At 37.5% G+C, this 63560-nt stretch overlaps 1 long non-coding RNA gene across 1 annotated transcript; it reads right to left on the reverse strand.

The window, feature by feature from the left end:
* Positions 1 to 30979: 30979 nt before the first annotated feature.
* Positions 30980 to 56574, reverse strand: LOC128314777 (uncharacterized). Its single transcript, XR_008296814.1, has 2 exons — positions 49489 to 56574; positions 30980 to 37278 (listed from the first exon to the last, which is right to left on the reverse strand). It is a non-coding gene; the product is annotated as an uncharacterized LOC128314777 (long non-coding RNA).
* Between the last annotated feature and the right edge of the window lie 6986 nt (positions 56575 to 63560).

A 63560-nucleotide genomic window follows, 5' to 3' on the forward strand; every position in this document is an offset into this window, starting at 1 on the left:
CCCAAGATTAATTCCTTGTTCTAACCAATCTTCTTGGGACAGTGATCTTATTAAAAGAAATGGAGGCAGAAAACAAAGTATATGTTTGTAGGAAAAAATCAGTTTGGTTTCAGATAGCTGAAGGAAATGAAACATCTAAGTATAAATACCTAAGGATATGAATCTGGATTTTCAGACACAGATAGTGAAGGTAATTATTTGAGCTTTTCTGTATAATGGTATCTAGATAAATAAACTACCTTTTCAACATACAATGGGATGGTTTGTAAAAATCACTATAATTACATGCATATTAAGTTTTTAATTTTGCCAAAATATTTATGTGTAAAAGCACTTTCCTAAGATCTTGAAATGAATCCTACCAATTCTCAGCTTAAAAGTTTCTATGACTCCTATTGTCTTCAAAATAATATTCAAACTTGTTAACATGGCATTTAACCTACTAAAACCTAGTCATCCTACCTTGCCCTTACTCATACCTCAGCTGGTCACACTGCCTTCCTCTCAGGCTGAATGTGCCATGGAGTAAATGAAGGAGAAATCTGAGATTCTTTCTTTTTCCAGTAATAATAAAACACAAATTTTGTAATACTACTACTTACTTGTGTATTTTATCTTTTTTTTCATGTTTAGTCATTTATTTTAAAGAGAGAGAGTGAACAAGAGCTGAGGAAGGACAGAGAGAGGGAGAGAGAGAATCCCAAGCAGGTTTGCACTGGGCTCCACCCCACCACCATGGGATCATGACCTGAGCTGAAATCAAGAGTCAGATGCTTAACCAACTGAGCCATCCAGATGCCCCTTATGTCTTCTATCTTAATGGTTATAAACTATAAGCTGTAAATTCTAAATAGCACATAAACATTTACTATCAGAAAGATCCTAATTTATTTTATGTGACTATATACATTTAGGTAACAGTGACTCATTCAACCTGAACATTTGGGTTGTATATGTGAACTGGCATCACCCTCCCATCCCCTAGGTCAAGAGCAAAGAGAGTCAATTACTTTATTATTATTATCTTCTGTTAATCAGAAGTTTGTAGTCAATTGGAAGGTCTTCCGTGATGTGGGAAACCTATGGACTATCTTACTGCAAGACCATCTTCCATCTGTGCTTATTCTAAAAAGCAATTTTTCTGTTTCTTATAGGCATATCTATAAACCTTTTGGAACTGCCATGCACAGTGATAGTTCTGTTCGCTTACTTCTTTGTTGTTGAGTAATAGAAAGAGCTCCCTCTTTGCCCAAGAATGCAATCGGTACTCTAATTGATAGCCAATTTGAAAAGTAAGCGAAGTATTCTATATTTTTTGTTAAATTTTCTGGAATGTTAATCACTCAGTACTAATGAGTGATCTGTTGAAATTGGTCTTCTTCAGGTGGTAATATTTCAGGGCCACCTGGGTGGCTCAGCTGGTGAAGCGTCCAACTTTGGCTCAGGTGGTGATCCTGCAGTTTGTGAGTTCAAGCCCCACATCAGGCTCTGTGCTGACAGCTCAGAGCCTGGAGCTTGCTTCGGATTCTGTGTCTCCTTCTCTCTCCGTCCCACCCCTGTGCATGCTTTGTGTATCTCTCTCAAAAATAAATAAACGTAAAAAAACCAAAAAAAAAAACAAAAAAAAACACAAAAACTTGAGGTGGTAATATTTGTTCCTGGGGTTGTATTTATTTGCTTTCTAAGACAAGTAATAAACTTGCTAGGCTTCCATTCTTCCATCTTGAATATTCACATAGCCACACTCTTGGATGTCTGATAGAACTTTTAAACTCCACTTTACAGATATTCCGAATTTCTGATGTTTCCTCTGAAACTCATCCCAACTTGCCTAAAGAATAACACCACTATTCTGCAGTTGCTCAGACCAAAAAGCTACTGCTGTCCTGACTTGCTTTTTGTCATAGTTCCACATCCAGTCTATCAGGAAATCCTGTGGCCTTTATCTTCAAAACAGAACCACAATTTGACCATTTTAGATCTGGGCCATTTTTTGGTTTTTAACTGGTCTTGCTTCCATCCTGTCTCCCTTACAGTCTGCTCTAAAACTAGCAGTGAGAGTAACCCTTGCTCATCTATAAAATATAAGAGAGATCTCTTATGCTTCAGTGCCTGTGGTGGCTCTCCATTTTACACCAAGCAAAGCCCAAGGACCTAACCATGACCTATACAATCTAGTCTCTGGTTTACTCTCTCACCACTGTCTCCTATTTTCTTCCCTTCAGTCACTCTACTCTGGCCACGCGTGCCTCCTAGCTGTCTACTGAACCTGACAGGCATGGTTTCCCTTAGGACCGCTGTACTAACTGTTCCCTTCACCTGGAATGTTCTTTATCAAAAAATCCATACTGCTTATATGAGTTACATAAGTATATGCAAGTACAAGTGTTTAATTAACTACAAGGTACTAAGTAAATATAAGATTCTTTACTATTATTATTTTCATAATAAACATCTGTCGGTATTATTCCTAATTTCTTTAGAATGAATTTGATTTAACTGTGCACTGGAATCTAACTAACAGAGCGCTTGTAATAGTAGCTTTGGTTACAGCACTGGTGAAAGTGCAGTCTTCGAGACACTCATCTTTTAGGTATGTGCTATTTCTCTCAGTAAGATGATAACTGCCATTTGTTTAGCCTTCAGTATAAGCCAGACCCTGGATTTAAGATGACTTATCTGATCGAATCCTCACCTCAACTCTGAGATGGGAAAAATCATTTCCTAACTTAACATCTGAGGAAACTGAGTCCAGAAAGATTAAATAACCTACTTAAACCCATAGTCAGTACATGTGCTGGTACTCACATCTAGGACTGTCTGAATCCAAAGACTTACAAAGTCCTCCTTATAGTTCACATAGGAACTGAAAAAGCATTACTGTGGATTTATACACATTTATCTGATTTATAATGCTCTTGAAAGTACTTGAACTATTTTGGATGCCAAAGCAGTTTAAAGATGGGACAAACTGATTCCACACTACAAATGCAATGGCTACCCTGTATCCTTTTAGCAGTCAAGCAAACATGGAAAATTCCTGATCCATAGTACAACAACTAAAAACAAAGTGTCAAAGTAAATTAAAAGTGCAATAATGTAGAAGAACGAAACATCAAACAGGTTTGAGAGGATCAGAAAGAGTTCATTTAAGGGGAAGCAATTCTAGAATGTTACAAAAAATCAAAACACAAAAGGACCAGGTAACTCTTTTTTATTTTAAGAAATGAGCTCTGATGAACGTGGGCCATGATGGCTAATTCAAGCATATGGATCATCTAAAGGCAGATGCACGTTGATATGTTTCTAGTTACCAAGCAAACAAATGGCCACATCGCAGTTCAGCAGAAGAGCTGTCCCCCTTTCTTTCCCTTTGCCTGGCATGTGAAAAGACAACAAGTGACTTTAGAGCCAAATGGGAGATACAAATGTGTAGTAATGCCATCTGTGCTTTTCTATTTCTGGTCAAGAGAAGGCATATGCTGATTGAGAAGATACCAACAGATACAGCTGTAAATAGTTACCCTAATTAGTGTGTGTTAGGACCAAAGAATAGAAATTGTCATCTGGCTCAAGTGCTGAGATGCTTTCAGATGAGGAAATGAGTTTTAAGTCGATTACACCTCTTGCTGGGAAACGCTGTTGACCACTACCCAATAACAAACCTATCTATTCCGCTTGTTTCAAGGCTTTTAGGAACTATTAACTCAAAACATTTTTGTAATTGATACACATCTGCAAACCATAAGGTAACTGACACATAAAGGTTATAAAGAAAGAATGAGCAAGTGACAAACTGAAAGAGTATACCTTGAGAATCCGGACACTATAAATATAATGCACATCTTGTCCTTTGGATGGCCAGGGAAAATACACTTCTCGCTTCACCGAATATATGTAAGTCTCGCTAAAGCGTTTTTCATTTATAAAAAATCTCTAATGAGAGTCAAGCATTAAAAAATAATTATACTCACCGTTGTTTTCCTCCACAGAGATGAAAAGAGATGTTCATACTGCTAGAGGAGGAAAAAAAAAAAAGACTAAATGATTAAAGCATTTAAAAGTTCTTACATTTTAATGAGAAAATATTTAACCTCTCTTGGCCATCAGAACTCTATGTTCTCTCTTTTTTTTTATATATATACCAACAATCTAGAAACAATCATTTGGCAAAAGAAAAAAAAAAGTTATCTTTGTCTAGATTCCACACATACAGTTGAAATCTTCCACTCATTTCTTTCTTCAACAAATAGCTAAGAAGGACCTACTACGCACTCAGCACTATCCTAGTCACTGGGGATACACCAATGAAAAAGACAGACAAAGCCTCTGCTCTCAAGGTACTTATATTTTCGTAGAGGGAGGAAAACTCATAAATGAAAAAGATTTTATGCAATGATTTCATACAGTAAACCAAGAAAATATGGAGATGGCCTAAAGGGAGGAAGAATCTATGTATGGTTCTGGGTGAGCTGGGTTTTTTGTACTAACAAACAACCCCAAAGTCCAAATGGTAGGATGAGGGTAGCCTTATTGTTGATTCTCACCAAGTACAGTGATATGGGTAATGACACGTGGCAAATTATATTCCAGCATCTGGAGGCTTTCACCTCCAGGCCGTATGTTCTCACATTCCATTGGCCAAAGCAAGTCACATGCTGATGACTAGCTTTAAGGAAGAAGGAACGTGCAATCCTACTGCATGCCTGGCAGCAGGAGAATTAGGAATATTGGTCCAAGACAATAATGATTATCACAGTCTATTTTAATTGGCCTTATGGCAGAATGCTTCTCTGAAGTAACGGCATTTAAATGAAAACCTGAATGATGAGAAGTGAGTCATAAATAGATCAGCAAACAGTTAAGTGCAAAGTTTCAGGAGGAAACAAGTTTGGAGGAAAAGAGAAGTAGGATGCTGAGGCTGGAGCACAAGTCATTAGTACAATGAAGAAGACTAGAAGGTATTAAGGTTGGGATCAGAGAGACAAGTAGAGACCACATCATAGAGGTTTATAGGTAATAACAATACATGTCTATTTATTTTATGTGTAATGAAAGTCCATTTATAATTTGATAAAACTAAAGAGATCACACATAAGTTTTTAATCCACAAAAGGACACACCAGGTTATATATTCTTTTGAACTCTTCCTATTATGGTATGACTATTTCTTTCCTACAAATTAACCAAAGTCATTGTGCTATATGTTAATAATGCACATTCTTTGCACACACGTCACTGCTTAGATTTTTTCCTAAAAAAATATTCATGAGTGAATGCAGAGATTTACCAACATGCTGCTTTCACTACGCTGCTCCTTAAGAGAAGGCACACACAACTCTGTTAAACTATGTCACAGAAATGTTTGATCCCATGGGAACATTTTACGCTACATCATGAGCGAAAATAATTAACCTATATATTTATCTCGTTTAAAAGAGTATTTCAGGGACACGTGGGTCACTCAGTCAGTTAAGCATCCGACTTCTGCTCATGTGAGGTCATGATCTCACAATCAGTGAGTTAGTTTAAGCCATGCGTCAGTCAGGCTCTGTGCCCACAGCTGGGAGCCTGCTTCAGTTTCTGTGCCTGCTCCTCTCTCTGCCCCCACTCGCACTCTGTCTCTCTCTCAAAAATAAAATTAAAAAAAGAAAAAGAAAAAGAGTATTTCATTTTGTGACAATACATACCCATATCCTGTGTTGTAATTTCAAATCAGTACAATATCCTAGAAAGCAATTTGTTATCCAAAGACATAAAAATATACACAATCTTGGGGTGCCTGTGTGGCTCATCTGTTTGAATGTCTGACTAATGATTTCAGCTCAGGTCATGATCCCAGGATTGTAGAATCAAGCCCCAGCTTTTTCCACCCTGGGTGTGGAGCCAGCTTGTGATTCTCTCTCTTTCCTTCTCTCTGCCTCTCCTCCGCCTATGTGCATGGAGACATGAGCACTCGCTCTCAAATTTACACATACACACACACACACACATACGTGCACACACACACAATCTTTGCATGAATTAACTATGCCTTTGAGAATGTGTCCTAAGGAAGTAATTAAGGACATGTTTAAGAATAAAACTAGTAGGATGTTCACTGAAAGATTGCTTGTAAAAACAAAAAGGCAAAAAAAAAAAAAATTAAATGTCCAACATTGTGGTATTTTTGAAAATCAATTGTGCATATCCACAAGGTAATTTCACAAAGCGAGTAATTGTGATGGTGCAGAACTATACCCAATGAAATGGAAGGGTAATTATACTGTTATTCTTTAAAAGCAGGTCACAAAATATCCTATAAAATATATAACCTGTGTTTCAAAAAATCTGTGTATACAAAAAATTATTTTATTTTTTACTTAAAAATTTTTTAATGTTTATTATTTACTTTTGAGACAGAGAGAGAGACAAAGTGCAAGCAGGGGAGGGTCAGAGAGAGAGACAGACAGACAGACATAAAATCTGAAGCAGACTCCAGGCTCTGAGCTGTCAGCACAGAGCCTGATGTGGGTCTCAAACTCACAAATCACGATATCATGACCTGAACCCTGAACCAAAAGACGATTAAACGACTGAGCCAACCAGGTGGCCACAAAAATTATTTTAATGACCATATAGCAAGATATTAATGATGGTTACTTCTGGGTTGCTGAGATTTGCATGTTTTATATTCTTTTGTATTGTATTTCCTATTTTTTATAAATAAACATTTATTTTATAACAATAATCGTTATTTTTGAGAAAATAAATATCCAACACATTTCTAAACTCTGTGTATAAGACCACAATTTTGTAACAGTATTTACCAGTTTGTTATAAATTTTTGGTACTAACCTCATATATACCACCCTCCAACACACACATGAATATATAAATCTCTGCCAAATAACTGTTAACATTAGGAAAAAATTTTGTGTTTGTGTTTTTCTGTACTTTAAAAGTTTGCTATAATAGTCATATATTACTTTTATGATAAGAATTTTTTTAGACAGGGGCACATGGGTGGCTCCGTTGGTTAAGCATCTGACTTTTGATTTTGGCTCAGGTCATGATCTTTTGGTTGTGAGATCACGTCCCACATAAAGCTCTGTGCTGGCAACATGCAGAGCCTTCTTGGAATTCTCTCTCTCCCTCCCTCTTTGCCCCTCCCCTACTTGTGCTCTAAATAAATACATACATACATACCAAAAAAATGTTTTTTAAAACAATAGGTCTTGGTTCTTTGCTATTCCCATTTTCCACCATAATTTTCACTGAAAAATCTTTTATACAGTGCAGGATTTAATTCTCCTACAAGCTACAACCCTCTTATTTTGACTCTCTACCCTTATAGGGATTAATTTCAATAGAGTGATCTATTTATATTAAAAATACACTGTAGTTTTCCCCCATCCTTATGAAATCACCTTTTGGCAACTGTACCTAAGTCTGATACCACAATGAAATTCTCACAATCCATTGATTTGGTCAACTCTAACTAGGGCATAAAAAGTAATAAATCTTAAAAACAAATTTATCAAACTTGAAACAGTGTGTTGACATGTATTTGTTAAGGAAGTATTACGTGAGATGTGTGAGATAAACTAAGTTTCAGTTTTCCTAGAATTTATATACTCTAATATGAAAAGCATCTATAAAAAATAAAGGATATCATTGTATCTTATAATACTAGAGTACTATGTAACATCTGTCCTATTGGGGGAGAGACTCCCCTTTTTTTCTGAGTCTTGGCAGGAGGCAAAGAGATCAGATCTCTCTCCTTAGCCTCTGGAAGGCAGGTATGGCTTGGGAGCATGGCAGAAATTCACTGGATACCTCTATGCAGAACTTTGACACTGAACATGAGGTGTGTGTGTGTGAGAGAGAGAGAGAGACAGAGACAGAGACAGAGGGAAGGAGGGAGGGAGGGAGGGAGAGGGAAGAAAAGAGAGGGAAAGAGGGACTGACACAGAGACTGAGAATTCACTAATGGTGATAGCATAGTGTCCAGGCCATGATATTCTAACCCAAATGTCCTATAAGACCCTGCCTGTACTTCCTGCTGTCTAGCTTCTTTTGCTTTTGACCTATATATTTTATTTAGCCTTATTATCAAGATATGCTGCTGATTCTGTGAGCTACCCAATATAGTTCTGAATAAATTAGCTAGCATCTGTTTCTGTTGCTTGTAATCAATAACCTTAACTGATAGAACAGTATAAACTTACAGGCTCTGCGTGGCTAAAATTAACAACTAAGGAACCAACAGATGCTGGCAAGGATGTGGAGAAAAGGGAACCCTCTTGCAATGTTGGTGGGAATGTAAACTGGTGCAGCCACTCTGGAAAACAGTGTGGAGGTTCTTCAAAAAATTAAAATTGGAACTACTCTATCACCCAGAAATAGCACTACTAGGAATTTATCCAAAGAATACAGGAGTGCTGATGTATAGGGGCACATATACCCCAATATTTATAGCAGCACTTTCAACAATAGCCAAATTATGGAAAGAGCCTAAATGTCCATCAACTGATGAATGGATAAAGAAGATGGGGTTTATATATACAATGGAATACTACTTGGCAACGAGAAGGAACGAAATCATGCCATTTGCAGCAACGTGGATGGAACTGGAAGGTATCATGCTGACTGAAATAAGTCAGTCGGAGAAAAAAAGATACCATATGTTTTCACTCATATGTGGATGTTGAGAAACTTAACAGAAGACCATGGGGGAAGGGTAGAGGGAAAAATAGCTACACACACAGAGAGAGAAAGCAAATCATAAAAGACTCTTAAATACAGAGAACAAACTGAGGGTTGATGGGAGGGTGAGGAAGAGGGGAAAAATGGGTGATGGGCATTGAGGAGGGCACTTGTCGGGATGGGCACTTGGTGTTGTATGGAAGCGATGAACCACTGGAATCTACCCCAAAAACCAAGAGCACACTGTACACACTGTATGTTAGCCAACTTAACAATAAACTATATTTTTAAATAAATAAAATTGTAGGCTCTGCAATGATACTAATTAACATTTATTGAAGGCATGATATAATGTTTGATTCTTTACATTCCCTATCACATTTAATCTTCATCAGAAACCTAACCTATGAAATAGATATTATTTTTATTTTGCCAAGAAAAATCCAAGGTTGATATTGATTGGTTAACTTGCCAAACAGCTGACCACAGATGGAAATGGGATTCTAAACTAGGAAGTTCAACTTCAGAGACCAGGCACTTGACCACTAGTCAAGAGCCACCTCTCTTTTTATGTAGCTGGGGTCATCCACATCAATCTGAGAAGTAGGGCAAGGAGATCTTGGATCAAGTATCAAGGAAGAATTTCCATTCACAGGAGAGAAAAATTTTTGAGACGAGGACTATGATACGTTTGTGGGTCATGGAGTCAGAGGTATCTATTAAAAAGAAGAACAACTAGGGGCACTTGGGTGGCTCAGTCGGTTAAGCGATGAACTTCAGCTCAGGTCATGATCTCACAGTTTGTGAGTTCGAGCCCCACATAGGGCTCTGTGCTGACCTCTCAGAGCCTGGAGGCTGCTTTGAATTCTGTGTCTCCCTCTCTCTCTCTCTGGTCTTCCCCTGCTCATGCTCTGTTTCTCTCTCCTTCAAAAATAAATAAAAATATTTTAAAACTTTTTTAAAAAAGAACAACTTGATGCATAAAATCAAAGCACAGACACTTGTGAGCATCAGGGTTTGAAAGTGGTCATCTTAACAGAATGATAGAAAGTGTCTAAACTGTGAAAGTGGTGTGGAAAAAGGCCATTTAATGGAATAAAATATGACTGAGCTCGAAATGTGCAAAAGGTGTCATTTTTAGGTGTTGCATTACCATGTCTTTGGCGATTGTGAAAGAAATCCAAAGTGCATGGGACTGTTGGCCTTGATCATTATAATGACAGACTTGGAAGTTCATACCTTTATGTGTTCATCAGATGAAGGCCAACAAACTAATATTTATCGCAGTCCTAGAGCACAGAGGAATCCTTAACCTTATCTACCCAGAAAATTCTTCCCACAACAGTGATTTAAAAGGCTAGCTGGATGCCTTTAACAGGCCTTTGAGCTTTGTTCTAATTATATTACAGTTAACTGACTATTCCAGAGAATGTGTAATTCATGATGATTATTATCAATATTTACTGAAGTTTTCCCTCTAGACTTTCAAGGGAATGATGATGTACTCTCCGAGAAGAGAGAAAAAAGACTAATTTTATTTTTTCTTCACATCTCATATACAGCTATATCTAGATTTCCTGTGCTACTGCCTGTTTTATATCTCTTTTATAAAAGACATAAGGGAAATTATATACAACAAAAAAATTATCATTTTTTAAGGGATGCAGATGGCAATCTGTTCTATGTTTAATCACGTTCAAGGAAAAGCATCCACACAAAGGACATAAACAAATGCCTAACAGGCAAAGGTCAGTAATGTGAATGAGTGGAGTAGGCTAAGTAGGAAGTGTGGCAAACCGGAGATGGGGAGCCCATCAATACAAGGCAGCCTAATACAGCTTTGGCTAGTTGTTGTCACGGGGGAAGGCCAGCTAGTGTTACTGGATTTTTCATTTTTTAAAAAATAAGCCAGAACTCCAGATTTTTATTTAAAATATTTGGACTTTTAAAGTTAGCAACTGATTAACAATATTTTTTTTAATATTGTGACCCAAACAAAATATTTATAGAGTCTGAAATCAGCCTGGTACCACTAGTTTAAGATCACTAATCTACAGACATACATAAAATCAGATGGTGTATTTCCTTTCAAATCTTTCTCAAGTAGAAATCCCATGTGATCTTTTCTCTTTAAATTAAAAATAAGTCTTCACTGGCTCTTAAGTACTAAGGGAAGTTTCACCTATTCCAGAGTCTTGTCTCAAAGCATGCAGGCGGAATGGATCCCAGCCTGTCTTTCAGCCAAAGACACGTGACTGAGGAAGGACCCTAAACCAGATGATCAGGGAGACAATATAAAATATCAGAAAAAGTTTAAGTTTGGAGTCAAAGAAGATCTGTTTAAATTCTAGACTTGACATTTAGTTTGTATAACTTCTCTGAGATTGAGTATTCTCATCCATAGTTTGAGCCCTGTACCATCTGTGAAAATTAGTATGAGAAAACAAGTATAAAATACCTACAACATGAAAGTTATAGAACATGATGGAAAGTAGTTAGTTTCCTTTCTCCTATGAAAGCTGAGGAACAGATGAAAAATCTGAGTTATAAATAGATGTAATTTGTCTTTAGCCTTCCTATAAAGTGTCAATATTGTTGGGATTCTGCATACTATAACTGATTTATTTAAACTACTCTTACTGGAGGACATGAAACATCTAAAGGGAGGCAATCTAGGATGCTATGGAAGTTCAGTTTCATGATCTCTTGGGGCATAGAGACTCTTTAGAGCCACCATTCTGCCATAGCTGGAGTATGACACTTGTCCACAAAGTTGAAGACAGCAGCATCTGCAAAAGGGGTGCATTAGTGGCTTCTTAAGGAAGGTTCCACAAAACTGCCATAGGATAATCAGCTTACATGTAATTGGCCAAAACCTAGGCACATGACATTTTGCTGCAAGGAAGTCTGGGATATGTAGTCTTCATTCTGAGTGGCCATATGCTAGGCTGAAATTTGTCACCATGGCCAAAGGAAAGATGAATTGTTGGTGGGGGTTGGGAGACACAATTGTAGTTTGTGCTTCAGAGGCCTCTTTACCTAAGGAAGGTGAAGTGATAACATCATGTATTTTCATCTTATTGACTGTCCCCACTACAAACAAACGAACAATTGTCTATTACTTTCATTATTTTGTAATATGGGAATGGAAGGGACGACTGGACATGGGTACCCATGTTTAAATGCTTTTCCCCAGCTTTATTGTCCATATTTTCTTCTTTGTGTGTGTGCCTTGTTACTTCCAGTAACATATGCAGATGTATAATTAAAGGAAAAAGAAGACTCTATTTTCCTTAAAAAAAAATAGTTGTAGGAGAAGCATTTCTAGTTTCATCAGCTTTAATGTGTTCTAAAATTCTCAAGTGGGTGAAAGAAATAGGTGAAGCCCAGAGCACCAACCACTGCTTTCCTCTCATAATTGACTGTAGTTTATCAATTACAGACTTTTAGGTTAAGAAGCAAAGTACCCGACACAACATAGGAATTGGATACATGTGTGATGAATAAGTGTAAAGAGGAGAGGAGAGGAAGAGAAAAAGCAGAAATAATAGATGACAGAGAAAAGAGAAGAAAGAAGGAGTGAAGCAGGAATTCAATGGCTAGTTACTGCCAAGCTCTTCCTCAGACTGAGCTAAAATCTACATGCATGTAATTCCTTCGTGCACGTGTCCCACCCTACCCTTTCCAGAATCAGAAGTTTAATTTCCATATCAGGGTATATTCATCTTAGGCAAGTACTTTCTGACCAGAACAAGGATCATTTCATTGGTATGTATCTGGTTGTTAAGTGGTAATAATGTTTAGCCATCTTATAAATAGAGACTAATGTGCACAAGTTGCTGAGCAAGGCTCAAAGGACAAAAAAGGGTCATAGGAGAGCTCCCCACCTCCTCAGAACCCACATAGTAGGTGAAGAGATAGGTTACAAAAACATGACACTGTGTGCTCTGAAAAAGAAAGCAAATAAAAATAACTTAATGTTAGTTAAGGGGCTCAGAAAGTTGAAATTCTTCATGGAAACATCAGGGTCAATGTTTGGATCTTGATCGCTGTTCTCTAAACCTCTCATGACTGCAAAATCAGGTCGGAGATTTTCATCATCCACTCTTCAGCATGTACTCATATTGTCAGTGCAGGATGTAGGGAAGCTGGTTTGGAGGAACTATTCCAGGAAGAGGCCTGAACATAATTTACACTCAGGCACTTGTTCTAACAAAAGAAGCAGACATCGCAAAACTAGACTTTATTTACATGCAGTATAGCTAAGAGTAAATTACATTGAAAGTGAACACATTCAATGGTAGCCAGAGTTATTTACTGCTTTGTCATGATGAGATATGAAAACAGAGTTGCTATGACTCTCCACAGAATAACCAAGGCCACAGTTATTTGGAAAGTAATCATATACTTTCCTAATTTGGAGAGTCACAATGGACCAAACAATAAACAAGGCTTTGAAATCTCTTTCCCAAAACGCTTCAAATCTATAAAATTATTTTTCTTTCTATATTCAGTAAATATTCCTTTTTGTCAGCACTCCCCACGTATGTGCAATTTTTTTAAGTTTATTTATTCTGACCCTGAGAGACAGAGAGAGAGAGAGAGAGAGAGAGAGAGAGAGAGGGAGAAACCCAAGCAGAGTCCGCACTGTCAACACGGAGCCCCGTGCAGGGCTCCAACTCATGAACCACGAGATCATGACCTGAGCCGAAATCAAGAGTTGGATGCTTGGGGCGCCTGGGTGGCTCAGTCGGTTGAGCGGCCGACTTTGGCTCAGGTCATGATCTCACGGTCGTGAGTTCGAGCCCCGCGTCGGGCTCTGTGCTGACAGCTCGGAGCCTGGAGCCTGTTTCGGATTCTGTGTCTCCCTTTCTCTGCCCCTTCCCCGCTCATGCTCTGTCTCTCTCTGTCTCTCAAAGATGAATAAACGTTAAAAAAAAAATTAAAAAAAAAAGAGTTGGATGCTTAACCAACTGAGCCACCCCACCACCCTGTGGGCAATTTTCATTTCAAATAAACTTCTTAGAGTAATGCACTTTCTAGGCATGTAAACAAGATTGAGAGGAAAGTAGTATGTCTGTCACTCCAGGCAGGAAAAAAAAAATTATAACCAATGATTTTATACAGACAAACTTTAAGTCACCGAAAGAAACCATTAGTTTCTGCCAAATAAATCCACGGTTTGCAAGGAACCCAAATTTTGGCTCCGTTCATTTTTATGACTTGGGAAAACAGAGCTCACTACCAGTTGAGGTGGAGAGGCCTGAGGCCTGACCGTGATTCTCTCATTTTTTACAAAGGAAATACAAAATCTGAATGTTATGAGAAACAACATAACACAAATTACAGAAACCATTCTATTGGAACTTACAGAGAATCATCAGAAAGACTTTCCTCTGTCGCAATATTGACCTCCTTTCTTCTTATCAATCTGTACTTCTGACAACCACATGTCTGTATGCAATATATAGACACATAAACAGTTATGTGTAATAGTTGTGTACATATAAACAATCATGCAGTTAAACCTTTCTCTCACATAGGGGCACCCGGGTGGCTCAGTCGGTTGAGCGTCTGACTTCGGCTCGGGTCATGATCTCACGATCTGTGAATTCGAGCCCCGCGTCGGGCTCTGTGCTGACAGCTCAGAGCCTGGAGCCTGCCTTGGATTCTGTGTCTCCCTCTCTCTCTGCCCCATCCCCGCTCATGCTCTGTCTCTCTCTGTCTTAAAAATAAATTAAAAAACATTGAAAAAAAATTTTTTAAAGCTTTCTCTCACATATACATACACAGAAAAAAAAGGAGTGAACATACTACACATAATCCTTCCTCTCTTCCTCATGGTTAGAAGTAGCTATACTTCTTGAATATTGCTTTTAAAAATGCCAAATATGAGTGAATAAACTCAGAATATGATTCTAGTCTCAAAGCATAGGTCTTAATAGAATGGCACAATGTATCCAATATTGTCTTCCTCCAAAAATATACTTTAAAATAAAATCAATGATAAAAATGACTGGCTCTTTTTGTGTGAAAGTTCATTACACAAATTATTTTCCCAACCAACCAAATGAATCTGATTTGAGAAGTCCTTGAGAAATTCAGATTGACTCAACCTCACAAAATTTTAGGGTTACTGTATCACTGCTTGTTTTGTTTTGACTTTGCTGGGCTGATATGGAACAAAGGGCTGACTTCTCCTTTCTTTTCAATAAACTTTTTAAAAATCAGTGAGGCATCATTTCATTTTTATTTGGACTAGACGGCTACCAGTTTCTATGTGTTAAATTACCTATTTAGATCAGTAGTTATGTGTTGGCTTGTGGCTTTTCTCCATCCACTGGTTCACCCTGAAGGGTACTCCTTCATTGACAAATACATTTTACTTTATGAAACTTACTCTAGTTTCTGTGCTAAAAAAAAAAAGAAAAAAAAAAAAAAAAAAGAAAGAAAATCTATTTGAAACAGAGCCAGTATCTCATTCCAGGAAGAGAAAAGGATATCAAGAGTTTCCATGGCAATCAGTTGATGGAACTAAATTAGGCAGGAAACCTCTTCAGAATGCAAAATAGTCTTTGCAAAACAGAGTGGTTTGAAATATCCAGGAAATGTGTCACAGCAAAATGAAAGAAATGGAGATATGAATACCTCCATAATGTAAACTCTCTAACCTTAAAATAAACAATTAAAGACTCGCCTTTGTCCTACAAAAATAAACTCTCAAACAACTGTCATCTCTAATCAAACCCTTTGTTCCAGTTGGTTTTAGTTTTTTAAGTCTTATCTCTTGTGATCAACACCATGTAAGAATATAAATCTGATTGTTTATGTAGCTATGAAAAGTACTTTCTTTTAGATTATTGCTATTAAATTTAGTTTATGTACCCATTAATAATGAAATTGTACAAACTTCATATTTCTTTACTAGTGAGATCAGAAAGAACAACCCAAATTTTTGTAATGCAGCAAGAAAGGAGAAATAAGCAGATTCCCCAGTTTAGAGAAAGGAATTAAACTTCTTTAAAAATAGGACTTTCTGTGGTAATTTAGATTATTGACAGTTTAAAAATATTATTCTACTTCCTGGCGTAGAGTGAAAAGAATTGAGTCTGGCAATTCTAGAAAATAGGAGAATTAGAATAAACCAGGGATGTCTCACCTCTCTGGTCAGTAGCCAAACCTTCAGAATAGTTTGCTTGAAAATATGGCGTGTGCCTATAAGGGTATTTATTTTCATCCAAATGTTTTTTCTCTAAGTAGAGAGATGTTGAAACAAACATTTGTAAAGCAGAAATAAATCAAAATACATTTCTAAATCAGATTTACAATAAAAAATCTTAAACTATTCCTAAAAGCCCATGAATCACTGGTTAACCTAATTTTTAGGTTACATGAGTATTCCTTTTCAGTAAAATCATATGGTCTCTATTGATAACAAACAAAACAAATTTAAGGATACACAGGTTTTATAGATTTCTATGTCAAATCTCCTGGCCTAATTTCAATGTGAGCTTTACAGCATGATCTCAGTGATTATTGTGGGCAATACAAGCATTAGGGGGTACATTTTCGCACACATCACTTGATCCTGGCATCACGGTGCTCAGCTTTCCCCCGAGTTTTTAAACCAAAAATAGTTTTGTACAAGCACAGCTTTGTAAAAACATGATGCCTCATAATAACACACACACACAATTTTACATCCAAAGAGAATAGAGTCTTAAATACAGCACCAGCAAGTAGAATGCGCCACAGGAAGGCCCACCTGAGAACGTTGGCAGAAATTGGACTCTTCTGGTCCATGGCCATCAGGTTTGATCACCACATTTCCCAAGTCTCTTCACCAATTCCATTACATTCCTCAAGGCACTAATCTCACTGGTGACAAAACATTAACAAGATCTTTTCAACACAATCTCTTAAAAATCTACTTTAATTTGGAAGGGAATTTTTTTTTTTTTGTATGCTAGGTAGAAAAAAAAAAAGCAGGTGGTTTTTTCTAAGTTTGGGTTAGCAGGCAGAGACAAGAATCTGAGCGTGAGGGGTTTATTTGGGAACTGATTCCAGAGAGAAGAGTGAAGGAATAAAAAAGTAAAACCAAGAGGAAAAGAAGCCAGCACAGGAAGTGAATGAGCAGATTACCACGGTAATCTCAGTGGGCTCAGTCCCTCTGAGATCTTCTAAAAAGCCATACAGAACATTCCTCAGATCTGTCTCAATAACAAGAATGCTGGGATATTTATCCACCAGACCCTATCCCTTATTAGCTGAGGGTCACTCCTGCGATATGAATTCCTTCACATCTCTGACCTGTACCTCATGGACCTACCACAGTGTACGGTCAGGGAATGCTCTCAGGCACAAAGACTCCAGACACTTCACTTATTCTAAACAGTTGAGTGACTCAGAGGCTCATAAGTGCTAATAATCCAAGTATTTTCTGGTGTCGGCTAGCCCTAGTGCAGTGTTGTGGAAGTCTAGAAAAGTGGCCCAGGTCCCACGCAGTAGCACCTCATCAAGAGCACCACTTTTTACCAGTCCCTGGAGATAACCAAATATTGCCCATAATGACAAAAAAAGGACCTCCTGACCCAACTGTCCAAGTGTGTTTGAATGGAGTTCTTTAATGGAGGGTCATGTATAAAGGCAACAAAATGGCAGGAGACACAATACAGAATGATACTTCTAATTTTTCCTGTATTGTTAACTTAGATATGAATACAAAAACTAAAATGTGTAAAATGAGCATAGAACACAATCATGCTATTAATGTCTCAACTCTCCTCATTAAAGGCATCAGTGAAACTGGTTTCAGTGAGGGAAGCCTCTCACTCTGGTCCTTTTTGTTATTGCTTGGTTCTTCTTTCAAAGTCTGCTCTGCCGCATTCCATGCTGTTTATGTTCCTTCATGAGACTATATCAGAATGATTGCTTCCTTGATGAAGAAGCTTCTGATAATAACTCCAGAGAAATCTGCCTCGATCTGTTACCAGTGAAAAAAATTACCAGGTGTTGCTCAACACTATTCCTAAAGAGATTGCTTTTCTTTGGTAACTTTTGTTTCAAAATACCTGCTGCCTACCTTACCTTAAGAATGACAATTTTTTTATTCACATAGCATTTCAACTCCCATTTCTGTTTTTCTGAAATACCTCATGAAGTATTCATGAGAAAAATACTTTCCTATTTTGGCTTTCAACAGGAAAAGAGAATTTCCAACAGTTTACATCCATATGCGGAAGTATTCAAACCCTGGAATATTTTCTGCAAATCACAAATCTGTAATATACTTAATAAGACCCTTGGAGTTGGTTGCCTGAGGTTTTACCATTCAATAACTTTAGGCTCACTAATATATAAGTTAGGCTAACATTAAAGAAAAGAGGTTCCAGAAATGGTCTTATTTATTTGAGGCTACCTAAAATCAGGACTTGAACTTGACGAAAACACACTATCTAAGAATAGCACATAAAAAGGCAACCAACAGTACAAACATAAAAGGTAGAGCCTGAAGCCTAAGTTTGTGACTTACTAGCGACTGACTAAAGACACGATGGTAACTTTTAACTACCCGCCTCATCTAGTAAGTGGAGGACTGTCACCTTGGTGACAAGGTGTGCAGCCATTCTAAATGAGACAGCCTAGACAGCTCACATTACAAGCTCTCAGCAAATATTAGCTCTCTTTCCTCTTTCTCCAAAGTTTCAGCTGAGAAAAATATGAACTTAGGAAGTAGGTGATAAACATCCTGTTGAAGAGTAATGGAATTGAGTGCTTTTACATGTTGTGGTAAATCACTGAAAATTTATACTCAAAGCATATTATCTTTGGAGACCGATGTACATTTCTCTTTCTAAATACCATGCATCAGTGCATCTTTTCTTGTTTTTAAATAAATGAATCTTAAATCTCTGTAAATAATAACAAGACATATGACCAACACAAATCACAAAACTGCGTGAAGGTTTAAAATGTATGCTCATCAAGGCTGAGATTACTAGAAGGGAGAATAAAGAAAATTGTACAGGAACTGTTCTGAAATAAAATTCCTGACCATACACTTCAAGTGAAAAATTTAGGAAAAAAGACATATTTAGCTTAGTTTTCTAATTATCAAACTGCATTGCTTCTCTCCATGTTTTCTCTATCAGATTTGCCACAGAAAGTGAGAGACATGAACATATTATATGCTTGGAAAAGTAAATACTGTCAGATGGAAAACATGCTTCCTCTTTTCTTTGGGTATTACATTTTAGGGCTTGACTGACTACTTTTGAGCATAAATAATTGAGTCAACTCATCTGTGTATCCCTTAGCCTAGGAAGAATTAGTTAGAAAGTCATACTAATAGTCTTGGGTTTTAGGAGAAAAATCTTATGTAGTGGATTGATGGGTGGATTTTGCAATGTAGTTGTGGGTCAAGGGATTCAAGTGAGGACAATTGTTTTCCCATGTTACAGGCAAAGTCACCAGACTTGCAGAAACTAGGTAACCTTATTAAAGTCAACAACTAGTAACAGACAAAACCAGGGTTTTTAAAGGCACTTTTTAAAAAAAATTTAGACAGAAATAGAGCATGAGTCTGGGAGAGGGGCAGTCTCGATGCTCAGAAGTTTGCCTGCATTAACTAGACCCCTCTTAATGGTTCTGTACAGTATTATTGTTGCCTTTCTATAATGGAAAAAGCTATGACCCACCCACTTTCCTCAAAATGGTTACATTTTTTGCAGGCTTAAATTAAAATTCCTATCTGTTGGATGCAAAATCCAACATTTTCATCCACAGAATGATATTGCTGCCTAAGAACTACTTACATTATATTCTAAAATATTAGCAGTGCAATAAATGTTGATTAGTTCATCCCTCAATGGCTTCAATGTTTCAATTGATTGTACTTATGTTTCCATCTTGAATTGATTCTGGCTCCCCCATTGTAGAAAGAATAATCAGTAATTGACTTGTGATTAAATAAAAATGAAAGTCTTGTCATTATACTTAAATAATATGAAATAATGAAAAAATAACTATAAGCATTCAATTTTTCACTAATGAGCGGTGAATATGATATAATCCATGCAAACACAACAATCAGTAGTGAATTCGTTATAGAATATTTAGCTTAGAGAAAAGAAGTAGGCTGAAATAATAGGCAGAGAAATAGATGCATACATAATCAATATAGAACGAAAGTAAGGGGGAAAAAAGTAAAATTTTAAACCTGTATTTTTATTATTCAGCTCTGTAGCCTAATAATGCCAGAACAGCTTATTCAGAAAAAAGCTTACTAATATGCAGCAACATATTTGTTTACCACTATATAGGAGCAATAGGATAGGCTGATATTAAATAGTCAAAATATTCCCTTTATTTAGGACTATTTTATTATAAAATATACATATAAACGTATCTCCTTGTTGGGAAGCACTGTTTTAATAAGTTTGTGTTAATACATTTTAAAGTAAGCAATTTTTCCTCCCTTGTGTATTTATCATTCTCTTTTCTCCAAAACTTTGGTCATTAACTGAATTGTTAAACCATTCTTTTTAATAATATCATTATTCCAATACAAATTTTAAAATAAGAACGATTGTTTATGCTAGGAAATGAGCATACTTCCTGCTAACCTAAGGGGTAGGTTGATCAAGTTAAAAAGGATTGCAACCCCTCACTTAATATATATTAAGGCTCAAATTTAATTTATGTCATTTTTCCAGATATTTCCCAGAAACCCAAACTTTACATATGGAAGATAAAAGTTGATGTTTAGCAATATATTCTAATGTTTTTGGTTTCACAATGGATATTAAGATAGTAGGACAGGAGACATGTTGCCACATCCAGAGTCTTAATTAATGTCTTCTCTACTAAAAGTAAACCAGACTTGACCTAGTAACCTAAGAATAAACAGCTACCCTCTTGGTAATATCTTGGTGAAGTAAGTTCCTCATATTTTCTAGAGTGAAACTTTTAGAGTTTCAAAAGCATTTTCTCACAAGTTACTTTTTAAAAAATCTCACCTTCTCCTTAAAACAAACCAAGAAGGTATGGATTAGTATCTGTTTTACAAGACATCAAAATCCACAATATACATGTGTTACCCCAACTTTCACAGCTAACAAAGCAGACTAAACTTTTACCGTTGGTCTACCCTGCAGTTACCCTCTTTTTTCTCTCTCTCTCTAATAATATTTGATAAGAGGAACTCCCAGCACAGGTTGGAACAGACAATGGACTAGCTGTAGCTTCCTTTTAAGGCTAATACTCTTACTTTACATAACAGGAAAAGAAGCCAGAGACCATTGCTTACAATTTGAAACTCTTTATATACTAATAATTTTACTTAAATTTGATGCTAACCTTGAAGAAAAATTCAAAATAAATTTATGCCAGAAAATGAACATAGTTCAACCACGTGAGGTAACATCTTGATCCTAATCAGAACTCAACAAAAATAGAGTTGAAAAGCAGATAGTATTCCTACAAGAGCACCAGGACACAGTTTTACTGAGCTATGTAGACTATCAAAAATTATAGTCATCTTGTTGATCATCAGGCACTTGTATCTTTCACATAAGGATAATATTTCCAATTGAATCTTGATTATAAAGATGCAGTATAGAACGAGGATTATGAATCCAGATTTTAAGCTTTGAACAACTTATTTAATTTCTTTAAGACTCCATTTGAATTTGCTCCTCTATAAAGTTGGGGCAACTGTGGTGGGGGGGAGTGTTTGGGAAAATTAAATGTATGCAATCTTCAGGTATTTAATGTACATATTGTGTGTAAAGTACTTGAAACAATAATGAACACAATAAGACCTCGGGGGATTTCAAGTGGTGGAGGTGATAGCAGTAGAGTGTTAAGCAGTAGAAATAAAAGCAACTCTTATGACAGCTCCTTTCTCTTGGGCCCTGATGGAGCTGGATGGTTCAAACACCTACACTTACCTATTCAAACCGGAGTCCATAGCTCTTTCTACAATTCTACAACATTGCTGGCAGGGTCAGAAGCAACTACATGGCCACTGTCTTCCGAACTCTTGCCACTGTCACCAGTATTCTGAGGTCCTTCAGCCAATCTCTTCTCAGAAAATAGGATGCCCCTTGCCTGTCTTATCTAAGTGCCTTGTCCAAACCCTACGTGGTGTTGCCTTCCCTCCCAAGCTTGTCTCTCAGTGGCTTAAGACTCCTTGGAAGGGTGGGGGGAGGGCTTCCCATCATGCTGCCCCCTCACCTGCAACTGGAGCCAGGTACCTGCAATCTCCACATCCTCCCAAAGCCTTCACCATGCATGGACACTTGCAGGGTGAACAGCACCCCAACTGCTCGCCTGCTGACCCAAGCCTTCCTGGCTGTGGCCCCCTGGCCTTCTCTCTTATTGACCTCAGGCTGCCAGTGCTGCCTAGGCCCCCTGCCCCCTCTTCCCAATGGTACCCACTCTGACCCCAGCCCCTCTAATAAACTGGTGTCTACAGGACCAAAAAAACAAAACAAAACAACAAAACACACAAACAAACATACAAACAAAAAACCTGAGAAATATTTATAATACACTGCTATAAAGCATACAGAATAATTTGAATTTGGCAAAGTTACATATTTATACACACACAAAGCAAATGCTAAAGAAAATGTCAAAAGTATTTATCTCTGCACAATAGGATTATGAGTGTTTTGCTTTGTGTTTTCAGTAATTTACACACACACACATACATATATAACATATATGACATTTTAAATTTTTAAATGTTGTTCTTAAAATCCCTATAAAAGTCAGGAGCTAAAAAGAGAATGTGGAAGAGGCAGGAGGCAAACATAAAGCATAGAAAGGGCATCAGAAGGTGATGTTAACAGTGAGAAAATGAGTAGGGTTAGACCAGCACATCGAAATGGGAGGTTGTTCACCTTCAATTGGTTTTCCAATAACCAAGATTCCCACCAATTAACTTGCCTATCTGTAAGGCCATTTGAGATTGGGCAGTTGCCACACTGTAATCTTCTTTCAATTTCTGGGTCATTTCCATTGAAAATGGCAAAAAAGGGAAGTGGTTGACAAAGCCATTCTTCCCATGGGTACTCAGGTCAATTAGGGGCCAAGGAGAGAGCAAGGGAAGTTTCCTGGTTTCTCCTTAGAAAGAGACGTGGTGTCAGCAGCTATCTCTCTAATCTCATTCTTTTAACAAACACCTTGTCTCTTCCTGTCCCCATTGAAATGGAAGAAAACATATGCAGTCTTTGCCCTAAAGTTTATATATAACCTACCAACAATGTAAATAACAGATGTTAGTTTCCACAAAAGCAATTTCAAGTGGTACCTCAGGCCCAATTCTTGAAATTGTTGTTCACCTGGCTAGTGTTAAAGAAGAAACAGGGGAGGTAGAAGAGACTAGAAAATAGATGAGACAGTAGGACAGAACATAGGTGTGGAACAAATGCCCTCAGATTCCTACAAATCCAGGGAAGGTATTAGGTACTCTAACTTCTACCATAATGTTGTCAATGTCTACTCTCTAAGGCAAACATCACATGTCTGAAGTCTCACCATGGGAAAGCCTAGAATCCTTGAAAACCCTGCTAGCAGGCTGGCATCTGCCTTTGTGCAGGGTCAGAACTGTGTTCTCATTTCTCGCTGTCTTAAAGTAGCCAGGAGAACCAGGCAGTCACCTTCCTTCACCTGTCACGGGAATGGCAGTGTTTTGTCAGAGACAAGCCACAGCTGATGATCATGTTAAAAACAAGAAATGAGCCCCAAATGGGGTCATGTATGGTAAGCTAAAAGTCATCACATCAAGACTTAATTACACTTTTGGCTCTCCCAGAAATGGCACCTTAATCCAGTTAATCAGGAATTGTCATCAGCACTAGTAAGATAACCTGCCTGATAGACCCCTACCATGCCCTAAAGGAAAGTGACCTTATAATAACCAACTTGTTTTGCCTAGAATAACTTCCTTGTTCCTGTTGCCTTCTACCTATAAAGTCTTCCATTGTGTACAGCTCCTTTCTATCTGTTGGATTCAAGAATTATTGAACAAAGCCATTAAGATCTTTAAAATTTACTCAGTTGAATTTTGTTTTTTAACAACCAGGATCCCAAAGTCAGGGCTGTCCCTATCATTGTATATTCCAAAAACAAAAACAAACAAACAAACAAACAAAAACCCTAAAAGGCAGAGGTGATGTTCTCCCAAACACTACCCAAGAGTAATTCTGTAGTGCAATGAAGAGAAAATGACCCTATGGTTTGCTTGATTAAGACTTTCCTTCAGTCATATATCAGTCACACTTCCTTTTGGAGACATGGAAGCCTTGAAGATAATACTCTATTTACAATATAAATCCAATTTTCCTTATTAGCTTTTCTGTTTTTCTTGACAAATTAACATTTGATAGACTTGTTAATTCTATTTAGAGACTTTGTTATGGGAAAAACAACCCTCTACAAATGACTAAATTCCCTAAGCTTACCTCAGACATAATTATTTGATACAAGGTACGAATTGCTTTGGTATTTTGGTAAAGGGGATTAAGATTTGTAGGATTTCCTCCCTCATTAACAAGAAAATAGCTGAGGGCAAATGGGTTGAATTTAAGGTTCCCCTGAAATATTGAATGTCCTGGAAATATCGGCCCTGACTGAATGAAAAGTATATTTTGACTTTTCTTTGCAGACCTCAACTCTACAGCAAAGATGTATTCTGATATTTAAAAAAAAAAAAAAAAAAAAAAAGGCAATGTTTTATTATCTTGGACTAAATCTTTTAGCAAGGCTAAACACAATGAATTCTAATGCCACTTCCTGTCTCTCCAGGCTAGCTCTTATACTTCAGCAATGACCGCAAAATAGATGTAGATTATAAAGCACTAGCTAGTATAGGCCTGTGGGTCTTGTTTCAGTATGAAACAGAAAAATGCCACTAATCCAATTAAGAAAGTTCAGCTTCCCAGGTCACTGAAAGAAAATGTCTCTCAAGAGAGATTTGGACATGATAGAATTAAGGTTTGATTCTCTCCAGTACAGTGTTTCATGGACCTCTAGGTCAGGAAATTAATTAGAGATAAGCAGAAACCCATAAATATGTGAAAATGTATTTGCAAGAAATTTGATAGAGCATTGGTTTCTCCACCATCTTATAAACAAACTAAGAACATTTCCACATATGTATCTTTATGCATGGCTTTCCTACTCTCTTTGCTTCTCTGGATAAAATCATATGCTACTGCCTAACCCAGATCTCACCTCTTTTGTAAAAAGTCTAAGATTGTAAAAGTCTAACATTGTTTTATTTATCTTAATTCCTATCATAGCCATTTACTGTTTAACTTATCATGAGAGACATACTTTAGTTATGTGATCAGGTACTGCTGGTGGTATGGATATCTGTCACTAGGGGCTGCCCACTCTGTTGTCAACACCTTTCCTGTATTTTGTAGTTTCCACATCATGAAAACAGCTTTCTTAAGGTGTAAACCAAAAACCCTACTGTATAGGACAAAAACTTGTGATGCATGTAGAAGCCACTTTTAGGCAACAGTCTTCAACAATAGAAACTTGAGCAAAGCAAAAAGGCCCACAGTGACTACCAAGCTGAATGCAAACAGGCTTATGAAGACATAGGTCCTAACCAACCAATGGGCTGCTTACAACCAGACACAGTTCTTAAGATTCCAAAAAAGGGAAAATTCCCTAATCCCCTTACTCCCTCCCTGTACCCTATAAGTATAGCCCCTCTCCACTACTTCAAGGCAGACCGACTCTCCTTTGATGTCCTGCTCATGGTTTCCTTGCAGTGTTTTCAGTAACCTTTTCTCTCTTCGGTTCTGCCTTCAGTGCTTTCACCACCCATGCTGCCGGCTCCCAACAATGCCCAGGATGCCCATCAATGCACACTTAGATTTTTTTCAACTGTCTCCTTCCTTCTAAAGTTGCTATCCATTTCTGGAATGTGTCACTGTCCTGAAATGAAACTCTGACCCACTAGGTCAACATCTCTCAGATGTTAAAACGATCTGCCCTAAATTTTCCCTCTACTTACTTAGATGAAATGCCACAGTGCCAGGAGTGGAATCTGGCTTCCTGAATGGTCACCAGTGGGCTGAATTATACAACTTGGATGAATGAGGGGACTGGCCCACTGCAAGGTTGACCTTGGCCAATAGGAAATAGGAGAAGAAGCTCCACAGATAATTTTTTCCTCTTTTTTCCCTTCTGAGCATAACCTTGAATCAATTCCTCTTTTCAGCAGTTCTGGATAAGAATGGCATGCCAATGGACACATGTTCAACAGCAATCTCAGAAGTGCATTATAGCACCTTGTTCTGCTTCCACTTTTTCCTTATTCTCAGTCCTGACTTTGTACCTCTCAAATAAAATGTCATCATATGAATCCTTTACTTAGGCTCTGCTTCCAGAAAGACCTGGAAGACTTAACATTTCCCTGATTGTTTTGCAGCTATGGATGGACATATGCCCAGGTTTCATTAGTCAGGTGCACTTGAGATTTAGATGCAGATAAAAGCAATTTGAGTGAGTGACCACTGGTGGGGTCATCCTTTAGCATGTGCTTTGGTAGGAATAGTATTATTGATATTCCGGATTCCACATCAAAGACCCATGGATAGCCACTGCCATCCAGGGACAGTAGCAGCTGTGATGTTTTTGCTAGGAAAGTCTAATACTATATTGGGTATGATCCTCACTCTATCATTAGCCCTTTGAATTAGTAATCTTAGTTCTATACTCCTTTTGGATATTCTGTAATAAACTGGATGTTCTATAACAAATGTTTATGCTTAAATACAAATTTATTGTTTGCAACTAGGAATTCTGACCAATAGAAGATTGGTTCACTGAACATTGAACTTTGAACCTCCTCTTTTCCTTGCAATCTTCAAAAAAGAGATTAAAGTGAAATATCTAAATTTCCATTTTCCTTTGCAGCTAGGGGAATCTCTGTGGTATATTGCTGGTTTCAGAGATACAGGGGGAATTTCATAAGTGGAGCTTCACTTCTTGAGTAAAAAGAAAAGGACTTGCCATCACACTTTTCTCTTGTTCCCACCTTAAAGACTAATGTTATACCTTCTGCCACTCAGTCATCTTGCAACCATGAAATAATAGACCAGTATATTAAATATGGCAGAGGGAAAAGAAGGAACAAACCTCGGTCATAGATGGTAACATGAACTGGTATACTCATAAATGAGTTACTGTACCATCTCTCTGAAATAGCTACACTAACCTTATATATAGTAGGCTGAATTGGGGCCCCCAAATGTCCATGCCCTAAACCCTGGAACCTGTGAATATATTATGTTCACAAGAGACTTCAAAGGTGTGAGTAAGTATTTTGAGATAGGAAGAACATCTTGGATTACCCAAGAACACCTTGGATTATCAAGGTAACCACAAGGGTAATTATAAAAGAGAGTCAGAAAATCAGAATCTGAGAGAAAAAATGTGAAGAAAGAAACAGAGGTCAGAGAGGAAAGTAGATGCTAAACTGCTAGCTTTGAAGGGAGAGGAAGGAGCCATGAGCCAAGGAACACTGGCTGCCTCTACAAGCAGGAAAATACAAAGAAAGGATTCTGTTCCCAGGCTCCAGAATGAACACAATCCTCCTGACACCTCATTTTTAGCCCAGTGAAGCAAATTTTATGACCACTAGAACTGTCAGGTAAAATTGTGTTGTTTTTAGCCTCTGAGCTTTTGGTAATTTGTAACAGCAGCAATAGACAGCAAATGCAAATTATGACATTCTAAAGCTATCATTTATTAATCAGAACTTGTGTTACTCACAAGGACATTCCTTACTGATGCAACAGCATCTTTTGTTTTATTGTGGAAAGGATTCTTGACTGAAAGACACAAGATCTTGTTTTTCATCTTAGCTGTGCCACTAATGTGCTTTGTGGACTTATCAGTTTATCTACAGATGGGGTTCAAATATTACACACAATATTGTGTAAAAGTTAACAGTCTTGGCATATGTAAAGATGTTGCATAATCTCTAAAGTGTCATACAATAATAGACTCAGCATATACATATCTGGATTTTTCTTTTTCCTGTAAATTTAGGATGTTTAAGTAGATTACAGATGGCAAATACTTAACATACCTGCCACCATTTTCTATGCTGGGCCCATGCAGACATAAGTAATTAATCACAGAACTCTTTTTTTTTTCTTAATCTAAATACACCCCCAGAATTCTCAGTAGCTTCTCCATGCAACCACTATTGTTTCATCAATGTTGACCCAAGACCATAAAACAATTCACAATGCCAAGATTACATGGCTTGTAAGATCTGATCTATCTACAACATGCCAATTCCAATATTTTGTACATATGAGTAAACTACAAATAATAGGAAATCTTATGCTATAACATAAGTTCAGTGTATAACACATGGTTCATTTAAGGAATGCAATGGAAGATTGTTGGTATAAATTTAAAACTGAGCATGATGCTATTGATATGTGTATTTTATGATATAAAATAGTTTACTCAACAAGGTAAAACTCAGAATATAATTATTGTGTATTCTAAATCATGCTTTTATTACCTTAATTTTATTTACTTTGAAGATCATAGTGTTCCATCTTTCTTCTTCCCTCCCTTCCTTCCTTCAAGGCTTTATTTCTTTCTGTCTTTGCTATAAAGATACTCATGAACACACCAAACACACACATATGGACTCAAACATACACAGGGCTATTCAAACTTTCCAAAATCTAAAGAAGAACCTACACCAAAAACAAATGTATAATGAGGTATTTATTTCACATAAATGAGATTACACACACACACCTGGTGAGGGTAGGGCAATAATTTCTGGGAAATGCTCTAAGCTGTATTTGAGATGGGACAACTACGAGTCCAGCTGAGTACTCTCTAAAATCTCCAGAAATTTAGAAGTTACCTGAAATTCCCAGACATTTGAAGTTCTCTACTCTCCAGGTAGTTAAGTAATAAACATCAAGATTTAACTTCAGACCACAATTACAGTAATCCATCAGTATCATATTGACTTCCTTAGCCAAGATAGCAACTAGTGAGAGGTATTTCATTCACTTCCATAGAAGGAAAAGGTATGGCTATGGTCAGCAAATTCACTGAGTGCCAGATCAGGGTCAAGCCCAAGCTGTAACACATTGATCTCAGAGGATTTCTGATGCACTGAAGGCTCAAGGTCCAGCTTTTTTCAAATGAGGCTCTGCCTCAAGTATTTACCAGAATACTTCCATGTAAAACCACCATCCATTGGTATCTTATTCCTAACTAGGATACAGCTTCAGTTAAATGCATGCTACTTATTGGTTATTTATTTTAGTCAAACTACTTTTGGATTAGTATTTCTTTGGAGATCAATTTTCCATATTATATGTTTCTTGCCTTTTCACTTTACATGAATAATTCATGAGTGCGAAGTTGAAATATTTATTTTTAGCACAATTTCCTCTATTTTCACATAGGAGAAGAAATAAAACAGGGAAAAGGAATTTTTTCACTTACTGCCTTCTAATTTCACCTTCTTGTGTTTTCCAAAAATAAGTCCATTCCAACAGACACTAAAGAGGAGAAATATTCATGTCATGGAGGCAAGAAAATCTGGTCATTAAATTACTCTTGAAAACATACACTCACAGTTATATTGATTAACACAGTCTACTAACCAGAAATCCATTTGGCCTGGCCCCAAAAGTCAATGCCTGGAAAAACAATAATAATTGAAATTCTAATTCATGTTTTCTGGTACAGCAAAGCATTTCTTAAGACTGCTTATGCTAATTACATTCAGATGCATCAACATTATGATATTATTAAAAGTGAGAGGAAGAAGACAAGTCAAATTCTATTACCACAAATGAGGTTTCATGTTTCCATACTAGAACTGTTAGCTTGTTCATTATACATAATTGTAGTTTCAATGATGGGCTGAATTCCAGGACAGAGATAAAGAATCTTAATGGAGGCAGTGATGTCCTATTGAAATATCTGTGTTCTGCATCCAGATATGGGAATCGAGAAGTATCACCACTGAAATATAATGTTATTTTGAGTAGCTCATGAGTTACATAAAATGTAGACTAGTAGAAAACACAGTTGTAATAAAATGATATTCTATTTATGCATTGTAGTAAAAAACAATAATAGAATGATATTCAGTAAGACCTATATCCCTACAACAGTGAAAAATATCAATAAACATGATTTTGCACAGAGACATAGACACACATACTCAACTAAAGCCCTTTTGGGAAGGCCTGAAATTAAAGCACTCATGATTTCAAAATTTTACCTCAAAATGTATCCTGATCCTTTAAGACTCTTCCAGTTGGGGATTAACCTATGCCATCTAAATACTCATTATGCACTCGACCTTAATTCTGTCTTTAACTATGTAAGACAAATGTTAAAAAGTCCTGTCTTGTATTCTATTAGGATAATTTGCCAGCTACAACGAAACTATGCATGTGAGACAAACAATTTAAGCATAAAAACCATACAGTGAGGTATGGTGCACAATAGAGAATATACATGCAGACAAAGAGAAGAAAGAAAATTTAGGAGATGGTGAGATTAGAGTTGGATTTGAAGGGTAGTTAAGAGGTAAAAAAAAAAAAAAAAGTCCAGCAAAGACAAAGTCAGCCACTTTAACTTGATTATTATTGATAACCAACCTAATATAGATAATGAGTAAACATGATGTAGGGGAAACAGTTCTGCTTAAGTTTAACTGATGAGTGTAGGTTACGTACATACAGATCACTTTCATTTTTGTGACAGCATGATCTTTATATATTTTCATTGCCTCCATTAATCACTGTGCAATTAACTATGCCATTTTACTAAATTCGCTTATAAAAACATTTAATTCTCAGAGGACCTGTGTTTTCTGTATAATTTTTCTGTAAACAAACCTTCTAACATTTGGGTAATTTTTCCCTTTTCTGTGAAGAAATTCAAGCAATTTTAAATTTCATGCATCTCCCTAGATAATCACAACCATAAACATAGACTCTAGTTATGATTCCTTACAGAATTTCTTTTACTGAATTGAATTCCACAGACTACCTTAAGAACTTTACAACAGCTGTATGAATATTACTACATTTGTAACTGTTAGAGGAAAGCTGGAGATTTTACACTTTGTATGTATTCTATTGATACCCATTATATCATACCCTTTTTTCATGATAAAGATACAAAGAAAATGTTTCTCTCCTAGTTCACCATGATGCAAAGCTCTGCTTCTCCTGAACAAAAGACTTTCTTTAATTTTATAATCACCATAAATCTAAACATAGATATTTTCATCTTTTCTTTTTGAAAAAGGAATCAAAGAGAGGTTAAATAAATTTTAGACTAATATCTCAATAAATGGCAGGTGGTCAAAATATTTCACCCTTTCCTATCATAGTAGAGTAAATTCAAATTCCACCCAGGTAAACTCTACAAAGAAGATCTACTCCCAACTACTAATTGCAGAAATATCCTCATTGAATATGTAACCTCTTTTTCTTCCTCTAGTTATTCTAGAAATCCAGAATCTGCTTTGCTAGCAACCACATATATAAATTGTCAAAGTAATTAAACTCACACGCACTTCCTCATAAATCATCTATTTTACGATAGTGAGAAACATTAATTTTTAGATCAAACAATATAGGAGGACATATTGGAAAATAATTTTGAGACTCTAGTACCAACAAGTAATCCATTTTTAATACTTCAACAGCTAATCATTCATGCATCAATTTTGAGTTATCTAATCTATTTTTAGACTTTGCTCTTTGGTTTCAGTCCGTGACTCAGTTTAATAAGCTAGGTAGCCAACAAGTCTAGTGGGAAAACTCTTATGCCTGAAGACCAAGTAAGACACAGGAAAATGATGCATGGAAGAGATGGAACTTTCACCTGGTCTTACAGCCTCAGTCTCCCAGTGAGATTTTCAGAATTACAAATCTGGACCACAAAACTTGGCTGGGAGTACGGAAAAGACACGATTTTGGATGTAGAGGATGGCTGCGTAAGTTATCTTCCAGCCTAGTCCCTCAAAGATTTGTGCCAATTTTCTCAAGAATGGGGAGATATACTAAAAATTAATCATGAAATACTCTCCATTTTTCGATGTACAGTAGGGAAGAAAATGGGGTCACTCTGATTTTTGATTCACAAGTAAGATCAGTGCAGGTGATAAGAGGATACTTACCACCAATCTCTGCATAACCACAGTTGGAGAAGAACAGAGAATTGCTAGTTGCCAGAGTGGTGATACAGGAAATATGACCTGAATGCAGCTGACAGAAAAAGTCATGCCAATAGAAAAGTATAAGGGAGCAAATATGAAAATACAATGGGAAACAGAACAAGAGTTCCCTTCACAAAAAGTAGGCAGAATCTAAAATCAGAGAAAGAGATCTTACCATCATTCTTTGCCTTTATTGGCTAATTATACCCAACAGCTAATAGAGTGTTAGAAAATGTGTTTTATGCAAGTATGTAAATGGGTAATAGCCTGCCAAAGTAAGAATATCGTAATTTAAAATTGTGAGATTAATGTCAATATTCAAGTTCAAGATACAGAATAAGAAGCTCAAAACAGCAGAGAAACCAACAGAGAAAATGAAAAAAAAAAAAGGATGTGTTCAAGGCACATAAATAAGACTCCTACAGTGACTGAAGCATACCTTGAATAACGAGGTAAGATGACAGTGGAAAAGGAGATTCAAGTCAGATTGTCATGAATCTTGTAGACCAGGATTAGGAGCTTAAATGTGTTCCTAGAGAAATTTGGGAGCCACTGAAGATTCTAGAGTGGGAGAATCTTATTTGTATCTAAAAAGTAACAATACTAATGGTTTGGTGGATGGAGCTAAGGCTGATCGTGGGCAAGGGATGCTGAGGACCTCCTCCAAGAACCAGACTGGAGATAATAATGAAAAAGCAAATGTGAAAGACGTGTGGCTTGATAGAAGCAAAAGGATATGGCACCTGATTGAAGTGGAGGGGCACTAGGAGGTGCCAAGAATTCACTCATTCAATTTCCAAAGGGACTTATTAGGAGCATTCCAGGTGCCAGCGACTGTGCTTGATATAATGGTGGACCAAAATAAATACATTGCCTATGTTCTTGCAAGACAGTGGGCAAGTGAAAAACAGCCCTGTATTTAATAATTACTCAAGTGTGTTTTTTGCTTCAGGCTGTAGCACATTCTAAGAAACAAAAGTCAGTTTTAAAACAGCTTGTGCAAAATAAAGCTACGAGATCAACTCTGAGGAATTAATATGATACATTTAATATTCTTAAGAGTTAACTAAGGGAAGGAACATCTGAGAGTACTGCAGGTAGAGAAAGGACAAGGACAAGGTCCTGGAGGGCTGGGAGTGTAGCACTGCCTCACTTTAAACAGATTTTAGTGGGCTCCACAATAGATAGTGATGTTGTAAGATAGAAAATACAGGAAGAAAAGAAGGTCTAAAGGAAGTAGGGGAACAACGTAAAAAAAAAAAAAATGTTGTATGTAGGAAACTGTGAGTTTAAAATGCAAAACCTCAGACAGGGAAGGTAGACAGACAGAGCTGAGGGTAGAAATTATGGACTCATCAGTGTCCATGTGATATTTTGACTCATGACTTACTAAAGTTGCCCAGGGAATATATGTAGGAAATAATACGCTCAAGAATGGAACTCCAGGGGGAAAGTAGTAATTAAGAAATAAGTAAAGTAAAAAGAGTGACAAACAGAGACTGGGGAAAAAGTAGCAAGGCTGGAAGAGGGACACAAGAATGGCGTTACGGAATCTAATGGCAGCAACTTCCAAAGAGTAAACAGCTGATTGGGTTAAAAGTCAGAGACAAATCAAGTAAAGTGTGCTATAGGGTCTATGGTTGGGGAAGCCAAGATAACCTCAGCAAACAAAATTTCAGTTCAGGATCATCAGGATAGTTACGTAAGACTGAGAAGAAAAGTCCCACACACCTTAAAACAAACACAAACAAAAAAAGTTTAATTTCTATAGCTTTTGGTTGTACTTCAGTCATTTTTCTTTTCACATAAATCCTCCACTACCTGTTCTTAAAACCTAAGATTGAAAAGCCAACTTCCATGAATGGTTAGATACTTGACGTGGGACAGTTTATAATTTTTTAACTAGCCTGATTCCGTTTTCTTTTTGAAAATAAATCCGGCATAACTTGAGAGAACAATATTTTTTGTTTTGCGATTTCCTTGTAGAATCAGGTTTGCTTTTCAGAAAGACAAAGGTTACGTGTGTTGGGGTAGGGTCCATCTTAAACAGCAGATTCCAAGAAAGCATTTTGTGGTGTGGGTGGTTAGGCAAATATTCTTCCCTTGGTTCCGGTACTTTCCACTGGACTTTTGCCTGCTAAGTCTGAACTTGTCTATTAGGGGAAGCAAAGAATGTGGCAGAAACATGTGCCAGCAAGTGCATGCTTATTTTGAAACAGGCCCAAAGAATGAAGTATATAGATCTAATGACTTTGACTGTATAAAAAGTAAATGACACTAACCAAGTGATCGGTTAACACAAATGTCAAGAAATTAAGAATTTTCTAAAGAAATAAAATGGTACTTTTCCAAGTGGTGGTATACTTTTAAAGTGTTTTAAAGCTATAAATGCTTCTTAGTTAACATATTCATATATATTAATGCAAGAGAGTCAATTTTCCTCACCATTACCACTAGGTACCAGGTAGCCAGATGCATGCATGTGCGCATACGTGCGCATGTGCACACACAGACACAAATCCCGCAAAAACCAAAAGAAAACTAAGAGGCCATACGGAGCTCAGATAAACTCCAAGCTAGTAATTAAAGGACAGAATACATTTTTTTACTTTTACATTAATTACTTTTAAATAAATAACTTCTGGAAAAATTCACTCACACCTCAAAGAGATTCGTTATTTAATTCACTAGAACACACAGGAACTTAAGAATGAATATATATGACATAATAATATACCTGTGTCAAGTTAGAGCGCCGAACTAGTTTTATTTTAAGCAGTGAGCCTTTGCTCCATATTGACTGCTAGGTTTGATTTCATTCCTTTTAATCTATTAGAAAATCTCACTAAATATTTTTTTTCTATCAGCTTAGCCTCACCTTCAAGCAGTAACCATAGTGATAAAGACAGCTACTATTTTTCTAGTATCCTGTACAATGCAGGAAACATGGGATAGGTGCTTTACAAATATCCCATTGTGCAGATGAGGAAACTGAGACTCAGGGAGCGGATGTAATTTGTCTAGGGTCATACAACTAGTTGCAAAAGCAAGGACTGAAACTCAGGTATTAATCTGAAGTTCAAAGTCTTTCCTTTAGCTTGCTATAGTCCACTCTTACACTAACAGTGGAATACAAGGTGAATGAGAGACATGTGGTTATGATACACCATAAAATGAAAAGAAATAAATAAAACTAAAGCATGGGGGGGGGGAACCTGTTAAATATGTGAAGCTAAAGCTTCTTATGTGGTTTGAACATTCATTGTTGCAGCTGAAAACGATTAAATTCTGAAATCCCAATCAAGTGTTCACAAAATGATTTTTATTCTGGGATCAGTCTCCACATTACAATCATTTTTGTAACTTTCTTAAGCAATAAATTTTGGCTTGACAACCCTCTGCTTGAAACTCTTTCCCTTCGTTGTTAAAGTTAGACCAGTATGTGTTTACTCTCATCTTCGCTGCAAGCACGCCTACCTTCTTCCCTGGCTGCATTCATTCTCCAACTTAGCACGTTCCCAACGGTTCCAGTTTCTGCCCCCTCATTCTATTCTATCTGCCAGGCTAGCCATTGACATTAAAGTAAAAATCAGTGGTACAGTCTAGAAAGTCTGGCTGTCCCTTATAAGGGAAAAAAACTGATGCTTTATAATATTAAGCAATTTTCAAAGGCATTCCCAATGTGTCATCACTTTTATTATCTGCTCACACACTTTGCAATGTGACACAAACTACAAGATGTTAAATGGAAAGGAGAAAGAAATCCCTTCAAAGGAGGCTTAGGGGCCTCTGATATTTAGGCTTGTAGGCAGTAGGTCAATTACCACAACAGAGGCTATTCTGTTTTAAGAAAAGTCTAGGCTCATCCTGAGGACAGACTGACAACAACTGTAAATATTGTCTTCAGCCACATCAAAACAAACACTCAGGTGCACAGTGTGAAATTGCTGTTGGTAATCTACCCCAACCCAGGGACAATCACCACCGGCAGTGTTCTGTTTGAAGGGCAGAAGTTCAAGTGCTTGCAGGGCTAGCCAGGAAAAATATCATAGACCCTGAGACTTACCAATCAAAGTAAACTCAAGTTCCCTAAAGGAATCAGGATATGAACTAATATACATGTTTTTAAAATGAAGATACACTCTGGTTATGTATATATAACCCCTGGATATCACCCCGTGGGCAACCTCATCTAGACCACACCCTTTGAGCTCCAAAAGAATTTACAGAAATAAGCTTGGCATGGCCAAGCACTCTCATTCATAGTTTTATGATTGGAAACCTTGAAATTCCTCACATTTCTTCCAAATCGAGATATTTAGATTGCAAACCCTTTAATCCAACTAAAAAGAGATATTTGGAATGTCTGATCTCTCTGTCCAGATTCAAGAGTTGTTTTTCAATTAGTACCATAAATTGAGGAATTTTCTGGCATCTACCACTGAGTAAACTCAAAGATGATAAAATAAACTTAAAAAGCCAAAAAAAGTTCATTTTAATTAACTTCCGGTGAGACTTAAAAGTCAGCCTAAACCACACAAAGTCAGTTTCTGAGATGTCGCTCTTTCTTATTTTTGTCAGACAGCATGACTCCACTACCACTTATTAGGGCTGATTAGGGCTGTATTGCTTTTTTTAAATATAAATGACTTGTAAACAAAGAGAAAAGAATTCTCAGAAGAACCAAGGCAATATTGGCATCTCTCAGTTGTTTTAAATTAATGCACAAAAACTAAAATATGAACATATCTCAACATCAACAGTCAAAAATCTAGGTCAAGACTATGCTAAATTTATACCATTTCTGTAAATAAAATGAATAAAAAACAACAAAATTCACTGGGTTTTTCAACCACACTGTCCAACTCTCTAGGTCTATATAGTCTACAAAACTACTAGCTTTATCACCCCTACATCTTTATATTTGCCCCAATATCCTCTCTACGGCATTAAAAAATATATGTAAGTGTCATCCATTTATTGGTACTTTCAGAGAAGCTGACATCATATTGTCATCAGGTTAGATGAATTTTTTCTTTTTCATTTAATTTAAATATACCAAAATGTATATTATTAGCTTAGAAATCTTTTCCATGTGAAAAATTTATTTTTTGCATATCAAAGAGGCTCAATAAGATGACAGCTATTTATAATACGTTAATTCAGTTCTGTGTTTAGCAGAATTGGCAAAAATAAGATTTGTAGTTTTATCCTAAGAAAATTGAATCATTAATCTGGCAATGACTCACTGTTTCCCAAATTCATCTTGAGCTGTGACCTTAGTCAAATCTGTCTCCATTGCTCTTAATGATGAGGATTATTTGGCAATTTATCTGAAAAATTCATAATACCTACATATTACTTACTATACTACATGCAGTTTATTGATATTGTTATTATCTATATGTCAAAGCTGAATAACTTTCTAACAGAATGTTTTGAAAAACATTATTTAGCCTTTATGAATTTCAAGCAACAGTAGCTTAAAGATGAGATATATAACATGTGATTCTAATGATAGAAATTTTTACACTTTGCAAGTGTTGACAATTCTCTCAGTGTTCACCTGTCACTTAAAGACATGGCTGTCTGACAGAACACTGGATCGTTCCCATTCCTTCCCAAAGACATGGTGGTGAGAAAAGAAGCTCACAGTCTTTCCCAAGGGCATCTGCTCAAATGCCAGACTTATGGGACATGATCAGCAATTTGATGTTTTCTTCTGTGCTTTTGAAAAATGACATTCATCATTTTGAACAGTGAAATTTCCTTTCTTCAAGGACAACTTTGAGAAAGCACTCCAGGCCACTGTGATATTAACTGCCTCTCTTACACTCTTTTCATCTACTTCAGTCGTGAGCCTGAATAGGTTTTTGGGAATCAGATTACTTTGTCTTCATGCTAGGCTGGCCTGGGTAGCCCCAGAATTGATTCTGCTCTTTCATGATTATTCAGCCCAAGGGTGCTCCACCTTCACCCCACACCCACCCCAGGACCCAGATCCCTGCTTGGGAGGTAAGTGACTAAACAATGATCAACTGCCTCAGGATACAAAAACTCTCCTCCTCCCACTAGGCTTATAGAAATGAAGGGGACTCATGCTGCTGGTGTCAAGGAGCTTGATAGTGGAGTAAGGGAAAGGGAAAAGCAGGACTAAAACCCAAATTGCAAATGAATTCCTACAATTTTGCCCTTATTAGAGGAAAACCACAAACGTATTTAAAAAAAAAAAAAAAAAAGGAATGAACTATTACCAAAGAAAGACATTACTGTGACATGATCAAAAACCAACACTACTCTAGTCTCAGTAATGCTTCTCAGCATTACTCAGGTGAGCCCCAGATGGTATTCCTCCCTCCTCCCTCATCCTCTTCCTCCTCTCTGATCCACCATCTTCCCTTCAGCCACTGGCTCAAGCCCACAGTTAATGACCCACTTACTTCCCCCTTGAAGCTTAATGTCCCTTTATTCCTCAAGGAGCACAGGGTGAAAGAAAACAGCCTTTGCTGATTCGGCTTCAGAAAGCCATAGCATAAAGACCAGCATATTGCCCCCTTGAGAGAAGTCGGACCACGTCCCCCAGTATAATTCCACTGAGTTATGATACCTACAGTCACTTCATAATGTCTCCATTTACCAGAATCTTTTTTCAAACAGGGGGACAAGACTTCAGGATAGGGTTTTCCCGAAGGGCAGCAAGGGAGTAGAGGGGAGAAAACCCCATCCTGCTACACTTATGATGACAAGACACCTCAGATAATCTTCAAAACACCCCAAGAAATTATGTTTGAGTATCATTAGGCACATGGATTTCCCTGAACAAACAAAACAAGTAGAATCAGAGAGTTCATGATTCTTTTTCAATTCTTAATTTATAACATTCACGCTTTAATAGATATCAAGTGAAGAATCAATCTAATACACATCATCCTTAGCAGACAGGTCAGAAAGCCAAGACAAAGAGATGTTGACTACTTGAGGAATTCTGACTTTTAGTTCTGATTCTCAAGACTTAATTTTTATCCCTTGTAAATGCCCCATCCCAGAGTGAGGTTATTTCCTCACAGCCAAGAGATTGTGAAGTAGCTAGGGAATTCTGAACTGAAATATTTTCAAGCTTTTCTGTTATGCAAGTGAAACATTCTTCACTCTTTTTTTTTTATAGTTTATTCCTTTGTTCTGAAAAACCACTCCAATGCACTTTTTAGTTATACAAAGACCCTCCCCATAAAAGATGATGCTTGTGTTTCAGCACCAATGGGTTAAGATTGTTTGAGTATGAAGCTACCAATGATGAGTCGAAAGCAGAGTCGTACCTCTGCAGACCAGGTTATATTTGAAGAAAAGGTGCTTAGCCAAGAACAAGATAAGAACCATGACCAGCCACCAAGGAATATGCCCAGCTTCTTGGCCTGAATTCCATGAGAGAGTTGGCAAGATTCAGAAGGTGACAAAACCGTTTTCACTGTGTACATGAGCCTGATCTTTGGGCCTTGAGTCAAAGAAATCATGAATTTTTGCATATCCATCTGACTATTTTAACCACCTCTTGCTAATTTTCTTAATTCTTCAGTTAAATTTTTAGTGACCAATCATAATTATATTCATTTAAGCATAATGTTGCCTTATTCTATCCAAAAGTTACTTCAGTGATCAAAGCAAGTCTTTTTACATTTAATTCGAATAACAAAAAGAGTCTTCAGTTGAGCTTTTCAAGCAGTTTTGAGATCCACAGATTTGAGGACAAAATGTTAAAGATAAACAAACAGAAGAACTATTGAAGTAGTTTAGGTATAATGCAATGATGTGTGAAACAGGATGATGACCAAAAAGTATATATACAGAAAAAGAAGTATCTGTAGAAAATCTCAGGTTAAATAATAATAATAATAATAATAATAATAATAATAGCGGGAAAGGCAAGTAGGCAACAACAACAAAAATGACCCCAAGATCTTTAGTGCATACTAATGGTGAATGAATGAAAAGTAACCAAAGTTGCTACATTTTCTTATAAATACTGAAATGTATTACAATATAGAAATCTGAAAAAAGGGAAATTTAAAAAGTGAATAAGCCTGAACTACTTTATAACAGTTCAAAGTATGCAGATCAAGAGAAATCAGCATAGATTCTACCATATTACCATGATCTCATACAATCTTACCAAAATATCTCATAATAATGACACCAAAGTATCTCAGCATAAGGACATTCACAAAAGGCATTCACACTACATAAAGCAACTGCAAATATGTTGTATGTAGACATGAGCCCTAGAACAATGCTGACACAAATTCCTAAAAATTCCTAAAATTAGTTAAAAATTATAAAACCTTTTCTATGATTGCAGGTGATAATCATAATCTGTCCTTTATTCTCTTGCAAATCCTATTTTACCAAACCCGATCTGTCAGCAGCCTCTCCATGCAAACCTGTTGTTCCACCCTTCATGTCCACATAACACTCATCTTTCCATTCTTGTGCATATGGTGAAACCCTATTAAGCTTTCAAAGCAATCTTATACCCTTCCATCCCCTTGAAACAGGAGGATTAAGGGACACAGCAGACAAAACTATGGTGAAAGCACTAAGTTTCTAGAAATGAAAAGCTTCAGTCACTCTGCCTTCTGTAGGCAAATGGGTAGACTAGAAGAACAGGAGGGTGATGTCAGCTCTGTTCCATAGCATCCAAGACTGGTCACTACATCAGAACTCAAAGCCAAGGAAACCGTATTACTGATGATACTGGTGAGTCTTACTATTTTCATTGCCAAAAACAAAGTAAAAATTGTTCCTTGTGCCCTTTCCTTCCCCCACCCACAAAGCTTCCCATCCTTGGCCAAACTCATTTCCCTTATTCAAAGGAGGAAAAACAGTGGCTTTTTTGCTTGCAGAGGCAAACCACAATGGAAGTTGCAATTCATTTTTTTGCCAGTCTCAATTCTACTGATGATTCTCCTGACTGAGTAAAAATTTTTAAGAAAGAAAAAAAAATTATGAGAAAATTTCTTAAAAAGGAAATCACAAGTAATTATATTTATCACATGATATTATGATGGGTTTCAGCATCATTTCTATTATAGGAATGAAATTATCCAAAATTCAAGTAACTGTTCTTTGTAGAATATTCACTTTAGTAAAGTGAAGGTGTTTTTAATAGATAAAATTTAAGTACCCATACGTTATATCTATTAGAACACCGTTAAGTGTTAGGGTTTAGTAAGACTGCTGTTTCAAGGGTGTTTTTCCTAGTTACATCCCCTCACCTCCTATTCTTGTGTTCCATTTCTTTTTTCAAACCCTCTTGCTGTTTTCAGATGGTCAAGGAGCCATTAAGACAGTCAAATGGGGAAGAGGGAGAATGTCTGGATAATGTTGTTGGGAGAAAACCAAGCTCTGCACTCTTTTAAGACCCCGAAGTGGTTACCATATGAAAAATTTGTATTTGTGCCTCATGATTTTATCTGACTCTATTTAATTTTGACAGGGTTAGAACAAAGCACATGTTGCTTCTATTCCTATTTGGTTACCCCAATCACTCTAACATCTGACATCTGGATTACGAAATAATTTTCTTTGGCATAATTTTGGAGAAGTATCTTTTCCCTTTTTTTTAGTTTCGGGACATTTGTTTTGGGTAACTTCTCTGATACCATGCTCCCAGATGTACAGTTTTGTCTGACTGACATGGGTGACTACAGTGGTCCCAGTGACCATTCTCACTGATCCTACCCTACAGATACTTAATATGCTCAATTTTTCAAAGTAGGTAACTAAAAAATGCCAGTAATTCATGCACCTGTTCAACAAACATTTACTAACAGCATTGTGATATTTGCAATATGAAAGTGATGATTCTATGTTCAACTAATAGTGAATTTGTTATGTCTAATGTACTCAAATCTTAGGTCTCCCTATAGTGAAAGCTGGATTAAAGCAGGGACTACAGAAAGACAAATTCACATGCAGGCTCAATTTCACAACAGAGAATTAAAATTAGTACATGCCCATCCTTGTTGTCCCACCATATAAAAGTCAAAAGAGCAACCAAGAATATTGGTCTTACTTGTACACCTGCCTGAAAGAATGATAGAGTAAGTCAAAGAAGAACACACCTTTGCTATCTTGCAGCTGAAATAGTAATGTGTGTGTGCGTGTGTGTGTGTGTGTGTATTATATATTTGAAATCTCATTTCTGTTGCTAATCACTATTTCTATTATCCTATTCCTTATACAGATGATCAAGTTCTCAAGAACAATATACAAACAAAGGCAACAGTACAGCAGTATTTTTAAGAAACTGAAAGAAAGTGTAAGCCAAAGACTTTATATCCAGATAAGCTGAATTTCAACTTATCAGGGCTGTCACAAAACAATTTTAAAAGTGCAAGAACTTAGGAAATATTGCACCTACATGCCTTTTACAAGAAATCTTCCAGACAATGAGTTTCATCCAACCAAGAAATAACAGGAGAAACATCAGGGAAAAGCAGTAATCATGAACATTTAATGTGTTGAATTGGATATCCTTAACTAAAACAAAGTTGTCGACACAAATGGACGAAGAGTATAGAAACATTACACATTCTGGGGTGCCTGGGTGGCTCAGCTGCTTAAGCACCCAATTCTTGATCTTGGTTTGGGTCATGATCTCATAGTTAATGGGATTGAGCCCTGTGTCAGGCTCTACATTGAGGGTACAGAACCTGCTTAGGATTCTCTCTCTCTCTCTCTCTCTCTCTCTCTCTCTCTCTCTCTCTATCCCTCCCTCACTCACACTCTCTCCCTAAGTAAGTAAATACACTTAAAAAAATAAAAGAAATGTTAAAATGTTCTAACAAAGTAGAAAGAATGCGTCTAGAAAATATGTGGGAAAAGTAGAAAGAGGGAGGAAAGCAGAATATCGTCTTTTATTGTTGTACAAGTAAAAAAGGAAGTCAAAGGATACCATTAAAAATTCAAAAACCAGGGGTGCCTGGGTGGCTCAGTCGGTTAAGCGTCCAAGTTTGGCTCAGGTCATGATCTCACAGTTCGTGGGTTCAAGTCCCGTGTCAGGCTCTGTGCTGACAGCTCAGAGCCTGCTTCTGAATCTGAATCTGAAGAGACCTGCTTCAGATTCTGTGTCCCCCACCTCTCTGTCTTACCCCTGCTTGTGCTCTGTCTCTCTCTGTCTTTCAAAAATTAATAAACATTTTTTAAAAAAAATTTCAAAAACCAGATAATAAAGGTAAAGTGAAAAAGAAAATTCAAGAGAAAATCTTCATTAATTTGAGTTAAAGTGTTGTTAGACACCAAAAGCACAATTCAAAAAATGAATAATTGATAAATTAGACTTCATCTGAAAGAGCATGGGAGGAAAATGACAAAACAAGCAACAGAGAGAAAACTTTTATAAATCACATATATAATAAAACAATTTTATCTAAAATATAGGAAGAACTCTCAAAACTCAATAATATAAAAAACAGCCCAGTTAAAAAACGGACAATATACACTTTACCAAGGAAGAATACAGATGGCAAAGAAGTAAATGAAAAGATATCCAACATCATTTGTTATTAGGGAAATGAAATTAAAGCCTAGTACTGAGTAACTGAAACTCCCATGTATTTCTGGTGGGATCCCAAATTGTACAACTACCTTGACAAATGGTTTGGAAGTTTCTTAAAAATTAAACATACACAAGAAGCACACCAGTGATTCCGCCTATCTGTCTCTTGCTTCAACAGTGTTTGGACAGAACAGGCCTAGGAAACCCCCTCTTCCAGCCTCCAACCACTCTCCAACCCCTCCAGCCACAACCTCTGAGAAACATCTTTTTGGCCATTTTCTGCCTCCATTTTCTAGAACCTATTATTGCCAACCATGAGCTCACAGATTCATCAGAATCATTCCACTGGGGAGGCAGTCATAGTCAACCTCCTGGTCAACCTGAATCTTCAGGCATCCTACACCTACCTCTCTCTGCGTTTCTATTTTGACAGTGGCTATGTGGGCACCTCTGCCACAAGAGCATTCAGCATCTCTAGAAGGTGCAAAACTTGTGTGGTGGGTACCTTCTTCCAGGACATGTGGAAGCCCCCCAAGATGAGCAGGATGAAACCTGGGATGCCATTGAAACCACCATGGCCCCCAAAAAAGAATCTGACCCAGGCCTTTGGCATCTGTGTGCTTTGGGATGCACAGATGTCCATCTCTGTGACTTCCTGGAGAACCACTAACTAGATGAGCAGGTAGAACTATCAAAAAGATGGGCAACCACCTAATTCCACAGTCTGGCCATCCTTAGGATGGGGAGGGCAAGTATCTTTTCAAAAGGCTAATCCTAAAGGACTGCTAGAACGTTCCCAGCTCAGGTACCCCTGTCTGCAGCCCCTGATGTCAGAGCATCTGCCTGAGCCTCTCCCTAGAGCAACTAGGCAGTTTTTAAACAAGCTGGAGCCCTCTCCCAAGCTGTGGGTCAAATGGAAGCAATAATATGCAGTTTTTTGCAGGAAAAAGGAAAACAAAAATAAAAACAAAAACACATACACTTACCAAATGGACCCAACAAGCCTCATATAGGTATTCACCCTAGATGAATGAAAACTTACTTTCACACACACACACACACACACACACACACCCTGCATACAAATATTTATAGTGGCATTATTCATGACCATCAAAAATTGAAAAAAACCTAAATGTGCTTCACTGAGTACATCGATAAAAAAATGTGATATAGCTATATAATGGAATTTAAGTCAATAAGGAAAAGGAGTGAACTATTGATATACGCAAAACCATGGACGAAGCACAAATGCATCATGCCAAGTCAAAGAAGTCAATTTCAAAAGCTGGCATACTAGATGATTCCATTTATATGACATTTTGGAAAAAGCAATTGTAAAGGAGAGTTAAATATAGGTAACAGAGGCACTAGGATGAATGGCTACCAGGGGTTATAGGCAAAGAGAGGGATTCAGTACAAATGGGCAATATGAGGAAATGTTTTGAAATGATGAAACTGTTCTCTCTCCTGATTACAGAGGTGATTACATGAATCCAAGCATGTGCTAAAACTCAACTACACAGCAAAAAGTGAATTTGTCTTCAGGTAAATTAAAAACTATTTTTAATAGGGAGATTGTGGTAGATTAAAAGTGAACAAAAATATGTTAACAATCAGTTGCAGTGCATGAACCTAGATCAGACACTATTGTTGTAGTTTTCCTTTTTGAAAATTAAGCATAAAAAGGTATTCTTGTTATAATTGTGAACATTTGAATATGAACCTAACACTAGATTTTCTTAAGTGGGTGAAGGGTAGAGTGGTTTAATACTAGTTGTTACTCTCATACTTAGGAGATGCATACTGATATATCTAGTGGTAACTTTCACAGTGTCAACCACTTACCTTTAAGTGGTACAGGAAAAAAAAACATGGAGAGAGATAGATAGATAGATAGATAGATAGATAGATAGATAGATACGTTCACCATATACTGAAACCCTAAGTGAATGTATACCATTATTCATTTTATTATCTCCAGATTTTCTGTATTTGAACAATTTAACACTATAATACTGCAGAAAAGAATTTATCAGTAAAGAGCCAAAGACAGCTCAATCTGAAAATGTACAAAAGGTTAGCCATATAATAAAATATAACAGTTCAACAATTTCTACTTTTGTCAATCTTCCACACCTATCTCTTTGAATGTGAATTGTTATTACAAAGTTAACATCTTTTATATACTGACAGTAGTATGTAGTAAATTTTTCAGAGTAAAAATTTATTTCCTAGGGGCACTTGGCTGGCTCAGTTGGTAGATCATCCAATTCTTCATCTCTGGTTTGTGAGTTCAAGTCCCATGTTGGGTATAGAGCTTACTTTAAAAATATAAAATAATCTCCTCTCTCTAAAAAGAAAAAAATGCGCACACACACACACACACACACACACACACACACACACACACACACACTTCCTAACTACTTTCTTTCAGGAAGCTGTCAAAGTATGCACTCCATTAAATGAAGGAGTAATCCAAGCATTAGGAAGATATGAGTCCAGGAAATATTATCTCCAGAAGGATAGTAAAAAGAAGATAATCCTAATAGTATAGTGCAGACAATCATACAGTTTGGAGCAGGTCAACAGCTCTGGGGAGAGATAGCTCTATGTAAATGAAACAAAATCCCAAGTGTGTTTGAACGTATTGAAAGGTGATTTACACAAGTGATTAAGATTTGAGGCTGAATTAGTGATAATAGAGAAGCAAAGAAAAATAAGGCAGTAATTAACTTCAGAGACAATAAAAAGTGTACAATAATGGAAAAGTAATCAGTTTACTATATGGATCAGCTACAAGCACTGTTAACAGAGGTGCCTGGGTGGCTCAGGTCATGGTCGCAGGGGTTCGGGAGCTCAAGCCTTGCTTGGGGCTCTCTGCTGTCAGCACAGAGCCTGCTTCAGATCCTCTGTCCACCTCTCTCTCTGCCCCTCCCTTGCACATGTTCTCTCTTAAAAAAAAATCACTGTTAACAAAGAATTAATAATTCAAATACTGAGAAAGAATCTAAACAAAATTATAAACCAATATCGAAAAGATAGGAGCACACATGGGAAGTGTGCGTGTGCCTGGTGACAGGTGAGAGAACTCAGTTAAAGACAGGTAAATTTTATTTTCCTGAGGAAGAAGTCAATAAGCAATGTCTAAAATGTCAGTCAAGAAGTAGCAATGTAAGCATTTTTAAGAGCTACCGAGGTTAATAATAACAATAATAATCAAAACAGCTAAAAGAGCTGAAATTGCTAGGGGACTATATAAGTCTTATAACACTATTTGACTCTTTTAGGTACATACTTTTAAATAAAATAAAATAAAAATGAAACTTAAAAAAAGTGGAGACAATAGTTACCTGTAAGAAAAAGTCACCTATGGAGATTGCAATAATGATTCGAACTCATTACCCTTCCCTGAATCAAAAGAGTTCTCTCACTAAAGAGTGAGAATACAATTACCCATCCCCTTGGCCATGTGATTTATTCCAGGCAATAGAATTCTAGCAGGTGCTACAAAAGCCAAGTCCTAAAGCGCGCTTCTGTGATTGGGCTTGCCCTCTCTCTTGCACCTCTACCAGAGCCTAAGATCATGCTCGGGCTAGTATGTTAGGATCCGAGATGCAAAGAGCAGCATAATTCTTGCCAGCCCTTCTAGTAAAAGGCAGCGCAGATCAGTTGACGGCCAATCTCCAGAAATGTAAGCACGGCCAAAACCAGCCTAAACTGATTCCCCAGACCAGAACTAAATCAATACTGTTTTAAGACACTAAAATTTGGGATCATCTGTTATGGAGCACTATGGTAGCGATAGATGACTTATACAGCATCTAACAATGTAGTAATGGTCTTCAATTAAAAAAAAAAAAAGATGTGTAGTGTAAGCATGATGATCAGACTTAATTCATCTCTCGTAAGTTGTAAAGAATACTTGGTACATTTGCATTTGCCAAATTTGGTCGCATTCACTTCTAGGAATCCTCCTATCTCTTAACTTAGGTTGACTGCTGTGGTTGAGAAGTTAAATGAAGACCCATATGAAACAATGAGTGAAGAAGGAAAAAGAGGTCCATGTTAATCCAGTAGACAACAGTTTCCACGCTAATTAGGTGTTGTGTGCCAATGCATGGACTTTCATTCAGTTTTTTGATACTGTGATATGCTTGTGACTCCAATCTGTATTGCAGGCTCTTTTCTTAGATAATTTGTTCAAGTAGAAGGGGGTGGGGAGAATTTTGAGAGGTCTTACAGCCATTCAGACACACTAAAATAAATGCCTCTTTTTTTTTCTTTCAATTCTGTAACTTTAAAGAAGTTCTAATTTTTTCTTACCTGTGACAGAGGGACACCCATAGCACCTACTCAAGTCATTGTAAAGGTCAAGATTTATGTAAAGTGCTCTGCATTTACTAAACATTCGGGAGATGTGAGTTGCTGCTGTTAGTGAACACTGGAGGTAAGGTAGTTAAGCCAGGGTGACATAGATGTGCTTTATTAATAGTAGCAATCATACGTGTCTGAAGGCACAAAGATGAGGCACAATGCTCCCAGGCACCCACAGTATAGAAAACCTCCTGCCCGGCACTAAGGAGAACTTCTTGTCCACTGACCTAACAGCTGGATACAGTGAAAAGGACGAGAACTACAATTATAATAATTACCAAAATTTATTGAGCTCTTCCTCTCTGCTACTCTTTCAAGGACTTCCTTGAATTAAATTATTAATTCCCACAACAATGTTACAAAATGCATAGGAAATCCTTTTTTGATGAAATCTTCTTTTACAGATGAAGAAACAGAGGCATACAGTGTAAGTAACTTGTCTACAGTCACACTCATAGTAAGTGGCAGAGCCTGGGTGGAGAGTCCATGTCCCTAATCACAACACTATTAACTCTTGTGTTAAGAGTGGTTTCAGGGGCGCCTGGGTGGCTCAGTTGGTTGGGCGGCCAACTTCGGCTCAGGTCATGATCTCGTGGTCCGTGAGTTCGAGCCCCGCATCGGGCTCTGTGCTGACAGCTCAGAGCCTGGAGCCTGTTTCAGATTCTGTGTCTCCCTCTCTCTGACCCTCCCCCATTCATGCTCTGTCTCTCTCTGTCTCAAAAATAAATAAACGTTAAATTTTTTTTTTTTTTTTAAAAAGAGTGGTTTCAATTCTACCTTAAGTTCCTGGGTGCTAAGAGAATATCGAGTGAGAATTTTCTCATCATTTCTCTGAATAAGCCCATTGTCTCTCTCTCCTACCAAATTTCCTAACAATCTCCTTAATTGGCCTTCTAGGTCAAAACCTTTCCCAGAGTCCCCTAAAATATGGCTTTTGGGCTCCCAGCCTCCTAATAACAACCTTGTAGTTGCTATCCATATTCACTTTGCCATAAGTAGCTTAGAGCTACTTATCAGTGGGGGAGAGGGACCACGACAGCAGAGTCACTACAGATCTAGACACAGACGCCAAGATCAAATCCCAGGCTCTGCTTTTCAGTAGCCTGACAAATATTTAATCTTCTTCACCTCAGTGTTCTTGTCTGAAAAGTGGGGATAATCAGAACTTCCACCTGATAAGGCTATTGTAAATGTGATGATGATGATACACTTAAAACGCTTACCATCAGCCTGAAACTGCTCACTGAAGACTATTAATTTCATCATTAAAATTCTCACTTCCTCTCAGGTTCTTGCCGTAACTATCTGTTTCTTGCACCTAAGCTTATTTTAACTGTCTTCTACTACATTGCTTTTAATATGATAATTAACCTTTTTCAAAATTAAATAGGATTCAAATAACTTAAAGTTGGCTACATTAGTCCCTGATGATAGGAAAACATTACAATTTGGGACTTAAATATGAGTAGATATTTCTCTATACTCCAATTGTTCCAATCAGGTTCTTACCTATAAGGGAAAGAGATTTGGGTAATTTGCTATCATAAGGATGTATTTTTGGGAGGGGTGAGAGATGAACAAAGTGGAAAACCCACGAGCTCAGTCTTACCTTGTCATAATGAAGCAGGAACTCAACAGCTGCAAATTCCTTAGTTGCACAAGGTCAAATGTCTCTGCCATTGGCAAGACTCTGCATTACTCTCTCCACCTCTCATTTTGTTGTATCTCCTCTTCTTATACTATTTTCAGCAGCATCCTCACCTTCTACCCCATGTCCTTTATTCACCTAGCCTTCTGCTCATTCCTGGTATACCATACTAAATTCTTAGCTTACATATAACCATCCTAGTCTGACTCTGACCATTTCTGCTGACTTTAGCTTCCACTGCTAACTGATACCAATCTTGTTTTCCTAATTCAAATTGCTGACAGAGAGATGCTGATTGACCCAGATCCTCTTTTCATTCCAGAACCTGTCAATCAAAAGTCACTAATCTGCTTATGTATTCAATGCATTGGTTAGTTTCCCACCTTTGGTCCAAATAACTGTGTTGTAAGAGGTGGGGTCATCACATGGCACAAATCATTCAGCCAACTACTGTCCCTTCAGCAATATCCTTGATAAAGTATTTCCATTGTAGGTCCCCATGAGTATGGCAAAGTATTGTGCCCCCAGGACTTAAGATTTTAGAACTGTAAAACTGAGACTATGGTGGAATAGTTCTTATCAGAATAAGAATACTATCTTACCTCACTGTCAAAATTATTCTTTAAAAATTAATAAAGTAATATTGCTTTGTTTCAACTGGAAAGAGATGCACCCATTGTTTTTACAGATTTCTTGATTCATAATGGTAACAATATCCTCATATTTGTGTAGAAATTTACAATTATCAAAGTAGGTTTAGCTAAGTATGAACTGTCGCCCCAATTCAAAGTGGCTTAAATACAAAAGGTGTTACTCTGTCACATAAAAGAAGTATTGAGGTCAGTACTCCAAGGATGACTTGTCATTTCTATTAATTCATTAGAATTAATGTATTATACAAACTTTCATGCCAAAACTTTAGAGAGAAGAGACTTATCCTCACCCCGCAAAATGGTGGCTAGGGTGCCAGCCATTATATACATATTCCAGGAAGTAGGATGGGATGGAGGAAGAAAAAAATAGGACCCTGTGTCCTGCCCTTTAAAGAAGTACTACCTCTAACATCTCATTTGCCAGAACTTTGCCACATGTCTGCATAAGGCTATAATGGATACTGAGAAATATTAGCCTTTAGCTGAGAAAACAGATCCCCAAAATGAAGTTAAGGTTTTATAATTGAAAAGGAGAGTAAAATGGATGTTCATGAGATAATCAGTGGTCTTTGTTACAGTCTGTGTTTTTAGACTTACCTCCATCTATGTGTACTCCTTCTCTACAAGAACATACTCCCTTCTCCAGTGGACACAACCCAAAGTCTTCCCCAGCTACTGCTTTGAGTCTAGGATCTCTGGGTGATGCACAGTTCCCTCTGTCAAGTAAGGTGGTATTCCCCTTAGCCTGGTGACCTATAAACAGAGAAAAATCCTGCCTCCAACACACTTGAAACACTATGGCAGAAAAGGGACAGCATAACCGCAATAAAACCTTCCATTGGGAAGTCGGAAGAATGGGCCAACACACCACCTTCACAGGTCCAAACAATTATAAAAACAATTATAAAACCAATGGACAGAATTGAAAAGGCACATAGCTCTGGCAGTGGAGTAAGTTCCTTACTTGGTTCCTCTGGAAGTCCCTGGTTCTTCTTTCTGGGAAAACACTCTCATCTTGTCATTTTCTCCTGAGAGAGCTACTCATGTCCACTACCATCGCTGGACGTGCTGAAATAGGTCCTGGAGCATATGATCTTCTCGGAGACTGCACAGCTTTCAAAGCCCACTTCCAGCAGAGCCCATAGTTCACTTAAGGGTTTGCCACCAGGTGTTGAAGACCTACTTGAGGTTACCTTTGCCAATATCATTTCCTTACATCTTAGTAGGCTTCTTACATACTAGTTTATGGTTAGTTCTACATACAAATAAAACCAAGATTTTGTCAATACTTAGTTTTTCAGCCTGGTAACTCTAACCTTTTATTTACCACCTTCGTTATTTATTGCCCTCTCTCTCAAAGGAGTGAAACTTGGACACCACTTAAAAAATAAGTCTGGATGAGAAATTGAGAACCTGAAGCTAGTACTGTAAGTCAATCTAGTTCTCATTATCTGTTGAGAGCTCTTGCTACGAGCTTTGGTGGTACAATATTATTTTCTGCTAATAGTACCACTTTGTAACCATCACTTAAAAGTGCTTTAATTTGAGCTATAGAAGGGGATTTTCTCTCACCTTCAATATCTCATGGGCAATGTATGCTACAGGCTGCTTATGGAAATTCTCTAAGAGAAGAGGTGTTTCCTTCTCTCTGCTTGAAGTCTGACCACCTTGGAGCTCATTTCTCACTCCTTCCAGAATTTACTAAAATGCCAAATACCACCCAACACACCCCAACATTCTGAATTCTTCCTGCCATTTCCCCTAGTGCTTTAGGTCCAATTCATATGTGGTTTGTCTTCCAAAGGACGAGTGACAATACAAGAATTTTCTATCCCATAAGAAGAGTTATTAATTGTCCAGCCTGCAATATCTGACCCCTCACTACCTCAATACCTCCTTACCACCAAGACAGTCAAGTCCTCAATTTCTGCTATCTCACTCTACCTCAAGATGTCAAACTCTCTATTAGATAGAATTCAGTTTGGCTGTCTATAAACAACAAAATAAAAACCAATCTATCAGAGTCTTAAAGAAGATAGGGAGGCAAATATTCCACAGAGCCTGCTGGAGCAAAGAGTAAGCTAATCTCTCTCTTCTGAGCAAAGGTCAGGCATTCTTATTGTCCATTACAAAATACTTTGGTTCCTTAACTTTGGGGTTCGCCTCCTGTAATGCAACCCACTGCAGGTGCCTGTGTCATCTGATCTGCCTCTTGTAGCCCCATAGAAATTGCAGTTCAAGGACCCAATACAAATGCCGATGATCTGGCTACTGCTGTGACCACGAGTAAGAAAGCTTCCTGTATCTGACCTGAGAGTCATGGATCTTCTGTCAGCATCCATGAAAATGTGATAGGCTAACTTGTTTGCTTACAATTAGAGTAAAATCTCAGACTCTTCCCAATTCTTGACAGGTAAAGACAGAAAATATTAATTCGGTTTCCTGGGTGAAAATGATGCTAAGGGAAATCATTGGGCTTACCTCAAATCACACAGCAAAAACAGAGTGCATTTCTTCCCACTCGTCCTCCAGCGTATGTTGCTACACCCACAGCTGCTCCTAAGGAACCAGGAATGGTCTTGATCAAGGTTATAGTCAGTGGCTATTTGTCTTACAAGCAGGGATGGGATGAGGATGGTGCAGGTATGGCTCCCCAGGTGCAAAAATTAAGAGGCGCTCACTCCCAGGTGCCCGGTCTGCACTCGCATGAGCCTAAGAGTGACGCCACCTCAGATATTCTCTCCTGAGACATTGTATTATGTGAAATGGAATCATCAATGAAAGACAAATACTACATGCTTCCATTGGTATGCGGCATCTTTCAGACTCACAGAAGCAGAGAGAAGGGTGGTTGCCAGGATCTGGGTGAAGCAGTGCTATTCGACGGATATAAAGGTTCAGTAGTGCAACATGGGTAAGTTCTAGGGATCTACTGCACACACTGTGCCAATTGTTAACAGGCAATGGACACTGCAGATGTGTTAGGAGGATGGATACGATGTTAAGTGTTCATACGTCCGTTCAGAGGTGGTCAATGCTAGAATGTGAATCACAAATGATAGCTAGCCATTTTTCAGTTCTCAAAAAAGATCTCTTGGGCAGCTGTAGGTGAAATGGAAAAGAGAGTTATTCTATTATCAGCGAATGGTCCAGACGTCCCGATTAGAGCCAAATGGTAACTAAAATAGGCATCTTGATTTTCAGTGATAAACAGTGTAAGGCTCACTTAATTGTGTTTCTTTTTATAATAGATTTTTTTCTAACTTTTCCACCCAGAATTTTTAATGTTTGAGAATATAAGCAATTGATTTATTATATATTGACAATTTGTCCTTCTGCCAAAAATAAATTAAGAAAATTTGAAGTTGTATTTTTATTAGAATTTAAACTATTTGTATTTTATGTACCAACTTTTGACTCCCAACCTATTTTTTTTTTCGGAGTTAACTTCCTAATGTCCCAGGACTTGTACCTTGCACTTTCCCATAAAGTTGGTATCCAGATAAGTCACTTTTGTTTTTGGAAAATATGTAACATAACTTTCATTAATATTTTTTATTAAAATTGGAGCCAACATGGGGCTCCATGCAGACAGTGCAGAGCCTCCTTGGGATTCTCTCTCTTTTCTCTCTGTGCCCCACCTCTGATTTCTCTCAAAATAAATAAATAAAAATGTTTTAAAATATAATTAAATATATATATAAATAAAATTTAAAAAATTATAGTTGCATAATTAAAAGTACACTTAGGAGGGGGAAAAATATGTACATATTGGTTATGCCCTGGGAGCCTCACAGGCTTCACTTTACTCCTGACCCTGCTTAGAAGTGTCCAAATCCACTACCTTTCTTTCCTAACTTCAGGCTCATTTTCTCTCCTTCAAACATGCCCTTACTCTTTCTGATCCCACCATTAATTGTCCCCGGAACCTATACTCTGAAAATATATTCACACCAGGGTCAAACAACCAGTAACAGCCTAACAGGATCCTCCCAAGATCGCAGGAATTATAAAAGTAAGCTTTTGGCAAAGTAATGAACACTGAACATACAATGTCAAGTATTCTAACTTGAATTGTACTCTTTCTATGGGCTTTCTGAGGGAGGATGTTTGTGAGGAGTACCGCCCAAACCTTTCTGACATATAAAGTCAGATCGTCCCATATTGCCAGTCACCTGACATGTTTATCACTAAAGTCTGTAGTCTAGTATATGAGGGTTATTAATCGCAAACACTATTTATTTTTTTAAGAAATCTTGTCATTCAGTTGGTTCCAGAAGCAGAGATGACTTTGTTTGTCCCTTTCAAAATGGAGTTAAGTGAAGTCCGAGAGGCACTTGTATTCATTCTTACTTTAGTGAAGCCACCAGATGAAAAGAATGACTTCTCCATCAGCCAGATGGGGAAATCAAGAAGCCAAGTGAAGACAAACCCCCGATTCTCTGTCTGCCTGGAAGCCACTGGCATCTCCTTCCAAGTACTGAACAAACGAGCTTTTGTGTGCACTCACGATGGATCCCTTTGAAGCTCTGGCATCCTGATTGGCAACTTTTCCTATCTGCCCATCTTGGTACAGAGGAGATTGGGAAACGGAGAGGGGACAGACCAAGAGAAGGAGGTGGCATGGTCCTGGCTGCGAGCCCACTGGGTAAACACGTTAGCTCCCTTTTAACACAGATAACTTTTCAAAAATGTGAAGGGAGTGTCCAGCTTCATTTGGAATAAAGAGGAGGAAATGACTCTCAGCTGTCCACACACCACACAACAACTGACCACTCCAGAGGAGTGAGAGCCTTTCATCCAAGGGGAGACCAGACAGGATTTCTTTCCCAGATTCCAAAATCTATGTTCAACAATGTTTACATCGCCCCTGTCTTCAGCATGCTGGGGCCACGGACATTTTAACAAGAGCAGAAGTCTCTACTTGCTACAATGAATAACACTGTCACAAACTTACCTTCAGGACAAGAGCACCTTTGCCTTTCGGGATGTTTTGCTTAATCTAAGTATACTGATGGAGGTTGTGTGGCCTTTTGTTTGGAGTTTAGGATTCTAAGTTTGAAAGTGTGAGGTGCAATTTTTTAGTTTCAGGCCTAACTTCTTGTGTGGTCCTTCACAAGCAATTATTTCCTGCCTTAGTTTTCTGGATTTTTAAAGGAACTGATGATGATGGGGAGAAGAGAAGACAGGGATATATCCAGATTTAAATATTTTCACCTGCTATCAAGACCGTAATATCAAGTATTTATCAAGCATCTACTCTCAACTTAGCAGTGGACAAAAAAAAAAAAAAAAAGAAAAAAAAGATGAAACAATTATCAAAGAAGAAGAATATAGGTAAGATGCATTCAAGAAACTTATAAACTAAACTTTGATATGACAAAGTTAAGTAGTTAATATACATATAAGAATTAGCAAGGCAGTGTCCAATCAAATACATCACTGGTTAACACTAACTATATGAATTTGAAAAAAAGTATATATCATGATTAGCAGGGTTATTTAGACTGGGCTTTAATGAAACAGAATGGGCTTTAGGTTAACCATAGGAAAAATGATACTAATATTGACCTATAAAAAAGTTTTTTTAAAACAGTAGTAATATTTTCCAGATATAAAATAAGGCACAAATAGCTTTATCGTGCTTAACATCAAGGTTAACCAAAACATGATCTCATTCTCCTTAGTAATTCAGAGACTCATTACATTAAAAACAAATGCTTAAGAAGAGATAATTTGCTGAATTATTAGGGAGACTATAGCAGGATTGTCACATGATAAGTGACTTTTTAAGATACTGAACCATTGCATCTGGTCCCCAGACTCCTAACTTCACCCAAAATAATTTTTTTACCTACTGATTCTTCCTACTTCTGTCTTCTGTTTGCCAAGATGCAGCCTTGTTTAAGGGGTATAAAAAGTAAACTTGACCATTTATATTTCATCCAGTATCAAAGGTCATTGAAAGTACCTCTACATGAAGGCTATAGTGACAACACATCATTTCTCCCATTTTCTTGTAACTTTTCTAGAAACCAACACACAGCCTCATTTTGTGCAGATTGGTGTCTTGTGAGAAGTCCTTTTCTTTTAAAGTTGTTATAAGTTTACCCTATTTTCAGTGTTGCCATGTTCTGTGCCACTGATGTTTTTATTTTTACTATATACAACACACACACACACACACACACACACACACCCACACACACACGTATTTTTTTGTCTCAAGTTTAATAGACCTTAAAAGAGCTTCCAGTGGCAATCAAACAGAATTGAGAGGAAACATCAAGCATATTCAACTCTATCGTGATACATGAAGCAAAACTTACTTTTAATACTGAATAAGGCTAAACACAAGCCTAGAACAAAGTCAACTGCATTTATACTCACATATCTCCTAGGGACTACTTACCCTAAAGTTTACCCTAATACTATGTACTCCGGAGATTCAGCTATAAAAAAAGAGAGAAGAGAGAGACCTCATACAATGGAGACTGTAATTTCAAACTGCAAATTAGGTTTTGTTTTATTTATGTGAAAAGTCAAATTCAAGACCAGAGGGAGCCATCATGGTTATCAACCAGTAGCTAACTAATCCGAGAAAGACATCTGCACTACCATTAAGGAGACTTGCCAGCTCCCACTGACAACTACCTTAACAATGATCTTCTCTACTGCTGAAGATAGTAAACCCATTCCTCAGTATAGAAGATAATATGTGTCTGAAGTCATGAGAAATTTTTAAGGAGACAGTGATAAAAAATGTTTTCCAATTTAAAATCTATGTGGTTGTTTCCAGCCAAGGTGAAGTAACAGGGACTAGATATACCTTCCTCCTAAAACAACTTCAGAAATGAACAGGGGCTCCTGGGTAGCTCAGTCAGTTAAGCACCCAACTCTTGATTTCGGCCTAGGTCATCATCTCATGGTTCATGAGTTCTAGCCCTATATCAGGCTCTGCACTAACAGCTCAGAGCTTGCTTGGGATTCTCTTTCCTCTCTCTCTCTGCGCCCCCCCCCCCCCCCCCGCCTCACCGCTGCTTGCACACACGTATGTGTGATCTCTCTCTCTCTCTCTCAAACAACAAACAAACAAACTTCTAAAAAATGAACAAAATATATGAAACAATCATTTTCAGACATTGCTATCAGGTAGCGAAGGACAGTGACTTAAGGATGGGAAACCAAAAAAGTAATCCTTGTGGTTACCCAGCTTAGTATTTGGAGTGAGTTTCTTAGCCCAAGCCCAGGAAGCTGGAAGTCAGGTGGAGCTTGGTAGAGTCCCTGAGATGAGGACACGGAACTAAGAGTCCCAGAGCCAAGGATTTACAGGCAGATTCTCAAAGAAGAGAGATTCACACACAGACACAAAGAAAACTCCAGAAATTTGCAGAGGGTCCCTTTTGAGTCTTTACCTGTATTCTGGTCAGTGTAAGAGTGAAAACAAACTCCCCAAGCTTGGGGGAAAAAAACCCATCTAAGGGAACAATCCTCAGAACTCATACAGAGACATGCATAGCTTGCTTTCCACCCCCCCCCCCAACAATGGAAAAAAAAAAAACTGTATAATTCATGGGAGGCCAAACTGAACAGTCAGGAGGATATCACCTCCATGGAGGGGGGAAAATTGGTCCTCAAAACTGTTCTAATCCTACCTAATAGAATTTAAAATCTACATAGTTACATAATTTATTTCTCATCTTCGGGGATGGTTGTCTTTTCATCTGGTCCCTCAACAAATTTTGACTTTGTCGCTGAAGAGATGTTGACTTTGTCCAGATTTCAGCATCTGACTTCCTAGTCACACAAGTGCAAACAAAGACATGGGTGAGAACATCATGCAGGTGCAACAAGGCGTATCATTCCATTTGTTCTTTCTCCTTGACCTATCTTGTTTTCCATTTAGCAGCACAGGAATCCAACACTCTGGATCAAGTTCTAAAATCTAATGTCCCCATAAGTTCAGTGAGTGTTTAGGGAACTTGCAATGGCAACACTGGAAACTGTTTACTTCCTCATTTTGAACAATGTACTGATTGTTCGGTAGCAATACTGCATCGCTGTTATGCAATTATCCACACATCATTCAGGCATTGCACTTCCCAGAGACCATGCTGTTGATTTTTCCACCCATGACATTTGCTCCTAGCTCAGTTCCTCTGTTCATTAAAGCATGAATTTGATAAACTTAGTCATGCTGCTCTTGGAGTTGTAAGTTCATCTTCAAAGGTTGGTCTCATCCACTTTTTACTGAAACAATTTTTTTTTCATTTTGTAAAAAAGAATCTTCAGTGGTCTGAAAAGAAAATCAGAAAAACCAAGGTTGTGATTTCCTGCAGGATTTCCCAGCTGTTGTGATAAAAAATCTGTGTTCCTCAGAAAACCCCTGACAACATGAAGCCAGGTTGGTAATAATGCCATCTCAAATGAGCATGGGAGGATACAAGATTGCCTGGCACCATGGCTGGAGTTCTCTGGTACCTGAATCCAGTTGTTATGGCCACAAAATGCCTGCTGAACCTCCCCTTGATGGATTCTATTTTGAGAGTTCGCCTGGGAGGCAGTTGCCTGCAAAATTTTCAGGGACTGCCTGGTTAACATCTGAGCCCAGATGCTCCTCTCTCCTGCCCTCTAACTGCTGGCAATTGTTTACCCCTCCCTGAGGGTCTGCACAGATGACAACAAGCCTTCGGAGAGAACCACATTTTTCTTTGTTGATATTTAACCATCTGATGAAATGTCAACAGGCGGCTCTATTATCATTGGGTCGTGTAGAAAATCACATCCTCATAAGTCCTCCCTGGATTTAGCCATAGAGCAGATAAAGTCATCAAGTCCAAATACAAGTTGCCACAGGGTAGGGGAAGGGAAATTTAGAAAGCACCCCCTCTGGCTTTAATACACTCCAGCGTGCATTGAGCTCCTATGACCTTATGAGAGGTAACTGAGAACAGGAAGAACAAATCAGAACCTGTTCACTCCCATCCAATTTGTTTTGAAATGTTGTGCTCACTTGTTCTTAATGCTGGAAAGATTGGTCTTCCTTTTTCTATGATGTAATTAGCACTCTGTCTTGCAAAAAGAACAGGCTTATGTTAATTCACATCTACTTAAGAATATATTTCAAGAGCACAGAGTAAAAGAAAAATGTAAAATCATTAATCAAGCCTAGGGGCTTAGGATAAATTGCCAATTTGGATTTGAGTTTCTTCCATAGATTTCTTAAAGTGTATTTTTATAAATATTCTCGAGATTCTTTAGAACTTAGTACCTTTTGTGGTAAAGGAAATTTTATCTGGAAGGCAGAATTTTCTTCAGTTATGCTTTATGTTTTTCTTTTATTAAAGTATAACACTAAGTGTACATTATTTTTAAATAGCATTATAGTATGATCACATTTTATAGTTCTGTCTAGGTTTTTAGGGTTTTCTCTGGTTTTATTATTTAGGAAGATAGTGTAAAAACTAAAAATCACCCTGTTTTCAAATTTTATTCAAAATATAGTGGTTTTATTTTAAGAGGAAAAGCCAACAATTGAATTTTGAAAGTCCCTGTAAAAACATCAAAATACTTAGGGCCTCTGAAAAATGCGTCTCCAAATACTAGCTCAGGGCTGTAATACTGAATGTAGGTTTGGATCTCTAGATAGATAAAACTGGGAGAAAACCATTTTGAGAGAAGCAGTCACCTCTCTCTTCAGAGAGAGCACACACTCATCTCAGACATGAGGGCTCTCAGACAAACTACAACTAACTTCAAATGACGTATTTTTTATACATAGCCTAGATCATACCCCCAACATTTCATCCAAAGTTCTCCCCATAAATGGAAACAAAAGCTTAGTACACTACTCAATTATTAATTTCTACCTGTCAAGTGACAATTTAACATCCCAACTGCCTCCTCAATTAATATCTGGTTCAAGCCACTTAAGCTCTGGTACCCAAGAGACTCAGAGTTCTGAGGTTGTCAGTGGTAGTAGATATTGTGACAAAAAAAGGAGAGGACTTTAGTATTACTCTAAGATTCTGGGACAAGCAAAAGAAAAGGCCCTATAGAAATCTAGACAAGACTGGGAGCAGGATGAAGAAACCCTGAGATGAAGTAGACAGAAAAACAGACACTATCCTTATGAAATGAAAGGGCTACTTTTCTAGAAGATATCTATTATCATCCCACACGAAGCTTGAAAGAACCAGGAAATTGCAAGAGTGTGCTCAAGTTTAAAGTGTAAAAACGTGGGAGTCATCATGGGGGTAGGGGATTCTTACATTTAGAAACATATTTTCTTAATTCTGAAGATTTTTCATTTTGAGCAGCTTCCCAGAATTCAGAGAGTAACTAGGAAAACCATGAAAGATGCGTAAGAAGTGATGAAGAAAAAAATGTTAGTACATGTTTTATTCTTTGAGTTACACTGTAAAGTTTTTCAAGTAGAAAAAAACATGTTCCTTGATTCCACACTAATAGGACCACATCTTGAATTGTAGCACCTTGAATGATCACTTAATGAGAGATCAAATAATCTTAATAGAAAAGCAGAAAACATGAGATCAAACTTGGAGAGAGAAGATCAGATACTACACTTCAAATAGGAGTCTGTTTTCAAGAATCAAAAATAAATAGAACATAATGTTAGGTTGTTTACTCCTCAAAACATTTCCTTAAGCTCCACAGAAAGAAGGAGCTAATGTATTAAAGCACCGTTATCATCAGGACAATTACAGAACATTCAGTCGGCCTAATACGCAAGTATCTTTTACATGCATGCTGACATATTTACAGCATTAACAAATGTTGGATACCTGTCTATTTCAGCCAGGGCCAGGAAAATCACCCACAGCCACAGAGCAATCTCTTCCAGTTGTCCAACCTGTTTTAAGGTGGTTGTAATTGGCTGGGGATAAAATTCTGCTCTGACTGAAGGCATGTCCCTCTGCATTTACCACAGAAGTGTTAATTCTGAAGCATGTGGGAATTTCTCGCTTTTATCTGCTCTTTTCTTCAGATAACTGACACATCGTTCTATTAAAGAAAGCTGCCTCCTTTGTCCATTGTAAACTCCAGGAATTCTAATTTAGGCTCAAATCTCTAAGGGAAAGTCTGTCCATCTGTAAAGCATTTCTTCTGTGGAAATCTCTGATAAAGAATCTAATTGGCTCCATTTCTTTTTGAACATTTTCATGTTTATCCACCTAATTATCCTGGGAAAACAGAAATGCTTATCAAATTAAACTAAACGATTACACAGAAGAGACCAATAAAACAGGGTTTTCAGGAGGAGCCACAGCCTTATTGGCTTGAGAAGCCTTTGTCTTGTTTAAAAGAGTATCATATTCAGGAGTTTAGGAGTTGAAAAGAGAGAATTAAATTCTCATAAAGGAAAGGGTACATCACTAAACACAGCTATTAAAATGGAGATTGTTTTATGAACCATGTCATCATTACAGGTTCACGTCTATCACCATAATTCAAATGGAATAAGCATTCATGTATGTAACAACATTTATGAGCTTGTTTTATTCTGATTCCTTTAATAGGATCCCCAAATTACGTTTCGGATGCTGCTGTTCCACATTTGCTGCAGAACAGTGCCCTCTGCTGATTACAATGAAGCAGTACATTGCAAGGCGACAACCTCAGGGGAAAGGATGGCAGGAAAAAGGGAGAGAAGGGCAGAAGGGAAGAGTAAGGAAGAAGGAGAAGGGAAAGCAAAGGGGGGAAAAAAAGAAAATGAAGTAAATGAACAAGTAAAATTTCTATTTATAATCTTTAACTGTCTTTGGCATACACGAAAAATAAAGTATATTTGCCCCATAGTTAGAATTGTTCAGGAAAGAGAGACTGCACCTTTACTGCAGAAAGTCTGTCATACTTGAAAGATTAAAAAAACCTTGCTGTTACTGAAACTGCTCTAAGATTACTGTCTGGTGATGTTAAGTTAATTTGAAGATTTACAAATTCAAGAGTTACTGAAATACCAACTAATATTGGTTATGATTACTACTAATTAATATTATCCCTTCCTGTCCCCCTCTAGTGTCACCCCTGAGGACAAGATTCTCACATTTTAATGAGCACCCAGAGCCTCTTAGGGAGCTTCTTAAAAATACAGCTGACCATGGGGAGCCTGGGTGGCTCAGTAGGTTAAGCGTCTAACTCTTGATTCTGGATCAGGTCAAGATTTCATGGTTCATGAGATCAATCCCCACGTGGGGCTCTATGCTGACAGCGTGGAGCTTGCTTGGGATTCCCTCTTTCCCTCTTTCTCTCTCAAAATAAATAAATAAGTAAACATTTTAAACAATATAATTTATAAAAATACAGGTGGCCAGGGCTCTAGCCTTAGGACCACCGTGCACCGTGCTGGTTCAGGGTACCAGCACCTGAACCTCAGCGCTCTACGGAGATGTACTTTACCCAGGTGTCTGGACATCATCATCATCGCCACTATCCCCATAGTTGCTGTAATTAATTGAATATTTCCCATGCACCAGGCACTATCTTCCCATTTTCCTTAGACAGTTTTGGCTTGGAAAATGCCTCTGCCTGCTTTCTTTTTAGCACCAAGTTCTGCATAAAAGGAACCTGGACCACACTGAAAACATAAATGACCCTCAACCAATGTTAGTTTTGCTTTCCTTCCCTTGTGTCCCTTACTGTCTTAGATTGAAATGACTGTTTAACCATATCAAGATCCTAATTATTCCTGGAGAAATTCAGAGTTGCTTTCCATAGTTGCTCAAAGTCCAAGTTCTAAGGAACAGAGACATCATTAACTGATCCCTGGAGAGGTTTTAATTGCCTTAATTTAACATTCTGAAACAGGCCTACTCCCATGCATTTTCTGCAATGCATTTATCTGTGCCTGTTCTACTTTACCTCTCTGTGTTCCTTACATGCTGAGATAAGGAGAGGCAGCAGAGATTGAATGAGATTGAGTCCAAGATGAGACCTATTGCTTTATTTCATGTAAACACAGAACCTGATCATTACTCAGAAGCACCATTAAACGGACACTGACAGATTAGAGGTTTTACTATGTAATTATTGCACACCCAATTCATATAATTCAACTAGCCCATGTAGGGTCATCTGTATCAAATAAAACTGGTACATTTCATTTAACAAATAAGGAAAGAGAAGTTGGCTGGTGCAATCAACAAGAACCCAGAAGTGAACAAACTGAATTGATGAGGACTCACTTCAGTACAAATTGCATAAATTGAGCTCAAACTTGCTTAACAGGGAAAAGGATCTTTACTGGCTTACATAACACACAAGTTCAAGAGTAGCACTAGAATTAGGGTAGATTCCTATCCTCAGAATGCTCATTTAATCCCTCTCACTGCTTGGCTTTCTTCTGTGTTGGCTTTATTC

Source organism: Acinonyx jubatus, chromosome A2 (genome assembly GCF_027475565.1).
Source record: "Acinonyx jubatus isolate Ajub_Pintada_27869175 chromosome A2, VMU_Ajub_asm_v1.0, whole genome shotgun sequence".
In the NCBI taxonomy this organism is placed as follows: Eukaryota; Metazoa; Chordata; class Mammalia; order Carnivora; family Felidae; genus Acinonyx; species Acinonyx jubatus.